General features: G+C 40.9%; 3 protein-coding genes across 15 annotated transcripts in view; 1 reads left to right on the top strand and 2 right to left on the bottom strand.

The window, feature by feature from the left end:
• The first annotated feature begins 10,623 nt into the window (after positions 1-10,623).
• LOC109868515 (interleukin-31 receptor subunit alpha) lies at positions 10,624-30,863 on the top strand. 5 transcript variants are annotated; one of them, XM_020458127.2, is made up of 16 exons: positions 10,624-10,752; positions 17,812-17,865; positions 18,353-18,409; positions 18,526-18,643; positions 18,800-18,951; positions 20,617-20,762; positions 21,128-21,194; positions 21,345-21,430; positions 23,251-23,455; positions 23,697-23,876; positions 24,037-24,168; positions 27,372-27,533; positions 29,310-29,453; positions 29,567-29,660; positions 29,789-29,870; positions 29,976-30,863. In XM_020458127.2, exons 1-16 carry the CDS (start codon positions 10,713-10,715, stop codon positions 30,561-30,563), a joined length of 2,307 nt encoding a protein of 768 aa, XP_020313716.1. In that variant the 5' UTR covers positions 10,624-10,712; the 3' UTR covers positions 30,564-30,863. The 5 variants fall into 5 exon arrangements, 4 of the variants coding, with proteins under 4 accessions (XP_020313716.1, XP_020313715.1, XP_020313718.1 ...); XM_020458126.2 differs by having other exon boundaries at positions 21,053-21,194; XM_020458130.2 differs by lacking the exon at positions 10,624-10,752 and adding an exon at positions 12,175-12,233 and having other exon boundaries at positions 21,053-21,194.
• A 157-nt stretch (positions 30,864-31,020) lies between these two features.
• On the bottom strand, positions 31,021-45,826 carry srek1 (splicing regulatory glutamine/lysine-rich protein 1). 6 transcript variants are annotated; one of them, XM_031803047.1, is made up of 13 exons: positions 45,571-45,820; positions 45,238-45,371; positions 43,328-44,366; positions 42,819-42,949; positions 42,183-42,368; positions 41,526-41,704; positions 41,041-41,174; positions 40,639-40,753; positions 40,449-40,538; positions 39,922-40,065; positions 38,248-38,319; positions 37,909-38,035; positions 31,021-34,303 (listed from the first exon to the last, which is right to left on the bottom strand). In XM_031803047.1, exons 3-13 carry the CDS (start codon positions 43,356-43,358, stop codon positions 34,142-34,144), a joined length of 1,371 nt encoding a protein of 456 aa, XP_031658907.1. In that variant the 5' UTR covers positions 43,359-44,366; positions 45,238-45,371; positions 45,571-45,820; the 3' UTR covers positions 31,021-34,141. The 6 variants fall into 6 exon arrangements, with proteins under 6 accessions (XP_031658907.1, XP_020312837.1, XP_020312836.1 ...); XM_020457248.2 differs by having other exon boundaries at positions 42,183-42,371; positions 45,571-45,814; XM_020457247.2 differs by lacking the exon at positions 43,328-44,366 and having other exon boundaries at positions 42,183-42,371; positions 45,571-45,826.
• A 10,716-nt stretch (positions 45,827-56,542) lies between these two features.
• LOC109868544 (erbin) overlaps positions 56,543-69,830 on the bottom strand; it is a 115,728-nt gene continuing 102,440 nt past the window's right edge. For 3 of the 4 annotated variants that reach the window (XM_031802304.1, XM_031802306.1, XM_031802305.1), the window contains 4 exons: positions 64,371-64,556; positions 60,783-60,875; positions 60,418-60,492; positions 56,550-60,025 (listed from right to left, as the gene is read on the bottom strand). In XM_031802304.1, the coding sequence (XP_031658164.1) occupies positions 59,918-60,025; positions 60,418-60,492; positions 60,783-60,875; positions 64,371-64,556 (462 nt within the window). In that variant the 3' untranslated portion in view covers positions 56,550-59,917. Of the gene's footprint in view, positions 60,026-60,417; positions 60,493-60,782; positions 60,876-64,370; positions 64,557-69,830 lie in introns of all 4 variants that reach the window. The other variant, XM_031802303.1, reaches the window with a different exon arrangement.

Genomic DNA, 69,830 nt, shown 5'->3' with positions numbered 1-69,830 from the left:
TCTAAAGTAAAGACTTCTCTTGTAATCTTAATCTTTTTGACCTATTGTGTTGACATACAATTATGTACAAACTGTCAAAAATTTCCCCACTGTATCTCTCACAGCCTGTTTGGGTTCAGTGTGTACTGGCGGCTATCTATTGTTCCACAGGAAAGTTCTCTCTAACTAAAAAAATAGATGACTCAAACACGAGAGCAGTGGATCAGGCCTTAAAGAGTGAGCAGCCTCTAATTTAATGTCAGTCCCAATGCTCAATCCCTCTGTTTTACTCCTTCAAATTACTAAAATATTGCATTATTGGATTGCTATCTGAAAGCCAATTACCATTCACTTTGTTACTTTCACTTATCTCCATAATCTGTTTCCTTCAACTAGGACTCCCTTCTTCCCAATAGGAAGACCTTCTCAATCTACGACTTAAACAAACAGATCACTCTCAAACAATATTCTGCTTTCCCCCGATTGCAAGGTTTAAAACAAAACAAACATGATAACTTTCTCCATATTGGAAGGCATTGTTTTCATTTTAGTATACTTTCAAAAAGTTACTCTATTTTTATTACCAATCTCTGTTGGATATATATTTCTGCTTCAATATTTATTATATGTCTATTATTTTAAGATTCATATGTAATGCATTGGAGGGATCAATATGTATTAACTGGGTTGGCACTGTCTCAGTCCTCAGTAGATGTCATGCTCTGTCCATAATAAGTCTCTACCTAACACTTTAAAATGGTCGAGTAGATGAATACAGAAAATAATTGGTCAACAGGGTTTGGGCTTATTTCAAAATGCATTACCAGGGTGGAGGAAATCTCATAAACATGTATACTTTTAATGGTTAGGGGTAAATCAAGTCCCGTACAATGCTTTAACCTCATCTTTATCAAATGATCATAAAGGGATCACTCTGAACATAATACCATTTACTCCACTTACGTACGTCTACGTGTGAGTGTACAGGTTGTATATTATTATTATTATTCTATTCTTACTTCATCAGATCATCTTAATAACCCCTTATACAAATATTATGTTACTTTATCTCTAGTAACCCATTATGCATTTGTACTACATCACAAATTCCTCCTCTACACCAGTGTTCTATTCATACAGGGGTTTAAATATTCACTAGTGTTCTATTTAACAGCATATTCGGAAACAGTACTTTCTCCTTTCATATCTCCATACATAATCCCTTTATAACATGATAAATCTTTAGGTTTTCAGCTCCACACCGCAACAACAATCACAGCAGCCTGAGAGGTACACATATCTTTCAATGTCTTCTCCTGTCAGTGCTCACTACCTGTAGATCGATGGGCGGTGGTGGACAGAACCCATAACATTATAGATCTAAAAACTCAGCTCACACAGAACTGGTTGGGGTATCCATTCTTTTACGCATTCAGTAATCCTCTTTCACACTGGAGCTAGTGTCCTGCCAGCTCTCATTCACTCTGTACAGTCAGCTTAATATCCACATTTCAATCTCTTAACATCCAAATTTCAATCAATTTTATTATCCAAACTCCAATGAGCTTAACACCCAAATTTCAATCAATCAGCTTATTATCCTAATTTCAATCAGCTTTACACGTCCTTTCCACACTCACACAACCATACACAACTTTCACATCCACATTCACTTAGTACTATTCCCAAAAAGACTCAGTTATCTCCCTTATTACCCCATGTGCATCTTTAACAATTCTCTGTCGTTACCTTCTATGCACCATATGTATCTTCACTATACATATAAAATAGCACAGAGTGCACCTTATGCTATTCTCTACCAGTGGCTGCAGACCACGTAGGTATTTATCTTATTAATGCCTACTGACAGCTGTCATTGGGACATGGTACCGTTACTTGCCCTCACTCTAGTTCTGTCTAAGACAAATTCTAGCCTTTTTCCACGTCATATGTATCTTCAATGGTTCCTCTATAGTCTTTACAGTTGCCATAATCTCTACATTATCCATGGTCCCTGAGCATTTGTAGTCCCTGAGCATCCATAGTCCCAAATTCATCCTTAGTCCCTATAGTTATAGCATCTATGGTCCCTACAGCATCTATAGTCCCTCACCATCTACAGTCCCTCAGCATCCATAGTATCAGTAGTTTATATAGTCATACATTGTCTGGTCTCTATAGTCTTGCCACTTCCCATACATGTAAATAACACCCCGTCTTCAAAAACACCTTGTGTTATTTTGTAGGCTTAGTGGTACCCTACTTCTACATCTTAGTGGTTTTATAAAAAATTAAATAAAATTCATTTAAATTGACTTACAGAAATCAGTTGCCGTCCCTTGATTGTTTCCGGATAATGTGTCTCCTCCTGGGCAGCTCACAGTAAGGTTCTGGGTGGGTCTCATCGTCTTTTGGTCAGACGGGAATTTCCCTCACGCTTCATAAGATGTGCCACCGGTTTTCCTCGCAGTCCCCCACTGGAAGGCTCCACAGGCACAATCAACCATGCTGTTTGTTGACTCCAAATTGTTGTGGAAATTCTTACACAGGGACACTCAAAGTCAATCTTAAATGAATTGTTGTTTATTGTCAGCGCACTGGAGAGGTTCCAAGCAACTCAATGCACCATAGCACACATGTCAATCAGGAGCTCTGCCTGGGCAGAGTTATATTTGCATGATTTAGCATAATTCATTAATCATTACCATTTTGTTTCATTCATGTGACAGACCAATACTGGTTCATAACAGATGTCTTTCGTTCTCAAAACAAGGTCTAGGCGTACTGCCAAATTGCAGCTACTGATAGTGAGGATTCGTTCAGTCAGCCAGTTGCATGAACACAGAAATTGGTTTATAGAACAGGACATGAATAGAACACAGAAATGAGTTATAAGAAAAGTACAAACATTAAAATTCCCATTACACAACTTTCAAAGTTCTTGACATTTTCCGGCTTGACTGACCTTCATGTCTTAAAGTAATGATGGTGTAACAGTTGTCATAGGTGGAAGAAGGTGAGGAGGACCAAGGTGTGGCGTGGTACGTGTTCATGGTAGATTTAATAAAGAAACTGAACACTAGAACAAAAAAACAACAAAGTGGAACAAATTAAACAGTTCTGTCTGGTGCAGACACACAAAGACAGAAAACAACTACCCACAAACACAGGTGGGAACAGGCTACCTAAGTATGGTTCTCAATCAGAGACAACGATTGCCAGCTGCCTCTGATTGGGAACCATACCAGGCCAAACACATAAAAATACAAAACATAGACTACAAAACATAGAATGCCCACCCCAACTCACACCCTGACCAAACTAAAACAGAGACATAAAAAAGGAACTAAGTTCAGGACGTGACATATGGGCTGTCGTTTCTCTTTGCTGATTTGAGCTGTTCTTGTCAAAATATGGACTTGGTCTTTTACCAAATAGGGCTATCTTCTGTATACCACCCCTATCTTGTCACAACACAACTGATTGTCTCAAACACATTAAGAAGGAAAGAAATTCCACAAATTAACTTTTAAAAAGTCACACCGGTTAATTGAAATGCCTTCCAGCTGGTTGAGAGAATACCAAGAGTGTGCAGAGATATCATCAAGGCAAAGGGTGGCTACTTTGAAGAATTTCAAATATAAAATATATTTTGATTTGTTTAACAATTTTTTGGTTACTACATGATTCTATATGTGTTATTTCATAGTTCTGATGTATTCACTATTTTTCTTCAATGTAGAAAATAGTCAAAATAAAGAACAACCCTTGAATGAGTAGGTTTGTCCAAACTTTTGGCTGGTACTATATATATACACTACCGTTCAAAAGTTTGAGGTCACTTAGAAATGTCCTTGTTTTTGAAAGAAAAGCAAGTTTTTGGTTCCTCTGTCCAGTGTCTGTGTTCTATTGCCAATCTTAATCTTTTATTTTTATTGGCCAGTCTGAGATATGGCTTTTTCTGTGCAACTTTACCTAGAAGGCCAGCATCCCTGAGTCGCCTCTTCACTGTTGGCTTTGAGACTGGTGTTTTGCGGGTACTATTTAATGAAACTGCCAGTTGAAGACTTCTGAGGCGTCTGTTTCTCAAACTAGACACTAATGTACTTGTCCTCTTGCTCAGTTGTGCACCAGGGCCTCCCACTCCTCTTTCTATTCTGGTTTGAGCCAGTTTGCGCTGTTCTGTGAAGGGAGTAGTACAGAGCGTTGTACGAGATCTTCAGTTTCTTGGCAATTTCTCGCATGGAATAGCCTTCATTTCTCAGAACAAGAATAGACTGAGTTTCAGAAGAAAGTTCTTTGTTTCTGGTTATTTTGAGCCTCGGGTAATCAAACCCACAAATGCTGATGCTCCAGATACTCAACTAGTCTAAAGAAGGCTCGTTTTATTGCTTCTTTAATAATGTATTGCTTCTTTTATCTTTATTGCTTCTAGCATAATTGCAAAAGCGTTTTCTAATGATCAATTAGCCTTTTAAAATTCTAAACTTGGATTAGCTAACACAACGTGCCATTGGAACACAGGAGTGATGGTTACTGATAATGGACAATCCATAAAAAGATCATCCATAAAAATATGCAATTTCCAGCTACAATAGTCATTTATAACATTAACAATGTCATTAACAAATACATTTTATGTTATTTTAATGGACAAAAAAAATTGCTTTTCTTTCAAAACAAGGACATTTCTAAGTGACCACAAACATTTGAACGGTAGTGTGTATATATATATATATATACAGTCGAAGTCGGAAGTTTACATACACTGAGGTTGGAATCATTAAAACTTGTTTTTAACCACTCCACAAATTTCTTGTTAACAAACTATAGTTTTGGCAAATCTGTTAGGGCATCTACCTTGTGCATGACACAAGTCATTTTTCCAACAATTGTTCACTTATAATCCACTGTATCACAATTCCAGTGGGTCAGAAGTTTACATGCACTATGTTGACTGTGCCTTTAAACAGCTTGGAAAATTCCAGAAAATGATGTCATGGCTTTAGAAGCTTCTGATAGGCTAATTGACATAATTTGAGTGAATTGAATGTGTACCTGTAAACTTCCAACTTCAACTGTATATATATTTAAGCAATAAGACCCGAGGGGGTGTGGTATATGGCCAATATACCCCGGCTAAGGGCTGTTCTTAAGCATGACGCAAAGCGGAGTGCCTGGATACAGCCCTTAGCCGTGGTATATTGGCCATATACCACAAACCCCCAAGGTGCCTTATTGCTATTATAAACTGTTTACCAATGTAATTAGAGCAATAAAAATACATGTTTTGTCATACCCGTGGTATACGGTCTGATATACCACATCTGTCAGCTAATCAGCATTCAGGGCTCGAACCACCCAGTTTATAAATATATACAGTTGAAGTCGGAAGTTTACATACACATTAGCCAAATAAATTTAAGCTCAGTTTTTCACAATTCCTGACATTTAATCCTAGTAAAAATTCCCTGTCTTAGGTCAGTTAGGATCATCACTTTATTTTAAGAATGTGAAATGTCAGATTAATAGTAGAGATAATTAATTATTTCAGCTTTCATCACATTCACAGTGGGTCAGAAGTTTACATACACTCAATTAGTATTAGGTAGCATTGCCTTTAAATTGTTTAACTTGAGTCAAATGTTTCGAGGAGCCTTCCACAAGCTTCCCACAATAAGTGAATTGGGTGAATTCTGGCCCAGAGCTGGTGCAAATGAGTCAGGTTTGTAGGCCTCCTTGCTCGCACACACTTTTTCAGTTCTGCCCACAAATGTTCTTTTGGATTGAGGTCAGGGCTTTGTGATGGCCACTCCAATACTTGACTTTGTTGTCCTTATGTCATTTTGCCACAACTTTGGAATCATTTTCCATCCTCATGATGCCATCTATTAGCACCAGTCCCTCCTGCAGCAAAGCACCCCCATAACATGATGCTGCCACCCCCGTGCCTCACGGTTGGGCTGGTGTTCTTCGGTTTGCAAGCCTCCCCCTTTTTCCTCCAAACATGGCGATGGTCAATAACGGCCAAACAGTTATTTTTTTGTTACTGTGGATATAGATAATTGTGTACCTGTTTCCTCCATCATCTTCACAATGTCCTTTGCTGTTGTTCTGGGAATGATTTGAACTTTTCGCACCAAAGTACGTCAATTTCTAGGAGACAGAACGCGTCTCCTTCCTGAGTTGTATGACGGCTGTGTAGTCCCATGGTGTTAATATTTGTGTACTATTGTTTGTACAGATGAACTTGGTATGTTCAGGCATTTTGAAATTACTCCCAAGGATGAACCAGACTTGTGAAGGTCTACAATTTATTTTCTGAGGTCTTGGCTGATTTCTTTTGATTTTACCATGATGTCAAGCAAAGAGGCACTTTGAAGGTAGGCCTTGAAATACATCCACAGGTACACCTTCAATTGACTCAAATGATGTCAATTAGCCTATCAGAAGCTTCTAAAGCCATGACATAATTTTCTGGATTGTTCCAAACTGTTTAAAGGCACAGTCAATTTAGTGTATGTAAACTTCTGACCCACTGGAATTGTGATACAGTGAATTATAAGTGAAATAATCTGTCTGTTAACAATTGTTGGAAAAATTACTTGTGTCTTGCACAAAATAGATGTCCTAACCGACTTGCCAAAACTATAGTTTGTTAACAAGAAATTTGTGGAGTGGTTGAAAAATTAGTTTTAACCTAAGTGTACCTAAGTGTATGCAAACTTCCAACTTCAACTGTATATATATATATATACAATTTATACATATATATATATATAATTTATATGTCCAAAATGGATGTAGCAACTACAGATTGCCCCTTTAAGTCTATCAAAAGTGTGCAAGTTTGAGCATGTGTCCAAAAACAATGATTGATAGGCATCTTAAACTTCTTGAATTCAGACATTAATGGGTTCAAATGCACATTTAGATTTGGGAACAGCTATCCACAACCACAATCTGTGAGGTGCAAATAGCTAAATGAGAGAGCAGCAGTGTGATTCACATCAATGTACTATGTAGATATCAATAAGTGATATCTGTATGGCCGTAGACTACACCACTACTGTCATCCTTACCTCCAAGCTTTTATTCAAGTTGGATAATCTTTGGATGCCGACTGCAGTCACACCATTGGAAGACATAGCTTGAACTGTACCCGACAAAAGCCTATTAATGCTCTTTTCCCACGATTGATCAAACACATTGCGTCATCATAGTGGTCTCTGACTTGTGGTCAGACTCGCTCAGATGCTTCTTTTTTAAATTATGATTTTAATGTTATTGAGAAGTGTCAAAGATTTTTTTTCACAAACATCCTTTCTGAATTTAAAAGTAATCCGAGAAGTAGTTTTTCAAAAGCGTCTGATTACAATATTTTTGCTGGTAACAGATTACAGTTTTGTAATCTGTTACTCCCCAACCCTGCCTCTGAGCTGGCACATATTTATATGACTTTATCTGTATTTAACTAGGCAGGTCAGTTATGAACAAATTCTTATGTTCAATAATGGCCTAGGAACAGTGGGTTAACTGCCTCGTTCAGGGGCAGAACGACAGATTTTTACCTTGTCAGCTCGGGGATTTGTTCTTGTAACCTTTCGGTTACTAGTCCAACGCTCTAACCACTAGGCTACCTGCCACCCTAGCAGGATCACTCACCTTGACCCATCCTCCTCTACTTTCATCACTGCCTCAGCATACGACACCTTCTGCACTACTCTGACTGGCCACTTCAACCTGCCTCTGTCGCACCGGACACTTCTGATTCACATGGGCACCCCTCCATTGAAACGACACAATCTCAGGTAATGTTAGATAGTCACACATATTTGACTTTGAAAACAGCTAGCACACTAATCCTGTTGCAGCCCCTCCTCTCTACGCCCACACTGCCTCTGTTCTTTCATTCTAGCTTGTGGATGACATAAGAAAAAATAAATGAATTCATGCAGTCGAAATGATTATCAGTCTTAGATAAGTTAGGATATTGATTAAACGAATCGTACACAGATCCAACAACCCACTTATCTTGCTACTGGATTTTCTAATCACCCACATGTGAGCTGAGGTCATGCAAAAACATGTCACTGATTTCCAGGTTAATAAGAACAATATTTGGTGGGGACTTTTACAATGGTGAGAAAAACGAAATGTTAAGAATTTGGCAGAAATTCGTTTCCTGCTTGACTGAGTACCTCAGCGACGGTCCTCTTCTCTAATCTTATACTTGCTGGTTAGGGTTCCCAATTTTTGGATACCCTAAAAACATATTTGATTTTCAGGGTTCAACATTAAAAAATCATGTTAACCCTAAATGACATTATTAAAATCTGTGCTTTCAGGGTTATTTCTTCCACCAATCGACAATCAACATGTGGACCAGCTACAATAACAACATTTGGAAAAAAATGTCATTACTGTAAAATGACTAATTTCTTTACTTCATTCTCCCCTGTAAGCTAATGCAGAAATATTTGAATTCACAATGAAGAGAGCAGAGCACACTATGCAGGGAAATGGCTGATTTCCTCAGAACCTTATCAGAGTATGTGATCTCCTCTTATATGAAACCCCAGTTTAGTTAGACTGACAAGTGTGATATGAAAGGGAAATGTATCTCTCATTTTTGACTAACTGGAAACAAGTGTGGGACAAATAGCTGATCCTACCAAGCATGCTCATGCTTAAGCTTCAAGATACCCGACCAGCCAGCAAAAGAATGGCCACACAGAAAAATATGTTTTAGCAATTTAACAGATCTACACTAAGTAGACCTTCAAGGGAAACAAAAAGGGACACCCATCAAGTACAGTGTGTACATAGAATTTAGAAGGCAGGTCAGTATCTATTAACCTCGTCCCGTGGCTCAATTGCTAAGAGAGAGCCGGCTGGGTGGACAACATTAGGTCTGTATTGGTATTAATTGTAAGGATGTGAACAATATAGAACAGTTTAATAACTAAACTTTCCTCTTTTGTGTGTATAGTGTTCATGCTCCAGTAGATTACTGTCTAATACATGATGACTGAGATCGTGAGCTCCTGTAGTGGTCTCTTCATGCTAACTGAAGCCAGTGAAGTGTGAATGTGCCTCTTCCTGTGTGTGCTCACTGTTAATGACAGTTCAGTCTATGGGTGTGTGTGTGTGTCAATTTGGCAACAATTAAATGCCCACTGTCTTTGGTAATAATGGCTGGGTGGACTGGGTGGACAACATTAGGTCTGTATTGGTATTAATTGTAAGTATGTGAACAATATAGAACAGTTTAATAACTCAACTTTCCACTTTGTGTGTATAGTGTTCATGCTCCAGTAGATTACTGTCTAATACATGATGACTGAGATCGTGAGCTCCTGTAGTGGTCTCTTCATGCTAAATGAAGCCAGTGAAGTGTGAATGTGCCTCTTCCTGTGTGTGCTCACTGTAATGACAGTTCAGTCTATGGGTGTGTGTGTCAATTTAGCAACAATTAAAACACTAAGACAATGATCTTAAAATCCTGAAAAAGGCTGGTTGAACAGTCAGTTGAGATGATGTGTTTCATAGGAAGGTGTTCTTTCCCGTGTGTCCCCTCCACTTACACAACTCACTAATTAATATCACCATTCGTTGGGGCACAGAAGGATATTTTTACCACACACAGTGTTGTGTTATTACCAAAGACAGTGGGCATTCGTTAAGTCTTTCAGAGAATTGTCAATACAATTCCTTGAAAGCAGAGAGAAAAATACTGAAATAGCTGAAACTTAGGCTAATACACATTTCTTTGTCTTGCTCTGAGTCACACCCAGTTCCTACCCATAATTTGTTCTGAATACAGCAGAGTAGTCAACTCATCCAGTTAGTTGCTGTGTATTGAAAACACTTAAGCATAACATAACAGCATAAAAGGTGCACCATACTGTATTAAGCTAAGACTAAGACTATTTTGAGAATGTGGGAATGGCAGAAAATGCAATGCACATATACAATACAATACAAGGATAGATTGAAAGAGGATAAATATGATTCAAGATATGAACCTATAATGAACCTGTCTTTTATTGGTCGGTTGATTTATTTCTAGATGTATTTATGAATGTACAGTAATTTAAAGGACTTATTGTGGATATTTCTTAATTCCTTCATATATCTGGAAAAATATATATTTTTATAGAAAAAAATAACCCAATCTTAATATATTTAATTTCAGTCATTGGAAAATGAAGAACGAAGAAGAAAAACAAAATCCATAAAGATATTGTGAAAATATAATTTATTGTGAATTTCAAGAAGTGAAACTGTTCTTCTGTAGAGCCATAGTCGTGTTAGTGATAATAGACATTTTCTCTCTCTCTCTCTCTCTCTCTCTCTCTCTCTCTCTCTCTCTCTCTCTCTCTCTCTCTCTCTCTCTCTCTCTCTCTCTCTCTCTCTCTCTCTCTCTCTCTCTCTCTCTCTCTCTCTCTCTCTCTCTCTCTCTCTCTCTCTCTCTCTCTCTCTCTCACTCTCTCTCTCTCTCTCTCTCTCTCTCTCTCTCTCTCTCTCTCTCTCTCTCTCTCTCTCTCTCTGTGTGTGTGTGGGTGTGTGTGTGGGTGTGGGTGGTGAAAGCACCAAAAAAAATGGTAAGCTACTGTTCCACATAGTTTTTTCATGAAGTCACTTTAAAACTCCCACAGATTTTCGTGGCTGTCAGACAGCAAACAAGGCGAGGGATAAAACATAACTATGAATTGGATGCTGTGGCAACAATGCATTGTCTCCATAAACCTCTGCCCTATTTAATCTTTGGTAAGTACTTTTCTCACTATTTTATGTTTGAAAATGTTACAGATTACAAATGTAAAAATCTCCAACACCAATCATTCTGAAGAATACATCTATCGTACGGCGTATCCCATCGTCCATTCTCCAATTTACTGTATGCTAATGAGGTTGTTGTAGTTTTAGCTAGGAAATTTGAACTGTTTTCTCATACTATACTATACTGAGTATACTGTATATCATTCATTCATCCAGGAATGATGATCTTCGATTGTGTGTTTTGGATAACTGTTGGCAGGGCTTGACATTAACTTTATCATTATTATTACCATTCAGAGCCTCAGACAAAAATGCAGGCCTCTATGCATATTGGCTTCTTTGTATATTCAAGCCTGTCTCAAAATACAACACCCCCTCTTTAAGACACAAAAAGGCTTTTTACCTGACACATTTTTACAAGATAGTTGGTTTTCTCAGTGTTCAAACACATTTTGACAGATGTAATTCATGACTTTTCCATGACTTTTAACCACATTTCCCTGATAAATAATTGGCGGTGTCTTTGAAAAATGAAGCATTATGTGGTATTGACACTGGAAGGCTGCTGATCCAATGAACTATCTCCTGCCATTGTGCCTCCACAAAGTTAAAGAACTGCACTGTTAGGCAACTGTTTAAACACATAAACACAAACCTCCATCTGGAGAGCTACTGGGTGTAACTTTAGCTCATTCAATGAATTCAGGGATCAAATGGCTCAAGTGGGCTACTTCAAAGCAAGGTAGCTACCTTACAAAGACATGTTTATCTATAACATTGTAAGACTAACATATTCATGTTTCAGTAGGGCTGTGACGATCATGGAATTTGGGGTAACCTTATTTTGTCATGTCAATGTGGTGCTGTAATAGTCTGAGTGCCAGCCTCTTTAGCTAACATTCCACTCTTTTTACTTTCTTTTTTTTAGCTTAAAATAAATAACTTTCTCGTTTATGAGATACAGACAAGTTGTTTTGCATCATATCACATTGCTTTTTTGGTTGTTTGTTTTAGGTTTAATATAATCTTTCAATAATTCATAAAGTTCTACACACTTGTTTCTAACATGTAGCTCAGCATTCCTGAACAGTCTCCGACACCAATCTATCGTATGGTGTATCCCATCGTCCATTCTCCAATTTACTGTATGCCAATGAGGTTGTTGTAGTTTTAGCTAGGTCATTTGAACTGTCAGAATGTTGAACAAACTTCATTTCACCTTACTTAACCTGTACGCACCGATTTTGACCCTATGTTGGAGGTCATCAGAGAAAAAAATATCTACAGGGAAGCGGTTTAACTCGACCTTCAGTATGCTGGTCTGTATATTCTTTTGTATTTCCGGTTTTTATTTTTACTCAATTCACATGTGACAAACACTTACCGGTACCCCGAAAAGTCGGGCTAATAATACTTTCCTGTGGATATTTTCTCTCCACTTCCAAAAGGACCAACAGCATGGACAACTGGTAAAGTACTTTTAAATATAATTTTATTCAACATTCTGGCTTTTGGAGACTATTGCGTCTTTTTTACAGTGACTTCTTTCAGACTGATATCATGGAGTAAACCTTGGCAACAGTCAGATGTTTAGACAAATACAATTCATGACTTGACAATATTTTTTGAAATACACATTGCATAAAAAAGGCACACATTTCAAACATAAATTCTTGTTGGTCGTTAGAGATAATCACTTGAACATTTCAGTGGTGGAAAAAGTACCCAATTGTCATACTTGAGTAAAAGTAAAGATACCTTAATAGGAAATGACTCAAGTGAAAATGAAAGACACCCATTAAAATACTACTTGAGTAAAAGTCTAAAAGTATTTGGTTTTGGATATACTTAAGTATCAAAAGTAAATATCATTGCGTAAATATACTTAAGTATCAAAATTAATTCCTTATATTAAGCAAACCAGAGGTCACCATTTTTTTTAACGGATAGCCAGGGGCATACTCTAACACTCAGACATAATTTACAATGAAACATGTGTGTTTAGTGAGTCCGCCAGATCAGAGGCAGTAGGGATGACCAGGGATGTTCTCTAGAGAAGTGTGTGAATTGTACCATTTAACTGTCCTGCTAAGAATTCAAAATGATATAGTAATTTTGGGTGTCTGGGAAAATGTATGGAGTCATTTTATTTTGGAATGTATTGAAGTAAAAGTCGTTAATAAAATTGTCAAGTAAAGTACAGATACCCCCAAAAACGACTTAATTAGTACTTTAAAGTAATTTTATGTATTATTTAGTTAAAGAATTTAATGGTGCGCGACCAACTTTTGACAGACTGGTTTTGTCTAGACAAACAAAAAAAGGTTGCTAATATTTGCATAATCGTTGTGATTGGGGGATAGCTATGAGTGTGATTGGATCAAATCCTCTGTTCTCCCTGAGCTCATTAATGATAGAATGTTCATATTAGTAGATGGCAGAAAGGCCAGTGTGTCTTTGGCACAAATACATGACATGGAGTACAGGGAGTGGGTTAGCTAAAGAAACTGGTACACAGGCTAGTGTGTAGCAATGGCCCAGTCACTGCCGTTGCGTTAACAATCTGTAGCAACTCAGTAAACAATCTATCAAGCAGTGGTCATGCCATTGCCTCTCCGGTCATGCACACAGACTTGGTGTTCACCATCCTAGTTGATTTCAACTTTGTTTTTTATAACATTAATGATTCACTTTCACTTATAAATGTCTACACTCACCAAGCATGACATTGGGTAGCATATTTTAGCAGACGATGTGGAGATTCAGGTTGGATTCTAGCATCTTTTTCAAACTTTACAAACCAGAGAATTATGCTAGCTGGTAACCACCTCACTATCTAGAGTGGCCCTACTTTGTGTTGCACCCTGCGTTTAGCCAGGAGTAAACAACAGACGGCTGCAACCTGATTGGCTTCATGCAATACACAACATCCAGGACTTATTCCTAGGCAGCCGGTGGAAAATATTTTTCCAGTTTATTTCCAGCTTCTCAGCATTAAATTTAGTTAAGGGCAAAATTGAAACCTTTGCAGCCTGAATGGAGAATGTTTTATGTCTGAACCAGTCGCCAGGGGGGCACGGGTGTATTACAGACTTGGCACATGATCAAGCTCAGATGATAGTAGAGATCCACAGCACCCATCCAAGCTAACACCAATAACGATAAACTGTAGGCTACATTTTATTTAACTAGGCAAGGCAGTTAAGAACAGATTCTATTTTCAATTACAGCCTAGGAACAATGGGTTAATTGCCTTGTTCAGAGGGAAAGGACAGATTGTTACCTTGTCAGCTCGGGGATTCAATCTTGCAACCTTTCGGTTATTAGTCCAACGCTCTAACCACTAGGCTACCTGCCACCACATGACTATAAAGTGTTGGTGAGCATCTACACTAGAGTACAGTTGATAATTTATCATCCTACAATCCAACACCTGTCAATCACCTGATCAACGGTCCCGTGTGGTTTCAGTTGGTAACGCATGGTGTTTGCAACGCCGAGGTTGTGGGTTAGATTCCCACGGGAGACCAGTATGCAAACGTACTACTGTAAGGCACTCTGGATAATAGCCTCTGCCATGTGACTGAAATGTACTGCATCCTGCCTATTAATAGGGAAAGGGGGATACCTAGTCAGTTGTCCAACTGAATGTACTCAACTGAAATGTGTCCTCCGCATTTAACCCAACCCCTCTGAATCAAAGAGGGGCTGCCTTAATCAACACTCATGTCTTCGGCACCCAGGAAACAGTGGGTTAACTGCCTTGCTCAGGGGCAGAAGGACAGATTTGTACCTTGTCAGCTCGGGGATTCGATCCAGCAACCTCTGTTACTGGCCCAACGCTCTAACCACTAGGCTACCTGGGTGGTAAGACAAGACCTTTCAGGGTGTATTCATTGTGACAGCTGCAAATAATACTTCAATGTACATGTAGGCCTAATGCAACATAATATAGGAACTATTTAAATGTCGTAATTCAACAACAAATGCAGTTTAGCCTGCACATCGTATACTCATTGCTCAAGAGGTTTGCAAATTATTTTCGTTTTTCTAATGGTTGTCGATTACTTTGTGTCTTCTTTGTCACTGTGCTCATTTCTGTCTGTGCTATGCAACTAGGCCCATTTGCAGTGCAACAATGTTATCATAACTGGACAAAAATGATCCCACCAACACATTTTCTTTCCTCAACTTTCCCTGACAGTTAAAGCTGCAATATGTAACTTTTTGGACGACCCAACCAAATTTACATAGATACAGTATGTGAGTTATAGCAAGTTGAATAAGTGGTAGATCTGTTATGATATGTGCTATTTCTATGCTTCCCATTCTTAAGTTTAGTCTTTTGTCTTACTTTCGGTTTTGTACACCAGATTCAAACGGCTGAAAATATAATATTTTAGGTTATTGAAAAGATATTTCACAGCGATTATGGTGCAATGATTGTCTAGTATACACAGTGTATAAAACATGAGGAACACTTTCCATGACATAGACCAGGGGTTCCCAACTCCGGTCCTAGAGTACCCCCAACAGTACAGATTTATATTGTAGCCCCGGACAAGCTGATTCAACTTGTCAACTAATCATCAGGCCCTCAATGAGTTAATGAGGAATGTTTGTCCAGGACTACAACAAAAATGTGTTCTGTTGGAGGTACTGGAGGACTGGGGTTTTGAGAACCACTGACATAGATTGACCAGGTAAATCCAGGTGAAAGTTATGATCCCTTATTGATGGCACTTGGCAAATACACTTCAATCAGTGTAGATGAAGGGGAGGAGACAGGTTAAAGAAGGATTTTTAAGCTTTGAGATTGAGACATGGATTGTGTATGTGTGTCATTCAGAAGATGAATGGACAAGTCAAAATATTGAAGTACCTTTGAACAGGGTATGGTAGTAGGTGCCAGGCGCACCAGCCAATTTGACACAACTGTGGGAAGGATTGGAGTGAACATTGGCCAGCATCCCTGTGGAAAGAACGCTTTCGACACCTTGTAGAGTCCATACCCCGACAAATTGAGGGCTAAAGGGGGTCCAACTCAATATTAGGAAAGTGTTCCTAATGTTTTGTACAATCATTGTATATTGCTTGTTTTGTCACAAACTGAAATGTTCTTTAGCTATTCCTGGTATTTTGCAAGAAGAGGAATGGCCTATTGAGGAGAGGCTTGCGTAGCCAATTGCCTATTTTGCACGTGAACAGCTGGGAGAGATGAAAAGCTAAAGCCAGAAATAAATATTAGCTAGATATTAGGCCATTCCTCAGCTAAATATTAGCTAGATATTAGGCCATTCCTCAGCTAAATATTAGCTAGATATTAGGCCATTCCTCAGCTAAATATTAGCTAGATATTAGGCCATTCCTCAGCTAAATATTAGCTAGATATTAGGCCATTCCTCAGCTAAATATTAGCTAGATATTAGGCCATTCCTCAGCTAAATATTAGCTAGATATTAGGCCATTCCTCAGCTAAATATTAGCTAGATATTAGGCCATTCCTCAGCTAAATATTAGCTAGATATTAGGCCATTCCTCAGCTAAATATTAGCTAGATATTAGGCCATTCCTCAGCTAAATATTAGCTAGATATTAGGCCATTCCTCAGCTAAATATTAGCTAGATATTAGGCCATTCCTCAGCTAAATATTAGCTAGATATTAGGCCATTCCTCAGCTAAATATTAGCTAGATATTAGGCCATTCCTCAGCTAAATATTAGCTAGATATTAGGCCATTCCTCAGCTAAATATTAGCTAGATATTAGGCCATTCCTCAGCTAAATATTAGCTAGATATTAGGCCATTCCTCAGCTAAATATTAGCTAGATATTAGGCCATTCCTCAGCTAAATATTAGCTAGATATTAGGCCATTCCTCAGCTAAATATTAGCTAGATATTAGGCCATTCCTCAGCTAAATATTAGCTAGATATTAGGCCATTCCTCAGCTAAATATTAGGGCTATAGGCTAAATATTTACCTGTCCAAATGAAAGAAAAAAATAGCAGATCTGTGTGTTGCTCTGTGGTACCCGGGTACACAAAGCTCCACTGTTGATTGGGGCTAGGCCTACATTTTTAGACAAGAAAATTTCAACAACAGTGCAATGAGGAATGTATTTTTGTTATCAAATGAGTTCACAATTATTTTCTGTAAACTGCAGTGATGTAGATTAATTTGAATTAACACTCAAACGTCCTGTTTTGTTTCATGTCGAAATAACAGCATACAGCCTAGACTTGATCATGCAACTATTTGGAACAGTTTGGGTCTATTCTCGACAATTTAGAATGTCCAGAAAGGTACATATGTTGTAATTTGTCAAGATATGCCTACTTTAGGAAAATATGGTCTCCTCCTTTCCACGTATGTAGCCTATTTTACATTCAGCAAGCAAAATCTCTCCTCCAATAGGCTATCAGTAAATAAAATACATTGAAATAAGCAGGGCTGGACTAGCACAGCTGGGGCCCAGGAGGACCTACCTCCAGGAGGCCTCCCCACCCCCAAAAAACAATCAAACTTATAGGCCTTATCATTGTAGCATACCACACACTATGTGCTCCCAGTCCCTGGGAGAAATTAGCTGTAAATCTATTTTTAAATTCTCAGCTGCATGGCAAAATGTGTAGAATAGCATGAGATTAGCTAGAAGATTGCAAATGTTTCTCTCTGCCCGTGGCAATATGTGTAGAATTGCAATAAATGATCCTTAAAAATGCAAAATACTGTCTGTTCCCCAACCCCAAAAATTATGGTTTGTACGCCACTGGGTTAGGGAAAGGAGTAGCGGTAGGGTTTGTGGTAGGGATGTCCCAAGGATCCCGGACAGCACTAACCCTTGGTGCATTGTAGGCTACACCTCACCAACATTCAACCCTCGAAGTGCAGAGACTGGGAGAAGAGTGCACTTTTTTGTGTGCTTTATTTAACTTGTCCATTCAGACAACTTACATTTATATTCTTCTTGTCCAACATTCTTTTTTTACCTGTCCCGGGGACAAGCATTAATGTTGAGCCCTGGTGCCGTCTCTCTTTGTTTAGGTGTTCTCTTTGGATATGTTATCCCACTCTCTTCCCTTCTCCAAGTTTCTCCAGGTACGTTTCAACTATCCTTTCCAGACAAAACAGTTTAAAACAACAGAATTGCAGTGCACGCTTCCTACAAAAGTTCTCAACCAATTAGGGTTTGGTAATAGGAAAACATCTGATATTACATGTAATATATACTGTATGTCCAGTGGTCTTTTTTGATGGCGGCAAAAGTAAGACGTGTTTTAATTGACCCATCACCCCCTTGCATGTGTTATGCAACAAAGCTGATCTTATTTTAGGCATCAGAGTTGGCACCCAGAGGATATGGCTACCCTAACAGCACTACACAATTTATATGGTATTGCTGTAACAATTAGACCATTTCCTTCTGTGCCACGTAGTTATAGCATAATAAACCATTTAAAAGTTTGTCATTTACATTTTCACATTCAGTATGTGAGATTTATTTTACAAAGTATTTCCGTTGTAACATCATGAAATGTTTATTATATTAGGATACATGATGTATTGACAATAGTGTACATTTCAGTGACTTGTGGGGGCAAGAACATCTCTTCATGTTGTGGACACTGTGTCACATCCCAAGGTAATGGCACAACTATTCCAAAAACCAAGTTGTGGTTCAGTTGCAGTTGATGAGGTTGATGAAATGTTATTATAATGAAATATAATCGATTTGCTCTTTTGAACCTTTCCTTTCAGAGGGAGTCAGTGAATTAGATTGCTTTGGTAAACATCTGAGCTTAAGTATGATCAGCTGGAAATGTGTGTGGACACCTATAAAACACCAAACACAAAGATACACACTCTGTATAGAACAGTAAGTAGTGTAGAACACAATGCTAATTTAATGTATCTCTGAGGTTATATAATTTGATTGTTTGCATTTAGGGGGCTCTGTAGACTGAAGACGAGATTTTTTTTTTAAACAAATTAATTAACTACTAAATATTATTCAATTTGATATTCTTCACAGGAAAACACATTGCAAAATACATGAAAACATATCGGAGACGTCTCAGACTATTGTTCTGTCCAAAAAGTTCAACATGACAGCTCATGTATTTGACAAGAGTGACTTGAAGAGCTGCACAAAGACTGTTTTCAGAGGTTCACCTCAACAATTGGGTACGTTTATATTAATTACCTCCAGCATGCATCACTTCCCTTCCATTATGTGATAGTAGTACAGCCTATGGGTTTACAGCAACCAGAAGATGTGATATGACCAGTCCTTCCTCTTTATTGTTACATACAACATCTAAACTCAGCAAAAAAACAAACGTCCACTCACTATCAAATGCGTTTACTTTCAGCAAACTTAACATGTGTAAATATTTGTATGAACAAAACAAGATTCAACAACTGAGACATAAACTGAACAAGATCCACAGACATGTGACTAACAGAAATTGAATAATGTGTCCCTGAACAAAGGGGGGGTCAAAATCAAAAGTCACAGTCGGTATCTGGTGTGGCCACCAGCTGCATTAAGTACGGCAGTGCATCTCCTCCTCATGTACTGCACCAGATTTGCCAGTTCTTGCTGTGAGATGTTATCCCACTCTTCCTCCAAGGCACCTGCAAGTTCCCAGACATTTCTGGGGGAAATGACCCTAGCCCTCACCCTCCGATCCAACACGTCCCAGATGTGCTCAATGGAATTGAGATCCGGGCTCCTCGCTGGCCATGGCAGAACACTGACATTCCTGTCTTGCAGGAAATCACGCACAGAACGAGGCTGGTGGCATTGTCATGCAGGAGGGTCATGTCAGGATGAGCGTAGGAAGGGTACCACATGAGGGAGAAGGATGTCTTCCCTGTAACGCATAGCGCTAAGATTGCCTGCAATGACAAGTTCAGTCCAATGATGCTGTGACACACCGCCCCAGACCATGACGGACTCTCCACCTCCAAATCGGTCTCGCTCCAGAGTACAGTCCTCGGTGTAATGCTCATTCCTTAGACGATAAACTCAAATCCGACCATCACCCCTGGTGAGACAAAACCGCGACTCGTCAGTGAAGAGCACTTTTTTCCCCAATCCTGTCTAGTCCAGCGATGGTGGGTTTGTGCCCATAGGCAACGTTGTTGCTGGTGATGTCTGGTGAGGACCTGCCTACAAGCCCTCAGTCCAGCCTATCTCAGTCTATTGCGGACAGTCTGAGCACTGATGGAGGAATTGTGCATTCCTGGTGTAACTCGGGCAGTTGTTGATGCCATCCTGTACCTGTCCCACAGGTGTGATGTTCGGATGTACCGATCCTGTGCAGGTGGTGTTACACGTGCTCTGCCACTGCGAGGACAATCAGCCGTCATTCCTGTCTCCCTGTAACGCTGTCTTAGGTGTCTCACAGTACGCACATTGCAATTTATTGCCCTGGCCACATCTGCAGTCCTCATGCCTCCTTGCAGCATGCCTAGGGCACGTTCACGCAGAAGAGCAGGGACCCTGGGCATCTTTCTTTTGGTGTTTTTGAGAGTCAGTATAAAGGCCTCTTTAGTGTCCTACGTTTTAGTAACTGTGACCTTAATTGCCTACCGTCTGTAAGCTGTTAGTGTTTTAACGACCATTACACAGGTGCATGTTCATTAATTGTTTATGGTTCATTGAACAAGCATGGGAAGCAGTGTTAAAACCTTTTACGACGAAGATCTGTGAAGTTATTTGGATTTTTACAAATTATCTTTGAAAGACAGGGTCCTGAAAAAGGGACGTTTCTTTTTTTGCTGAGTTTAGTATAACGGTATTACAATGATAATTAATCACATAGCCTATCTTAAAAATTGCAGTTCGATGCGGCCCCCCATCTAATGTACACTTGAATCGACATTCAAGACAGCTGGATATCCAGGCCTCCTGGAGGAAGGAGGAGACCAAATATATCCCTCTTTACTCTGTGAGATACAAGGAGCTGAACAGCCCGCAATGGAAAGAGGTGGGATTCAAAAGTCAGATATGAAATGTACTGCCTACAGCTCATATAGAGCTAGATTATAGAATTGAAACAAGCTGGCATAAATAGTGAAACTCTTGGGGCCGGTTTCACGGACACAGATTAAGGTTAGTCAATGGAGAAGCTCCATTGAAAGTACTTTTTAGTCTAAGGTTAGGCTTAATCTGTGTCAGGAAAACCAGCCCTAGTAGTCCAAGACTGGAAAAGACCAATGCAGAATCCTTAGAGAAATAAGTTATACAGACCTAACCTCTCATTTATGTTCTCTATAGCCACCAGTGCAATCCAAGGATAGAAATAGGTGCACTGTGGGTAATCTTAACTCCTCACTGTCCTATGAGGTGCAGATAGAGTGTGTGGCCAACAACAAATGTACCCAGTGCCCCTGGAGCGAAGTTTTCACAGTCCCACCCGGTGAGTTGACCTTTTACCTAAAACTAAAATCTGGGATCCAGAAATTTGTTCAATGGTCTTACCAAAATAGGCTTAATCAATTGTCCACTCTACTGATTTATAACATGAAATAAGCTAAATATGTGTCCATTTATTTTCTTGTTTTCTAAGAGCTTACTGATACGCCTGTCATTGAGATGGTAAAAGATAGTCGTCCACAAACCAAAGGGAGGAGATTAGTGATCATAAAATGGAAGGTAATTCATTTCCCCATGAGTAACTTAACCTTACAATATGAACATTTCAAATACAAATGTGAAAACAGTAAGTTTGAGTAAACTGATGTAGGTATACATTTATCAAAGTGAATAGTTTATCGCACTACACTATAAACTGAGCATACAAAACATTAAGAACACCTGCTCTGGGCCTCCCGAGTGGTGCAGTGGTCTAAGGCAGTGCTAGCTGTGCCACTACAGATCTTGGTTTGAGTCCAGGCTCTGCCGCAGCCGGCCGCGACCAGGAGGCCCATGAGGCGGGGCACAATTGGCCCAGCGTGAAAACAGGGGATAAATAATCACGAGTGATACGGTGTTGTATTCTCAATTCAACGTTTCGTGTAATCATTTCACAAAAGTAACACATTACAAAACAACAGAAAACCCATTATACAAATAACACAACAAAATATCTTATTAACAATGCACATGTTCATTCACAATCGACATAAAATGGCAGCTACTCTCAGTACGATGCTATGCTTCACTTCAACCGAGCAGGGCTAATATTACTCTCTTCAAACTTAACTCTAACTTCCTCAAGACGTTTCTAAAACACACCTTAAACACTCTTGACATGTTAGCGAGTTATAATATTTAAATTGCTATTTTTATCATCAATAAAGTACCTGAAAACAGGGGAGAAATAATCACGAGAGTGATACGGTGTTGTATTCTCAATTCAACGTTTAGTGTAATGAGAAAAGACCCGAGTTTCCCAAGGAATATGGGTGGGGACCAGAGCAATCGATCTCCGGCTCATAGATTAAGAGCATTTCGTAGATCACAGATTAACACTTTTAGGCACCACAAAATAAAGTAATCAATCTAACCTTTTACACATTACTCTCACAATTCGTACCCTTTGACAGATTTGAACTTTAACACAATTATATGAATGTTATCAATCTCTATCAACTAATACTGAATGCATCTTTTTAACCTTAGATGTTTTAAGATCCTCACATACTATGAACTTACTAATACTTTTTAATGTATAACAGGCTATGAATATTTCCTTTAACCTGTCACAGGATGTCCTTGTCCCATCGCGCTTTAGTGAACCCTGTGGTGGGCTGGGAGCATGCACGTTGACACGGTTGCCAGGTGTACAGCATTTCCTCCGACACATTGATGTGGCTGCCTTCCAGGTTAAGCGGGCATTGTGTCAAGAAGCAGTGTGACTTGGCTGGGTCGTGTTTCGGAGGATGCACGGCTCTCGACCTTCGTCTCTCCCGAGTCCGTATGGGTTTTGCAGCGATGAGACAAGACTGTAACTACCAATTGGATACCACAAAATGAGGGAGAAAAAGGGGTATAAAAATGAAAAAGAACACCCACTCTTTCCATGACAGCCTGACCAGGTGAATCCAGATGAAAGCTATGATCCCTTATTGATGTCACTTGTTAAGTCCACTTCAAATCAGTGTAGATGAAGGGGACAGGTTAAAGAAGGATTTTTAAGCCTTGAGATAATTGAGACATGGATTGTGTACAGTATGTGTGCCATTCGGAAGATGAATGGGCAAGACAAAAAATAGAAGTGCCTTTCAAACAGGGTATGGTAGTGGTGTCAGGCGCACCTACATACATTTCCTGTGTGTATCAAAAATGGTCCACCGCCCAAAGGACTTCCAGCAAACTTGACAACTGTGGGAAGCATTGGAGTCAACATGGGCCAGCATCTCTGTGGCACACTTTCGACACCTTGTAGAGTTCATGCCCCGACGAATTGAGGCCCATCCTGGTGTTGCTGTAATATGTATTGTATAAAGCTTGATCCTACCATTGTCCTGTAGTTTGCAGCCAGTGAGTTAGCGGAGGGCTACAGTGTTTCCGTGGGGAAAGCCTCAGGAGAGGACCCTATTGAGACCTTCAACACCAGCAGGCAGCTACTCATAGTGACCCTGTCTCACTCAGCCTACCACCTCAAAATCACAGCTCTCAACGGGGCTGGGACCTCACCTGCAGCACAGTGCACTATATGGCCACTGGACGACAAAGGTAGAAACACCGATCAACTGTTATGTAATCCTCCAATATAGGAATCAGACTCTGGCCGTCAGAATGTATTCACTATTTTGCTTGAGCAGTATTATGAGTAAGTTATGTTGTTGCATTAGAAATGCATTACTAGTTGCTCTCCTGTGTAACAGCATGGTATCAGTCTGTTGAAGTGGATGTCTGAGATCTCTCAGATGCAGGAGAAAGGACTATGAAGTGTTAACATGGTTTCTCTCTACAGACTTATATGGGAAGCTGAATCTGACATTCAATGGCAACACATCCTTTACTGTCTCCTGGGTAGATGACCTGATCAAAACCTACTCCTGCTTCTCAGTGGAGTGGTGGACGAGAGGAATCAAAGCTGCTCACAAGTCCTTCTATGAGGATGAGAACAATTATGAAGTCATACCATTGCGCGGTAAGGTACATACATCACTCTCCTGTGTTAACATGAGAACAACAGAGGATTCACATATTTGGATTGATACATCATATTATCATGACCAGTACTTTCAGTTTGCCTTGATGAAAGAAGTTTCCCCATTTAAAACCACTCTTGTTTGTTGTATGAACTAAAGAGCCATTAGAGCTGTATAAGAGGTATACCTTCACTCTGCACACGAGGCCAGACAAAGAGACCTGCAACCTGAAGTTCATCAACAACAGCGAGAGCACCTACGGGAGCATCCAGTCCTACTTCACTGAAGGATGTGAGTCTGAAATACATATTTTAAATGTACAGTGCCTTCAGGAAGTATTCAGACCCCTTGATTTTTTTCACATTTTGTTAAGTTACAGCCTTATTTTAAAATGGATTAAATACCATTTTTTTCTCAGCAAATTGACACACAATACTCCACAATGACAAAGCAAAAAACTGGTTTTTAGATTTTCTTGCAAATGTATAAAACATTTCAAAAACAGAAATACCTTATTTACATACAATACCAGTCAAACGTTTGGACACACCTACTCATTCAAGGGTTATTTATTTATTTTTACTATTTTCTACATTGTAGAATAATAGTGAAGACATCAAAACTATGAAATAACACATGGAATTATGTAGTAACTAAAAGTGTTAAATCAAAATGTTATTTGAGATTCTTCAAAGTAGTCACCCTTTGCCTTGATGACAGCTTTGCACACTCTTGGCATTCTCTCAACCAGCTTCACCTGGAATGCTTTTCCAACAGTCTTGAAGGAGTTCCCACATATGCTGAGCACTTGTGGGCTGCTTTTCCTTCAATCTGCGGGCTAACTCATCCCAAACCATCTCAATTGGGTTGAGATCGGGTGATTATGGAAGTCAGGTCATCTGATGCAGCACTCCATCACTCTCCTCCTTGGTAAAATAGCCCTTACACAACCTGGGATGTGAGTTTTGAGTCATTAAGCCCTTAACTGCTGATTAAGGGCTTGTAAGTAAGGTCTACATATGTATTTGGTGCATGTGATATGACAAATAACATTTGATTAGTCCTGTTGAAAAATGCTAGTCACACTAAGCGCAAACCAGATGGGATGGCGTATCGCTGAAGAATTCTGTGGTAGCCATGCTGGTTAAGTTTTCCTTGAATTGTAAATAAATCACTGACAGTGTCACAAGCAAAGCACCCCCACACCTCCTCCATGCATCAGGGTGGGAACTACACATGCGGAGGTCATCCGTTCACCTATTCTGCGTCTCACAAAGACATGGGGGTTGGAACCAAAACTCTCAAATTTTAACTCATCGGACCAAAAGATAGATTTCCACTGGTCTAATGTCCATTGCTCGTGTTTCTTGGTCGAAGCAAGTCTTTTCTTATTTTTGGTGTCCATTAGTAGTGGTTTCTTTGCAGCAAATCGCCCATGAAGGCCTGATTCACGCAGTCTACTCTGAATAGTTGATGTTGAGATGTATGTTACTTGACTTTTGTGAATCATTTATTTGGGCTGCAATCTGAGGAGCATTTAACTCTAATGAATTTATCCTCTGCAGCAGAGGTAACTCTGGGTCTTCCTTTCATGTGGCGGTCCTTAAAGTAATCATGGACTGTTGTTTCTCTTTGCTTATTTGAGCTGTTCTTGTCATAATAGGGACTTGGTCTTTTACCAAATTGCCCTATTTTCGGTATACCACCCCTACCTTGTCACAACACAACTAATTGGCTCAAACTCATTAAGGAAAGAAATTCCACAAACTAACTTTTAACAAAGCACACCTGTTAATTGAAATGCATTCCAGGTGACTACCTAATGAAGCAGGTTGAGAGAATGCCAAGAGTGTGCAAAGCTGTCATCAAGGCTAAGGGTGGCTACTTTGAAGAATCTCATCTATTTTCATATTTTTTTGGTAACTAAATGATTCCATATGTGCTAATTCATAGTTTTGACATCTTCACTATTATTCAACAACGTAGAAAATAGTACAAATAAATAAAAACCCTTGAATGAGTAGGTGTGTCCAAAATGTTGACTGGTACTGTAAGTATTTAGGCCCTTTGCTATGAAATTCGAAATTGAGCTCAGGTGGATCATGTTTCCATTGATCATCCTTGAGATGTTTCTGCAACTTGAGTAGAGTTCACCAGTGGTAAATTAAATTGATTGGACATGATTTGGAAAGGCACATGCCTGTCTATATAAGGTCCCACAGTTGACAGTGCATGTCAGAGCATAAACCAAGCCATGAGGTCAAAGGAATTGCCCATAGAGCTCTGAGACAGGATTGTGTCGAGGCACAGCTCTGTGGAAGGGTGCCAACACATTTTTTAAAGTATTGAATGTCCCCAAGAAGACAGTGGCCTCCATCAGTCTTAAATGGAAGAAGTTTGGAATCACCAAGACTCTTCCTAGAGCTGGCTGCCTGGCCAAACTGAGCAATCAGGGGAGAAGGGGCCTTGGTCAAGGAGGTGACCAAGAACCTGATGGTCACTCTGAAAGAGCTCTAGAGTTCTTCTGTGGAGATGGGATACCCTCCAGAAGGACAACCATCTTTGCAGCACTCCACCAATCAGGCCTTTATGGTAGAGTGGCCAGACAGAAGCTACTCCTCAGTAGAAAGCACATCACAGCCCACTTGGAGTTCGCCAAAAGGGACCCAAAGATCATGAGAAACAAGATTCTCTGGTCTGATGAAACCAAGATTGAACTCTTTGGCCTGAATGCAAAGCATTATATCTGGAGGAAACCTGGCACCATCCCTGCGGTGAAGCATGGTGGTTGCAGCATCGTGCTGTGTGGATGTTATCCAGTGGCAGGCACTGGGAGACTAGTCAGGATCGAGGCAAAGATGAACGGAGCAAAGTACAGAGAGATACTTGATGAAAACCTGCTCCAGAGCACTCAGGACCTCAGACTGGGGTGATGGTTCCTATTACAACGTCCTTTACGGTTTCTATGCCTTTAGTTTTCCACCTTATCTGTGAATTCTGAAAAGCTATCCAAGGGTTGTTCCATATTTTTTTTTTTTAGGAAGTAATATTGTTTTTTGTAGAATCCGTTACATTTTTTCCCATGTAGTTATAGTGTTCTTAACTACGAAGATAATGTTCTTAGCTCCATCTTTTGAAAACAGACACATGAAAAGATTCTGGTGGTGAGCATGCACATCTTCAATATGTACCCATTGTTCCTCTTTAGTGCATTTAACTATATGTCCCAAGTAAATCCTAGGGTGGCGAGTTGTACAAATTCGGAAGGTTTAAATCACCCTCAGATTTAGGGACATCAAATCAACATCTGATCATCACACAAACACATATCATAAGCAAAGACACAGGGAACTACTTAATGTACTTACTAGCTTGTTACTGTGAGCATAGAGTACATGGAACCGTGAGTACCTGCATGTCCCAATCAACCAACCACCCACACACCAATTATTCAGAAATGCATTGTGATTATATTCAGTGTATTTTCCTCTCAGCCCCAATTAGTGCCCCAGGGAACATCAGCAGCAGTAATGTTACCCAGAGCTCCATGGTGCTGGAGTGGACATCAGTCCCTGAGAAGGACACCAGAGGTTTCCTGCTGGGCTACATCCTCCACTACACAAAGAGCCCGGATGACAGGATAGACGTTGAAAAAAGTAAGATTGATTAATTTGATGTTCACAAAAAGGTGGCAATTGAGACTTGCAGTGAGTGAGTATTCACAGAATTAAAGCAAAGTAAAGTACAGTGTGTAGACTGTTTTATAGTTTGGCTAATATCCGCATTCGGAAAGTATTCAGACACCTTCACTTTTTCCACATTTTGTTACGTTACAGTCTTATTTTCTAAAATGGATTAAATCAAATAATTTATTAAATCCACACACAATACCCCAAAATGACGAAGCAAAAACAGGCTTAGAAACTTTAGCGAATGTAAAAATAAAAACGAAATGACCCTTTACTAAGTACTTTGTTGAAGCACCTTTGACAGCGATTACAGCCTCGAGTCTTCTTGGGTATGACGCTACAAGCTTGGCACACCTATATTTGGGGAGTTTCTCCCATTCTTCTCTGCAGATCCTCTCAAACTCTGTCAGGTTGGATGGGGAGTGTCACTGCACAGCTATTTAAGTCTCTCGAGATGTTCGATCGGGTTCAAGTACAGGCTCTGGCTGGGCCACTCAAGGACATTGAGACTTGACCCAAAGCCACTCCTGCGTTGTCCTGTCTGTGTGCTTAGAGTCGTTGTCCTGTTGGAAGGTGAACTGGAACCTAGACCCACAGTCTGAGGTCTAGAGCGCTCTGGAGCAGGTTTTCATCAAGGATCTTTCTGTACTTTGCTCCGTTCATCTTTCCCTCGATCCTGACTAGTCTCCCAGCCCCTGCCGTTGAAAAACATCCCCACAGCATGCTGCTGCCTCCACAATGCTTCACCGTAGGGATGGTATCGGCCAGGTGATCAGCGATGCCTGGTTTGCTCCAGACGTGAAACTTGGCATTCAGGTAAAGAGTTAAATCTTGGTTTCATCAGACCAGAGAATCTTGTTTCTCATGGTCTTGAGAGTCCTTTAGGTGCCTTTTGGCAAACTCCAAGTGGGCTGTCATGTATTTACTGAAAAATGGCTTCCGTCTGGTCACTCTACTATAAAGGCCTGATTGGTGGAGTGCTGCAGAGATGGTTGTCCTTCTGGAAGGTTCTCCCATCTCCACAGAGAAACTCTGGAGCTCTGTCAGGGTGACCATCAGGTTCTTGGTCACCTCCCTAACCAAGGCCCTTCTCCCCTGATTGCTCAGTTTGGCTGCATGGCCAGCTCTAGGAAGAGTCTTGGTGGTTCCAAACTTCTTCCATTTAAGAATGATGGAGGCCACTGTGTTCTTGTGGACCTTCAATGCTGCAGACATTTTTTGGTGCCCTTCCCCAGAGCTGTACCGACACAATGCTGTCTTGGAGCTCTAGACAATTCCTTCAACCTCATGACTTGGTTGTGAGGTGTGTGCGCCTTTTCAAATCATGTCCGATCAATTGAATTTACCACAGGTGGACTCCAAGTTGTAGAAACATTTCAAGGATGATCAATGGAAACAGGATGCACCGGAGCTCAATTTCAAATCTCTTAGCAAAGGGTCTGAATACTTATGTTTTAAAAATTAAAAGCACCTAATTTACATTTGCAAAAATGTCTAAAAACCTGTTTTCACATGGTCATTATGGGGTAGTGTCCGTAGACTGAGGATTTATTAACATATGTTCAAATGCACTGTATGTAGTTATTCTTAGAAGTTAAGACTTCCTGCACACTATCAGATATTTTACCTACCATGTCTAGTTCCCAAAAGGTTCAAGCCTCAACTTCCTTAACATGATTATTGTGGTCTTACTACTATTTATTGATGCTTCAGTGACTTTGACTATTGTTTTCGCTGTAACAGACGTCACTGTGGATGCTGGTTCAACCAGCTACGAGTTGGTGGACCTACAAAGCAATACTGTGTACCAAGTCCAGCTGTCTGCCTTCACTGCTGCAGGAATGGGAGTGAGAAGCTCAGCTGTATACTTCGAAACCAAGTCAACAGGTTTGCGTGTTGATCTTTCATCAATGGTTGTATTGTAATCTCTGATATCCCACATTTGGAATGCCATTTTGTATTAATTTAAAGGACCTGTGCTGCCTGCTTTCCCTCCCCAGTATCCCAGTCTATTGGTGGTATGATAGCAGGGGTCGTTATTGGAGCAACTTTACTCTTACTTGTGGTTAATCTCGGCTCTTTGTTGTTAAAAAGGTACGGTCGTCATGTATTTAAGTCAAAGGTGTATTCTTATGTTAGTGTTGTTCTATTAAAATGTTGCCCAGTAGAATTCAAGTAATGGAAACTTTCAAATATTACATGGTCATTTGTTGTACTTTCAGAGCAAAGAGACTACTTTGGCCAAGTATCCCTAATCCTGGTAACAGCAATGCCATCCAGAAAATAGATGGGGTCTGCGAGCTGGTAAGAAAATTGTGACGCAAGACAGATTTATTGCATTTATGTCTAAGATCATGCCATGTTGCCGTTTTTCCCTCCGGAACAATAAAGATTGATTGATTCTCATAGGAACTCCTGGAGCCCATCAACAAACAGAAGTTAGAGGAAGAGGGGGACGCCAACAGTCTGCACATTGTTGACAGTAGAGAAGAAAAGTCTCCCTTTAGCAACCTCCATAGCAACACCGACTCATGTCTACACCTCAACACAGAACACGAGGAGAATCAAGGGCCTTCAAAGACAACCGCAGACTCTACCGAGCCCACTAAAGTAGACCCTCAAATCAACGTGGGCTTGTGCCGAAGAAACACAGCCACAGACAGTAGCGCTCAAGATCCCACTTCTGACACCATTAAACCTACCATAGACACAAGACAGACAGACCCTGTCCCCATTAGTGCGGTGGCCCACCAGTGCCCGCAGTTGTCCTTTATGAGTGATTACACGACCATGGAACTCTTCCAACAGGCTATGACACAATGTGTTCCAGCCACTATAACATTGGAACCTCATGGCCAGTCAAGCCAGTCAGAGTACACAGACTCACCCCTGACCAGACCAGAGTCAGATTACATACACCAGTCCCTCTATGATACTGTCCTTCACCTGTCCCAAGGCAGCACAAGTCCAACTGAGGTGTATTACACGGTTCTTTGAGAACGTTTACTGTAGATTCTAGAATCTGCCTTTCTCACAGATGTGGTGGAACAATTCTCAGGCCTTTCATCTATGTAAAAAAGCCAGCTGCTGCCATCAGTGTCACCCTGTTGACTAGCCTACTTATATTTCTGGACATATTGGATCGTCATAACTCTGGAATGAGAAACCTTTCAATGACATACAGGAACTTTAAAAGGCTGTTATCCTATCAATACGTGTATTGAGGGATTGTTTGAGGAGCAGAAATTTCCCAATTGTTTTTTTGTGGTTTTTAATAAAATCATGAATCAGAGACCATTTTATTCTCAGTTTATGTAAACTGACATAGACGGCCCATATTTCTAATGTTGGACAGGTTCACTAACAAAGAGATCAATATAATATATAGCAGGCTTTTACCCCATGTTTCATATGGATTTGGTAATGGATTAAACAAATACCATCACTTGGCATGACAAGTATAGTTGAGACTTATTTGACGCAAAGTCTCTTTATTGGATTTCTTTTGGTTAGGATAGTCTGAAATATAGTAGGTACTTTGTCAAAGGTACAGTTTCAGGACGAACATACAAAATAGAGAGAAAACATTGAAGCATTGTTTGCGATATCCTCTTTCATAATTTTCACACATTAGTTGCCAACATCTTTAACATGTACATAAGTGAGCCAAAACCTTTTTGTACACATGTTCTCTACAGTGTGTGTGTGTGTGTGTGAGTGATATATAAAACACACAATGCCTCCAGAAAGTATTCAGTCCTCTTGACTTTCTTCACATTTTGTTACGTTACAGCCTTATTCTAAAATTGATTAAATAAAACAATTCCTCAGCAATCTACACCCAATACCCCAAAATGACAAAAGCGAAAACAGGTTTTTAGAAATGTTTGCAAATTTACATAAGTATTCAGACCCTTTGTTACGAGACTCAAAATTGAGCTCAGATGCATCCTGTTTGCCTTGATCATACTTCAGATGTTTCTACAACTTGGAGTCCACCCATGATAAATTCAACAAGTTGGACATGATTTGGAAAGTCAAACCTGTCTATATAGAAAAGTCCCACAGTTGACAGTGCATGTCATAGGAAAGACCAAGCCATAAGGTCGAAGGAATTGTCCGTAGAGCTCCGAGACAGGACTATGACGAGGCACAGATCTGGGGAAAGGCACCAACATTTTTTTGCCGCATTGAAGGTCCCCAAGAACAGTGGCCTCCATCATTATTAAAATGGTAGAAGTTTGGACCTGGCCGCCCAGCTAAACTGAGCAATCAGGGGAGAAAGGCCTTGGTCAAGGAGGTGACCAAGAACCCGATGGTCACTCTGACAGAGCTCCACAGTTCCTCTGTCGAGATAGGAGAACCTTCCACAAAGACGAACATCTCTGCAGCACTCCACCAATCAGGCCTTTATGGTAGAGTGGCCAGACGGAACCTACTCCTCAGTAAAAGGTCCGACGGCCCACTTGGAGTTTGCCAAAAGGCACCTAAAGGACTCAAGACCATGAGAATCAAGATTCTCTAGTCTGATTAAACCAGGATTGAACTCTTTGGCCTGAATGCCAAGCTTCACGTCTGGAGGAAAACTGACACCATCCCTACGATGAAGCATGGTGGTGGCAGCATCATACTGTGTGGATGTTTTTCAGAGGCAGCGAGACTAGTCAGGATCAAGGCAAAGCTGAACAGAGCGATCCTTGATGAAAAGTGCTGTGGAGCAAGTTAGGACCTCAGACTGGTGCAAAGGTTCACCTTCCAACAGGACAATGACCGTAAGTACACAGCCAAGACAACACAGGAGGGACAAGTCTCTGAATGTCCCTGAGAGGTCTAGCCAGAGCCCGAACCTGATCGAACATCTCTGGAGAGACCTGAAAATAGCTGTGCAGCAACGCTCCCCATCCAACCTGACATAGCTTGAGAGGATCTGCAGAGAAGAATGGGAGAAACGCCCCAATACAGGTGTGCCACACTTGGGACGTCATACCCAAGAAGACTCGAGGCTGTAATTACTGCCAAAGGTGCTTCAACAAAGTACTGCGTAAAGGGTCTAAATACTTACGTAAAAGTGATTTCACATTAAATTATAAATTAGCAACATTTTCTAAAAACTTATTTTTGCAGTCATTATGGAGGTATTGTGGATAGATTGCTGAGGAAAAAAATAGTATTTATTACATTTTAGAATAAGGCTGTAACATAACAAAATATGGAAAAAATTGAGGGGGCTGAAAACTTTCCGAATGCATTATATGAATATAAAAAAATACATTCTTTACACAATCCTTTCAAATGTCTCATGAATGTTGTGGATTGTTATATTTCTTTACCCTTCATTAAGACAATGTAAATGATAAAACAACTCAGACCAATGCCTTATGTATCTCTTAACTCTGCAAAAATTAGGTCCTTCAATCCGAAGCATAGATACTGTATACGTAAACACAATTTGGTGAGGAGAAAACCATGTTCACTCACTCCTGAATCAACTTGTACTACATACATACTCACTGCAACACATACATAGCTTTGATAAAAACTCTGGTTGAAAATAAAATACTGCTGATAAATTGGAGCCAAATTGAACACTTTGTACTGCAGGGTTCCCCATGGCCACTGGGTTCATACAAAACACTGGAATCCATCACCACCAAACGAACGCAAAACTACAAATATAACTTAATTATGATTGGTAAAACTGAGATTTTATGAATATTACGCTTGCTGTTTGTATCCAAGACAACACCACTCATATCTAACAACTTTTCCCGATTGCTTAAGCAGAATACCAACACATCGTCATCTTGCATCTCAATAACTTCATAAAGTTTATTATTAGTGTATTTTTGTACAATGTCAGTCTAGGCACTTTGACTTGTCTGCCAGGGAATTGTTAACTCATTCCTATGTGTCAAGCAAGTTGAACCTCTGTATAATGTAGGGTTGGCATGCTGAACCATGAAGCTGGTTGAAGCCTTGAGAAAGGCCTTTCTAACAGCAACAGACACTAGACATCTTGCATTATAAGATCTTCCACATAATATTACTTTATAGAAATATTGATTTTGTAAGAATTTGTAAATAACAGCATTTCTTACATTGGGTGCAAACTAAGATATTGTGCACAAACAGACACCTTGCATCTAGTAGTAACCAAAATAGATGAAGTGTTGCACGATAGCACAAACACCAAATTAACCAAGAAACAGGAAACCAACCACAAGCATGTTATGTTCAACACAGTTCTTACTGTAGGAAAAGCACACATTCTCCACATCTATAAAAACAAGCTGTGCACGTTAAGGTCTATTTTCAATATGAATATCATGTGACAACAGATTCACAGCAATGGGCATAGGGGGTCAGCATTCTCTTATACGGTCTTACACTAAATACACACCAAGAAACTGGAACTAGGAAAATAATCAGATAAGATCTAATGGTTTTTGGCACACTTGTGCCAGCCTGGGGAACAGGAAGGGATGTATGTGTATGTTATACCAAGGTAAAGATCACAGGAGCTGGATACATAGTGGACTGTCTCGTTCCCATGGTTCTGCCTGGTTTCACACCCATCACTCAGTGCTGTCGGCGAGCGAGGCAGCGTCATCCTCTGTGTTTGTGTTGTAGCTGCCGTTGTGCTGGATGCAGGGTGATGTCAAACCCTCGCTTGGTGTGGCCGACCCCTCCCTGTCACTCTGGTAGTCCTTCTCCTTCCTGTCGTAGTCCCTTTCCACCTAATCAAAGGATCACGTTCAAAATTAAATTTCAAATAGAGCAGGCCTTACTATACTAGGTGGATCAACAGAAAACACTAGGGCCACAGTGAAAACATTTAAGAGCTAAGGTTACTGACTACAGGACATCATGTCACTGTACTTTAGTTTTATATATCCTTTGTTTAACCAGGAAAGTCACATGGAGATTGATATCTATATTTCAAGGACACCCTGGCCAAGAAAACAGCACATTTAGTCACACTCACCATAACACAAAACAGTGCATTTGGAAAGTATTCAGACCACTTGACTTTTTCCATATTGTTACGTTACAGCCTTACTCTAAAAATATAAATGTCACATATATACACAAGTATTCAGACCCTTTACTCTGTACTTTTTTTGTAGCACCTTTGACAGCAATTACAGCCGTGAGTCCTATTTTGGGTATGATGTTACAAGCTTGGTACACCTCAGATCCTTTCATGCTCTGTCAGGTTGGATGGTGAGTGTTACTGCACAGCTATTTTCAGATCTTTCCAGAGATGATCAAATCGGGTTCAAGTCCAGTCTCTGGCTGGGCCACTCAAGGACATTCAGAGACGTGTCCCGAAGCCACTCCTGCGTTGTCTTGGCTGTGTGTTTAGGGTCGTTGTCCTGTTGGTAGGTGAACCTTCAACCCAGTCTGAGGTCCTGAGTGCTCTGGAGCAGGGTTTCATCAAGGACCTCTGTACTTTGCTCCGTTCATCTTTAACTTGATCCTGACTAGTCACTCAGTCCCTGCTGCTGAAAAATATCCCCACACCATGATGCTGCTGCCACCACCATGCTTCACCGTAGGGATGGTGCCAGGTTTCCTCCAGATATGATGCTTGGCATTCAGGCCAAAGAGTTCAATCTTGGTTTCATCAGATAAGTGAATCTTGTTTCTCATGGTCTTGAGAGTCCTTTAGGAAAACTCCAAGCGGGCTGTCATGTGCTTTCTACTGATGAGTGGCTTCAGTATGGCCACTTTACCATAAAGGCCTGATTGGTGGAGTGCTGCAGAGATGGTTGTCCTTCTGGAAGGTTCTCCCATCTCCACAGAAGAACTCTAGAGCTCTGTCAGAGTGACCATCGGTTTCTTGGTCATCTCCTTGCTCAGTTTGGCCGGGCGGCCAGCTCTTGGAAGAGTCTTGGTGATTCCAACTTCTATTTAAGAATGACGGAGGCCACTGTGTTCTTGGGGACCTTCAATGCTGCAGAAATGTCTTGGTACCCTTCCCCAGAGCTGAGCCTTGATACAATCCTGTCTCGGGGTCAAAGGAATTGACCTCCATTGGTTGGTTTTTGTTCTGACATGCACTGTCAACTGTGGGACCTTATATAGACAGGTATGTGCCTTTCCAAACCATGTCCAATTAATTGGATTTACCACAAGTGGACTCCAATCAAGTTGTAGAAACATGTCAAGAATGATCAATGGAAAGAGGATGCACCTGAGCTCAATTTCGAGTCTCATAGCAAACGGTCTGAATAGTCAAAACGTTGACGCCTACTCATTCAAGGGTTTTTTCTTTATTTCTACACTGTATAATAATAGTGAAGACATCAAAACTATGAAATAACACCAATGGAATCATGTAGTATGCAAAAAGTAGCCACCTTTTGCCTTGACAGCATTGCACAGTCTTGGTATTCTCTCAACAAGCTTCATGAGGTAGTTGTCTGGAATGCATTTCAATTAACAGGTGTGCCTTGTTAAAAGTTACATTTGTGGAATTCCTTAATGCGTTTGAGACAATCAGTTGTGTCAAGGTAGGGGTGGTATACAGAAGATAGCCCTATTTGGTAAAAGACCAAGTCCATATTATGGCAACAACAGCTGAAATAAGCAAAAAGAAACGACAGTCCATCATTCATTCAAGACATGAAGGTCAGTCAATCCAGAAAAAAACTGGATTGACAATCCAGAAAATGTATTCATGTGCAGTCACAAAAACCATCAAGTGCTCTGATGAAACTGGCTCTCATGAGGACCGCCACAGGTAAGGAAGACCCAGAGTTACCTCTGCTGCAGTTCATTAGAATTACCAGCCTAGGAAATTGCAGCCCAAATAAATGCTTTAGAGTTCAAGTAACAGACACATCAACTGTTCAGAAGAGACTGCATGAAATCAGGCTGCAAAGAAACCACTACTAAAGGACACTAATAAGAAGAGATTTGCTTGGGCCAAGATACACAAGCAATGGACATTAGGTGGAAATCTGTCCTTTGGTCTGATGAGTCCAAATTTGAAAATGTTGGTTCCAACCGCTGTGTCTTTGTGAGACGCAGAGTAGGTCAATGGAAGCACGGAGGAGGTGGTGTGATGGTGCTTTGCTAGTGACACGGTCTGTGATTGTTTTCAACAGGTCAATGACCCAACACACCTCCAGGCTGTGTAAGAACTATTTGACCAAGGAGGAGAGTGATGGAGTGCTGCATCAGATGACCTGGCTTCCACAATCACCTGACCTCAACCCAATTGAGATGGTTTGGGATGAGTTGGACTGCAGAGTGAAAGAAAAGCAGCCAACAAGTGCTCAGCATATGTGGGAACTCCTTCAAGACTGTTGGAAAGCATTCCAGGTGAAGCTGGTTGAGAGAATGCCAAGAGTGTGCAAAGCTGTCGTCAAGGCAAATGATGGCTACTTTGAAGAATCTCAAATGTAATTTTTTTTGATTTGTTTAACACTATTTTGAAAAAGAGATGAACACATGACTGGTACTGTATGCAAAAAAATGTAGGTTATTATTTGTAATAAATCTGCAAACAGATAATGTGTGTAGATTGATGAGGGGAAAAAAATAATTTAATCCATTTTACAGTAAGGCTGTAATGTAACAAAATGTGGAAAAAGTGAAGGGGTCTGAATACTTTCCGAATGAACTGTACAACCCAAATTGTAATGTAAAAACAGTGCAATCATTTGTCATAAAGAGTATAGAAAGAGCAGGAGTCATGGTAAAAACAACATTCTAGTGTGATTAAATGCTCAATTTTAATACAATTTTTGCAAAGAGTTACAGGATGGGGCAGCATGTGTAAATGCTCTTGCCAAACTCAGTCCTTACCTTTCAGTTTGCCTCACCTCAGACTATTGATCTGACCTACTCTATTGCACACCACATACTTTTTATTGGTACTTCATACTTCAAATTAACACTAAAAACTACAAAGGGATATTGCAGGAAAGAATGGGCGAGGCCCAAAATCTCAAAACTAGAATATAGCTATGCGCAACATTGTTCATACTACACACACACTGTACAAAACACTTGCAGTGGCAAGTCCCCCATGGTTGAAAGTCACCAAACAAAGTTTACTGTGAGGAACCTCTAGTAAGCTGTCTGCAGATTGTTATCAATTCTGAAGAGTGGAGTTTCACAGAGATTTGATCTTTAGTGCAGTCAGTGAGAAGTAGGCCAGTGTTTTTCCGAGACAGGCTTGACGACGTGCAGATATTATGCTAATTACAGTGATAAGGACATTACCCTAAAGGACAATGATTATAGACACAAATATAGTCAACTTCTGACAAGTGCACTTACGGTCAGGAGTGGATTCAGAAGTCAGCAACTATAGCATTAGTCTTCTCACCTTCATAGGTTTGGCCTTGAGCTCAATCTTCTCTTTATCTCTGCTGCTCTTCTTCCTGGAGTTGGAACTCTCCCTCTTTTCCCTGCTGCCATCCCTTGCTTTCTCCCTCTTCTCGTCTTTCCTCCCTCTGCAAATGTAAATGTCAACACAACCCTTAATGATCGGCAGAGTAATGTCATCCAAAGTCTTATTTGTGCAAATCTTCCAGAGACCATCATAATGTAAGATTTAAGTTACACACGTGTATCTCAAGTTAGGATTCCCACCCTATGGGCTTGGTTGTGGTGGTGCTGATTGTTGTGTTGAATGGTCCTGTTGTACTACATTGTTTTACTGTACCTCTTTGGTGAGGGAGACCTGGCTTTCCTTCTGGGACTCCTAGAACGATCCCTGCTCTTCCTTCTGTGGCCCCTGAAAATAATTTACAACAACATTTCTTAATATTAACTGGGAGTTTTAGTCAATATCGAGAGCTCTCAGACAGGCCTATGGATATTATTGTGTGTACATCAGTTCAGTCCTCATTTTATATAGTGTGTTAGCTGAACAAATAACTATATTTTTGTTTCATCAACAGGCCCTACCCTAATTTAAGATGTGTGCTTAACTATAAATCAATTAGAAAGGATTCAGCTTGATATACTATATACACTCAGTGGTCAATGTATTATGTACGCCTCCATAACAGCCTGAATTCTTCAGTGCGTGGATTCCACAAGGTGTGGCGTTAAAAACTTTGCTCTATTGGTATCAAGGGAACTAACATGTGCCAGAAAAACATTCCCCACACTATTACACCACCAGCCTGTACCATTGACACCATGCAGGATAGGGCCATGTACTTATGCTGCTTACACCAAATCCTGACTCTGCCATCAGCATGACGCAACAGGAACCGGGATTCTTCAGACCAGTCAAAGTTTTTCCACTCCTCAAATCTAAGGGTTGGTGAGGGCGTGCCCATAGCTGATAGGAGTAGAACCCTGTGTGGTCTGCTGCAATAGCCCATCAGTGACAAGGACTGACGAGTTCTGTTATCCGAGATGACGTTCTGCACACCACTGTTGTACTGCACCATTATTAGCCTATTGGAGGCCCGTTTGTTAGCTTGCACAATTCTTGCCATTCTCCTTCGACCTCTCATCAACGAGCTGGACTGACGCTTACTGGACGTTTTTTGTTGTTGCATCATTTACAGTAAACACTTGACACTGAGTGCAGTTACATGCACACAATAATAGCCAGATGAATTTAATAGTTAGATTAAAACGTTTACATGTTTTGCAAGAATAACAATTTCCTAATAATTCTGTTTACATGGACACATCTGAGGAAGGCACAGTGATGCCGAAACGTTGGTAAATACCCATTAAATTGCTGGGAGATTACACATGGAGTGTGCGACTTTCATTATTTTTATAGTTTATTCGCCATTAGTCAGCACCTCCACACAAACTATTATTCTGGGTGTGTGCAAGCTCATGTTTTTGTTATCTACATGGACACATCTGAAATCAGGCTACCTGATGGCACTCTGAAAATGCAGAAAATCACCAAGCAAAACAAACATTCTACCAAGGTGAACATTTTATTTTTGGGAAGGATATTTGATTCTTAATTCAAACATATAAAGTTTGTATGTGGAAAAACAACTTCTAGTTGTTCTGAACACACTTTACTCGCGCTAAAGAGGGAGGCTCGTTCGGCTGCTGCTAGCACATGCACAGATCAAATACACAGCTGGAACACCGATTAACGTGTTTACATGTCCTTTTCACGCACTGGGGTGAAAAGCTCAGGAGGCTGGTATTTTGAGATACTGGAACCAGTGCGCCCATTCTAATGTTCAATCGAACAGTTACAATGCCCGCCTGCCGGCTTTATATAACAAGCCAGGGCCACATGACTCACTGTCTGTAGAAGCTAACCATTTTTTGTGAAAGGGGTGGTGTACCTAATAAACTGACAACTGAGTACATTCAAGAAGCATGTATAGTATGGTGTTCTGCTGACCTGCTCGTGCTCCTGGACCTTTGGGATGCACTGTAGCTTTTTGGAGGTGTTTTAGCCTTTTTCTCCTTCTGCCTCCTGTCCTCTATAACCCGAGATATATCCTCCTTTCCTCTCGTCCTCTGCTCCCTCTCTTTCCGCCTGTCCCTGCAGTACACAAGAAAGTGTGTCACTCCTTTCCTAGATGCCTTTGATCTGCAAGCTGGTACAAACCATGACAGAGAGACTGGAGCCTAGTGATTCAATGAGTAAACTCAACATCATACTGGCACTGCTGCTAAAACACAGTCCTCTAAGTATTTACCAAATGTTGGGTCCTGGCTTAAAGCTAAAGAAACAAAGAATGCACACCATTTAAGGTGATGTGCAGACTAACAAAATAAACTATACACATTTAAACTATACACATTTTTTTGAATGAACGCCATCCTCATGACTAAAGATTTCCTAACAGCTTTATTTGATTTACAAGAGCCTTCAGGCTTATCTCAAGGTAAAATAGTTGGAACAACAGACTGCAGTAGTTCTACCGTGATCTGGAGCGCGAAAGTCTCTTGTGGATCCCCCGAGAGACGTGGGACTCGCTGACCTTGGGCCGCGACCTCTGAGAGAGCCTGCTTCTGGAGACGAGAAAGCAAAAAAGGGGAGAATTTATATTATTAGACCAAATCAAGTTCACTTTATTTGCCTGTGAGAGGAATTCTCCATCCTGGGCCGTACCTGTGCCTAGAATGGGACCGCTTCCTCCTCGTTCTCGAGCGGGAATGCGATCGTGACCGTGTTCTGGATCTCCTGGAACGTCGGGAGTGACTGGATGAGCGTTTCTTCACCTCCTCTGTAACAGGAAGTGATTGGTCAGACTAATCATACCAATCCATGTCTGTGAAAGACATCATGTGATGTTGAAACGTGTATCTATTCCTATACCTGTACTTCCATCTGCAGTAAAGCCTGAGCATTTTTATTGCTGACTAAATCTGTGCCTGCCTTTGAGTTGTGCTTTTAAATAAATCCAATTTAGGATGCATTTGGCTCGGGCATAATCCTTTTCATACCATCCAACCATTTTCACACGAAAAAAGCTACAAGGGTACCCGTGAGGATGAGTGGTTGACCTCTGACCTGGCTCTACTATGATGGCGGCAATGGTGGACTGGGCCTCTCTGACCCTCTTCATTACGTCCTCCAGCTCCTTGGCTGCAGCCTGAGGGGTCAGCTCTGGGGGCTTCACAATGGCGTTGTTGGAATGATTAATCCTGACCAAAACACAACGTTATATCACATTAACGCAACTTAGTGAACATCAAGTCACAGAAAGGCAAATCACCAGACATGGAAAACAATTCACTTAAGAGGCATAAGACTTTCAATTGCTACGTTTGTCGATTCCAAAGACAGCACAGTATTGAGCAACGTGCGGTAGTACTACCACAAAAAATGTCAACTGGTCATTTAATTTGAATTTGGAGAGAAGCACAATCATCACAATCAATATTCCACAATAACAGTGAACAGGGTAACACATAGGTGTATCTCCACTAATAATATTTTGAGACGAGATACACAACATAACGTTTTCTATAGAATAAAAACGTTATGAGACTTACTTCAAGGGTCTGTCTCCGAACATGACTCCGTTAAAGGTCAGCGCTCTGGACACCGAATCCTGGTCGGCAAACTCCACAAAGGCGAAGCGCGTGGGCTGCGTCTCGTCCCCGGCCATGCGCACAAACTTTACGTCGCCCACCTGCTTAAAGAATTCCAGCAGCTGCTCTGCAGTAGTGGTCTACGGAGGGAGAAGAGAGCACATTTGAACTTTAATGCAATAAGATACAGGTATAGGATCTTAATGCGATCACTATTTTATTGATGAGAATTTGTAGTGTATTCAATGTTAAAAAAGGCTTCTAAAGCCTTAAAAACATCAGACTTGATTTGCCCTAATGTAAAATTGATCAACCCCTAAAACAATATCCATGAATTATAATCCATATAATAATTCAAATTTCCTGTTGCAGCAGAATAATTTTCCTACTGTAGCAAACTGGCTCAAATTAAGATCTTACATCTGTAACCGTCATAAGATTATGGCATCATCCTATGACAGATGATAACCCTTAATATAACAGAGAAAGAGCTTCATCCAAGTGCTTTATCCTAACGTGACTTTTGAGCTTAAATCATGCATTCATGTCAATGGGAAATATATATGAAAATGTGAATAGCTGTCACAGAACTTCAGTTACTCTTAGGGTCCCTGTTACCTGCGAGTTGAGGTTGCCAACGTAGACAGTCCTTCTGATCTCGTTCACCTTGGAGGGATCCACGTTCCCCATGAGGGGGGGCTGGGCGGAGGACGACACCCCACCTGCTCCAGTCACAGCCAGGGCCGACACTGCAGGGTCCAGGGCAGCTGGCAATGCCGCCAGGCTCACAATAGGGACGCTCAGCTGCTGCAGTAACACAAACAGAGCAAGGTTTACTAGGCAGATGGAGAGTTGGAATAAAGATTGAGAGATTTTCAGGTAAGATGTACCGCACATAGAAACAGTTTGATGATATCTTTAGGTTTGATTGCCATTTGTTCCCTTCTGAAAATAAAAGGCCCAAATGTTGCACAGGTGCTATAGAGCTTAATAAATATGTCTGTGGTAAAGCAATACACCTCCTACTGATCAAAAATTGTATAGCACAGTGTTTCTCAATATTTTTTGTACCAGAGGCTTGGCAAGCTATGGCACGTCTTGGAAGACTACTTATATTAAAACTAACACTTGAGAACTTACTAAATATTAGTCACAACTATTCTGTGGGACCAGTCAGCAACATCCCAGAGACCAAAGTTGGTCTGTGGACTGGAATTTGAGCACCCTGGTACGGTCTATTAATCCCAAACTCACAGTCTGTATGGGGGCCGAGGTGGGAAGGGGCAGCAGGCCGGCGCCTGGCATCAGGCTGGGTACAGCAGGAACAGCAGGGGGGGCAGCAGGTGCCAAGAGAGACAAGGCCTTGGCTTCTTCTGGAATCTTCCCTGTGGGACAAGGGGAGGAGTTAGAGCAGATCATGGCAGGAAACAACCCTTCTGCGTCCTCTATGACTGCAGTATTATAGCCCCAGTATTCTAGAGAGAGAGAGAACATTCCTTCTTCATACAAAGACCTAGCTCTATTGGCTAGTTACTGAGGAGTCTAAGAGCCGATGCTAAAAAAAGGTTGAGCATCCACAGTGAGGTTTCCCTCTACTTCTCAAATTTACTGTAACAAGTCAGTCATTTAGCATTCAGGCTATGAACAGACAAAAACGTTAACATGACTTCTTCCTCACAAACGAAAGGGAAATCCTGATTTTTGTCCTCTTTTTTTCATAGATTCAAAAAATAATGCAGAGAACACTTTGAGGTATGGGTCACCTGTACTGGAAACATATTGGTCATGAACCATACGATAGCAAGCATGGGCGCTTTTCCCGTAGGGCGATCGTTTCGCAGTGTTGGAAAGGAGTGCAACACAAGACAACCGTTCATGATGGCTGCATCACTAATAGCACACAGAACATCAGATACAGAAAAGAAGAACATTTTTTAAGAATCTTGAGAAATTCCCAAACGTTATCCAAAACTTAAAACCTAAAAACAACGGATTTGAAATCTTTCACTTTCTTATTACTGGTTCAATCTGCCGTTCCTGAATGGAAGAGGGGAAGGGCGCAGTGGGTCTTTCAATTAATCTAGTGGCTTTGTTTTGAGAAGAAAAAAAACAATTACAATAATTTAAGGCTTAAGGGCAAAATAAATAAAAACTCCATGTAATCAAATTCTTATACTATCAGTATAAGCATTATGTTACCAATGTAAAATGTAAAGGTTCTATTCTATTCTACTACTTATAAGTTAATGATACTTTTTCCTATTGAGTTTAAGGTTTAGATGAGCCCTATATTTGAAATCCTAACCATAGACCAAGAGCAGGAGACAAAGAAAGTAAAATGTGTTAGTCATCTTCATGGCAGCCCATGTGTGATACACATTCCACCTGGGTGCCATGGCAACCTGGACAGAACTCAATCACAGACTGTGGAAGGAGAGAATGAGCAAAAGAAAGAAAGAGAAGAGGTGAGAGAAAGAGAGAGGAAAAAAGAAAAACCCAAAATAATAAACGGAAAAACAATATGCTAGGAATAATGCAATAGTGTAGCTAGAGTCTAGAGGGAGCAGACAAGGCAAGGGACAACATGTGAAAGTAAAAACTAAAAGAAACCAACCAAAAAAAGAAAGAAAAGAAAGATAAATAAAAAGAGACAAGGTGTCCATCTTGGAAGGTTCAGCGGGCTTATTCTCCTTGGTCACATTCCCCCCTTGAAGGCAGCGGTGGCCCCAGCGGGGATAGTGGCTTGGAAAACAATGCCTGACTCAGGCTAGTGTAGTGTAACAGCTGGGCCAGTCTAGTCATCTGATATGCACACATAATCACACAGAAAAAACATACAAAACCAAATTAATAAACTCAGTAGCCATCCAGCACTAAGTTAACGTGGACAAAAAAGCATTTCAAGTGAGAGAATCGGTTAGATAAGGTGAGACCACTTTTTTTTTTTTTGAGAAGCTATACGCTAAATAATGGAACAAGAGAAGGTTCTAGAAGACAGGGAGATTAAGCAAAACAAAAAAAACAAAAAAATGAAACAAAATAAAGAGAGAAAAGAAGTAGTTAATTATTTATTATGTTATTCTACCATATCCTTGAAATCACCTCCATATCACTATGCATTATACCCATAACAATCACGTCAACCTTTGTCATGAACATCAGAATCCGAGTCAAGTGTTATTTCGCAAGAATATGGATGATGTATTGCCAGACCAGCATAAACTGTCATTGAATACAGTGAGGTGGTACTAGTCTATGATGTTACTCTAAGTGTCTACTCCTGCTACTACAATGTGCCTTCCATGGTCCGTGCAAATGATCATGTTATTTTCATATTGTGTATAGCCCCATGACAAAACACACTGCTTATATCTAGCTAGTTGTGACAGGTGCTTAGGATAAATTGTGTGCTCATTGTGGATTAGGCCATCTTGGATACAGTGCAAGTGTGAAAGTGCATTTGTGTTCATGTGTATTCCTAATGGAAACCAACACAGCAAAACACTGGAAAAAAACACTTGCATGTACCTGCTATTTGAATGTAGGATACTAACGTTAGAATTTCAGCGGTTTCACGAACCAATAGACAACACAATTTCACAGGAAGTGTGTTGACTACACAAAACACTCATTATGTCAACATCATCACTTGAATGAGTTTGGGCATACTCACCTTCTGCACATGGGACTACGATCAAAGCTCTGTCAATAAATACAGTGTTGGTTAAATGTTGCGCCACGCCAACACTGGAAGGCTCTCGATACTTTATGTAACATACTTTGGACGAGAAGGGGAGTGGTGCATTGCTGTAAGAGAACACAGACATGTATTAGAAATTACATGGATGTTGAATGAACACAGTTTACAAGTCAACGTTAGTTATACATGCCTATCTATCTACATTAAGTAAACTCCGGTAGCTAGCTGCACCAATGGTAAACGTGCGGAGTAGGCCCTTGATCCTGGGTGTTTCTTTATTAGGCATGCCGAATTGATAGCGCTTACTCCGGGGGGTAAAGACGTAACTCCTCGACGTCCCCAAGAAAGCCGAAGAGAGTGCGCATCTGCTCACTACTCACGGCAGACGACAGATTGGTGATTTGAATGACAGCGGTGCCTGGAATTCCACTCATTTTTCGAAATGCTTCCTCTTGAAAATGTACAGGAAATCGTATTTTATGACTATCCGAACGTTAATTCTAGAAAACGGTTACAGGGGCAGCAAAGACAGTACCACAGACAGAACAGTGAACCAGACGTTTCACCGGATGTATAAATCTGAAGCATCCGGTTGGCGTGTCCCACTCACAACCAAATATGGTGGTGAGGGGAAGCGGCTGTGGGAGAAGATGGAGCGAGAAGGATTTTGGACGATAGTCTGCTAATTTTCTCATCAATGAAACATTTGAGTTTAATACTGTTAAGAAAACTACAATCTGTTACGAAGTGGATTACGTTTTGTAGACTTTACCCTTTGCGGGTAAAGTTTCGCCCCAAAATGGCGTTGTTTAAAAGCAGTGCAAGGGCGAAATTAGCAATTGCACACACGCACTTCACAGAGTAGGCGTTCCTTAACGGAAATATGCAAACACTTGTTAGAACGGGCCAATATAATCTCCCTAGCTCGTGCTTGGCTCTGCCCACTTCCTTGTTTGTTCGGCCCACTGTGATTAATTTGCTCCCATTGGAATCGACATGCTATGGTCAATCTTGGGTTAGTTTAGCAAATCTTTGACAGTAATGCTGAAAGATCTTGATGTCTCCACCGATTGCTGTGCGAACAGCGCCTTCATGTGTCAAGGATGTCTCACATCAAGGGTCTTTCTTCAATTAGATTTCATCACCAGACTGCGTCCTCTCTCCTCTTGAAAAAAGCCACAGTTAATCGAGGAGAGTCGAAGTGGATGGAAATGCTTTTGCTTGAAATGAGCCGGTCCTTCTCTGCTCGGAGCATCATTAGGCAAATTAAGTTAACAGGGATGCATCCCAAAATAAATGTGTAAAGTGCAAAAAAAATGTTGTGCAAGACATTTTATATATAAAACAATAAGTAGAATATTGTTTTTAAACGTGTTTTTCTCTGATGAAACAAAAGCTGATTCAAAGGGGGTGTGGAAATTTTTTAAATGATTCTGCAGTACAATACACATGACTATCCTCGATAAAAGGTGGCTATCGAGGAGGGGAGAACACTTTCGTGTGCCTACTAACAAACTAACACACTCCTCGACCACTTATTGGTTTCGGGTCATGGAGAAGAGAGGACGGAGGAGAGAGGATAGACTTCTGCCTAATGAGAAACCCCAGAGGGAAAACTTTATAATTACTAAATAAAATCTACATTGGAGACGTTTCCATGGCAAAACTAAAAAATGGGTCGCCAAGGTGGAACCAAAATATTATACATCTGGAAGAAGCAGGAGCTGTGCACCATTTCTTACTTAATGGCACAGTGCACTTGCTGAAACTAAGGGGTTTTCTTGTTTGGGCAAACGACCATCCTCCGTCCTATATCTTCTGTGACCCGGAAATCAATAAGTGGTCGAGGAGTGTGTCATTTCGTTAGTAAGCAAACAGGAAGGGGATAGCTTCATGTCAATACAGCAAATGGAGTATGAGGAGTGTGTGTATCAAAAGGAAAGTATTGGGCGTTTGAAAAAGAGTGGGTGTGTCGAAAAGGAAAGTAGTGGGAGTGTGGAAAGGAGTGGATGTGTCAAATGCTCTGCTATAGGTTAGACCAGGGCTTTCCAACCCTTTTCCTGGAGAGCTACCCCCCTGTAGGTTTTCACACTAACCCTAGTTGTGACTAACTTGATTCAGTTTATCAGATGTGCTAGATTAGGGTTGGAGCGAAAACCTACAGGACGGTAGCTCTCCAGGAACAGGTTTGGAGAGCCCTGGGTTAGACGGTTTTGATTAAGCGGTGTTATGTAGCACTATATTTGAGCACTCCAATATGGTATCCTTCTACGCGGCAGAATACATTCCGAGTAAGGATTTCACATTAGTCCCGTGTCCCAGGTAGTGCTGAGGCTTCTGCTGAGCCACTTAAATAGCTGCTACCGCACCACTTCCACCTCTTGCTTTTCTCTCGGCTCATTCCAGAGAGGATTGCTTGGTAAGAGTGCTATGTTAAGAGTGTATAAGCACAGAAGTATACCTGCAGCTATTCAATAGCTTGGAGCAAGCTAACTAGCTAGCCTCTCCATCTGGGTGGTCTGCTGTCACTCCCACTGGGTTTGACTTGTGCCTTCTTGTTTGGGTTTTGTCCTTGTTTTAATTACTTGTGACAGTATTCGAATTTGGGCAATACTCGGTTTGGTCGACCAGTATTGCGGCGGTTAGGGTTTTTCTTAAGCCGGATGTACACTACACAATTTTGGCTCCGATGAATGACACTCGTTTAATGTGAGCGGCTCAGAAACGCAATCTGGGGCTACCGATCCGGTCTTTGAGCAGTCCCAGACCTCCCGATATTTTCAAACATGTTTGTTGTTATCAGCACAAAATCTGCAATGCTCTTATAATGTGAGATGTGCAAAGACACGTTTTGAGAACGTGATCAGCAATAGCCAATGAGAGCTCACCAGAGAAGAAGCCAGTGAGATGATGACAATGTTTCGCATCCCTTGGAATGTGTAGACACTCGAGTGGGAGCGATGACTATTAGTATGCGTTTGTACTTGCCTTTATCCAAGAGCCACAGAGTAAAATGGTTTCAGCTCTGAAGTTCACAAGCAATGCTATTTAATAAAAAATGTTGGCTCGAAATATCAACTCCTTTGAGGCTGCTTTGAGCCACAGCTCGTTCTATTTTAACAATCTAATCACATCATTGTTTTGGCGAGACAGCGTGGTGGTATGGAGAATCCTCACGACCAAGTAAAGAATCTTACAGTGTGACACCCTGTCTGTGCCAGATTGTTTAGTGTGTGCACCACTACGTTGGCAAGACAAACAACTACAGGAAAGATGGTTGTTTAATGTGAGTGACTCAGCGAGTGTGGAGAACGCATAAAACATTATATTTGAGAAGCATTCCAGTAAATGCTGTACGGTCACTGCAGATGCCGGATTGACCATGCAGAGCATTTTAATGGCACCACACCCATATTTTTTAACAATGTGGAGGGCTCCTCATTGATATAATTGGTTGATGGTTGGTGGCAATGGTAGGTCCTGTATAAACACAAACTCACTTCCTTGAGAACTTCCTTCACAATAGCTCTGCTCAACTGCTCTGCGAAGTGCAAGAAGTATGAATACCATGACTCATGCAGAGGCCGTATTGTCAGAAATGCTGTATGGCCAATGCAGAACCTGGATTGACCATGCAGAGCCTTTGGTTGTTGCAAGGCACACCAAGATTTCATCTCTCACAGGGCACAGAAATGTTGCCTAAACTCTTGTGTGCAACCGTGAACCAACTATGCAAAATAGATAGCTTAATGAGAGGTGACCATTGCAGGACTGAGCACAATTATAAACACACTTTCTCTTAAGTCCTGCCAACCTCAAACCCCATGTATAAAGAAAGAGATATGTTATAAACGTGGTGTCAGTTACAGCCGACCCACACGTTTGAAGCAAGAAATAAACTATAGGCATGTGTGAGTTACAATGCCCTGCCCCTTCACGGTCAAGCAGTTCACACTCCAGTCATGTCTCCTCTCCTTTAGATAGTGTATGAGACAATGGCTGATACTGTAGGTCCGTAGTAATCTTTACTATTATACAGTATTGCACAGTGTTTACTATAGACATAGTACACTGCTCAAAAAAATAAAGGGAACACTAAAATAACACATCCTAGATCTGAATGAATGAAATATTCTTAAGAAATACTTTTTTCTTTACATAGTTGAATGTGCTGACAACAAAATCACACACAAATTATCAATGTAAATCAAATTTATCAACCCATGGAGGTCTGGATTTGGAGTCACACTCAAAATTAAAGTGGAAAACCACACTACAGGCTGATCCAACTTTGATGTAATGTCCTTAAAACAAGTCAAAATGAGGCTCAGTAGTGTGTGTGGCCTCCACGTGCCTGTATGACCTCCCTACAATGCCTGGGCATGCTCCTGATGAGGTGGCGGATGGTCTCCTGAGGGATCTCCTCCCAGACCTGGACTAAAGCATCCGCCAACTCCTGGACAGTCTGTGGTGCAACGTGGCGTTGGTGGATGGAGCGAGACATGATGTCCCAGATGTGCTCAATTGGATTCAGGTCTGGGGAACGGGCGGGCCAATCCATAGCATCAATGCCTTCCTCTTGCAGGAACTGCTGACACACTCCAGCCACATGACGTCTAGCATTGTCTTGCATTAGGAGGAACCCAGGGCCAACCACACCAGCATATGGTCTCACAAGGCGTCTGAGGATCTCATCTCGGTACCTAATGGCAGTCAGGCTACCTCTGGCGAGCACATGGGGGGCTGTGCAGCCCCCCAAAGAAATGCCACCCCACACCATGACTGACCCACCGCCAAACCGGTCATGCTGGAGGATGTTGCAGGCAGCAGAACGTTCTCCACGGCATCTCCAGACTCTGTCACATGTGCTCAGTGTGAACCTGCTTTCATCTGTGAAGAGCACAGGGCACCAGTGGCGAATTTGCCAATCTTGGTGTTCTCTGGCAAATGCCAAACGTCCTGCACGGTGTTGGGCTGTAAGCACAACCCCACCTGTGGATGTCGGGCCCTCATACCACCCTCATGGAGTCTGTTTCTGACCGTTTGAGCAGACACATGCACATTTGTGGCCTGCTGGAGGTAATTTTGCAGGGCTCTGGCAGTGCTCCTCCTGCTCCTCCTTGCACAAAGGCGGAGGTAGCGGTCCTGCTGCTGGGTTGTTGCCCTCCTACGGCCTCCTCCACGTCTCCTGATGTACTGGCCTGTCTCCTGGTAGCGCCTCCATGCTCTGGACACTACGCTGACAGACACAGCAAACCTTCTTGCCACAGCTCGCATTGATGTGCCATCCTGGATGAGCTGCACTACCTGAGCCACTTGTGTGGGTTGTACACTCCGTCTCATGCTACCACTAGAGTGAAAGCAGCGCCAGCATTCAAAAGTGACCAAAACATCAGCCAGGAAGCATAGGAACTGAGAAGTGGTCTGTGGTCACCACCTGCAGAACCACTCCTTTATTGGGGGTGTCTTGCTAATTGCCTATAATTTCCAACTGTTGTCTATTCCATTTGCACAACAGCATGTGACATTTATTGTCAATCAGTGTTGCTTCCTAAGTGGACAGTTTGATTTCACAGAAGTGTGATTGACTTGGAGTTACATTGTGTTGTTTAAGTGTTCCCTTTATTTTTTTGAGCAGTGTATATTACGCTGTTGGCGGATTTTTTTCCACTAGGAAAAGCTACAGCTATTATGTCTCCTCCTTCAGATAGTGTTTGAGACAAAGGCTGATACTGTCGATCTCAATGCAAATAGTACAGGTAGCCATTTGATTAGCTGTTCAGAAGTCTTATGACTTGGGGCTTTAAGAAGCCTTTTGGACCTAGACTTGGTGATTTGGTACCACTTGCTGTGCGGTAGCAGAGAGAACAGTCTATGACTAGGGTGGCTGGAGTCTTTGGCAAATTTTAGGGCCTTCCCCTGACACTGCCTGGTTTACAGGTCCTGTATGGCAGGAAGTTTGGCCCCAGTGATGTACTGGGCCGTACGCACTACCCTCAGTAGCGCCTAGTGGTCGGAGGCTGAGCAGTTGCCATACCAGGCAGTGATGCAATCAGTCAGGATGCTCTCGATGGTGCACCTGTAGAACTTTTGAGCTATTACACTGCGTTCTTGCAGTGTTTAGCTGGGGTTACTCATTTCCTGTTGTACTTACAGTTAAGACGGTAACTATCCTAGTTTCTCTTGGAAACCCACATCTCAGCTCTATTACACAGAGGGTTAGTATTTGTTAGCATTGCCTTTAAATGGTTTAACTTGGGTCAAACGTTTTGTGTAGCCTTCCACAAGCTTGCCACAATAAGTTGGGTGAATTTTGTCCCATTCCTCCTGACAGAGCTGGTGTAATTGAGTCAGGTTTGTAGGCCTCCTTGCTCACACACACTTTTTCAGTTCTGCCCACCCATTTTCTATAAGATTGAGGTCAGGGCTTTGTGATGGCGACTCCAATACCTTGACTTTGTTGTCCTTAAGCCATTTTGCCACAACTTTGGGAGTATGCTTGGGGTCATTGTCCATTTGGAAGACCCATTTGCAACCAAGCTTTAAGTTCCTGACTGATGTCTTGAGATGTTGCTTCAATATATCCACATCATTTTCCTACCTCATGATGCCGTCTATTTTGTGAAGTGCACCAGTCCCTCCTGCAGCAAAGCACCCCCACAACATGATGTTGCCACCCCCATGCTTCACGGTTGGGATGGTGTTCTTCGGCTTGCAAGCCTCCCCCTTTTTCCTCCAAACATAACAATGGTCATTATGGCCAAACAGTTCTATTTTTGTTTCATCAAATCAGAGGACATTTCTCCAAAAAGTACGATCTTTGTCCCCATGTGCAGTTGCAAACCATAGTCTGGCTTTTTTATGGCGGTTTTGGAGCAGTGGCTTCTACCTTGCTGAGCGGCCTTTCAGGTTATGTCGATATAGGACTTGTTTTACTGTGGGTAGATACTTTTGTACCTGATTTCTCCAGCATCTTTACAAGGTCCTTTGCTGTTGTTCTGGGATTGATTTGCACTTTTCGCACAAAAGTACATTCCTTTCTTGTAGACAGAACGCGTCTCCTTCCTGAGCGGTATGACGGCTGCGTGGTCCCATGGTGTTTATACTTGAGTACTAATTGTTTGTACAGATGAACATGGTATCTTCAGGCGTTTGGAATTTGCTCCCAAGGAAGAACCAGACTTGTGGAGGTCTACAATGTTTTATCTGAGGTCTTGGCTGATTTCTTTTGATTTTCCCATGCTGTCAAGCAAAGAGGCACTGAGTTTGAAGGTAGGCCTTGAAATACATCCACAGGTACACCTCCAATTGACTCAAATGATGTCAATTAGCCTATCAGCAGCGTCTAAAGCCATTACATAATTTTCTGGAATTTTCCAAGCTGTTTAAAGGCACAGTCAACTTAGTGTATGTAAACTTCTGACCCACTGGAATTGTGATACAGTGAATTATAAGTGAAATAATCTGTAAACAATTGTTGGAAAAATTACCTGTGTCATGCACAAAGTAGATGTCCTAACCGACTTGCAAAAACTATAGTTTGTTAACAAGAAATTTGTGTAGTGGTTGAAAAACAAGTTTTAATGACTACAACCTAAGTGTATGTAAACAGCCGACTTCAACTTGATTTATTATTTATTTATCCGTTATTTTACCAGGTAAGTTGACTGAGAACATGTTCCATTTGCAGCAACGACCTGGGGAATAGTTACAGGGGAGAGGAGGCTGATGAATGAGCCAATTGTAAACTGGGGATTATTAGGTGACCGTGATGGTTTGAGGGTCAGATTGGGAATTTAGCCAGGATACCGGGGTTAACACCCCTACTCTTACGATAAGTGCCATGGTATCTTTAGTGACATCAAAGAGTCAGGACACCCGTTTAACGTCCCATCCAAAAGACAGGCACCCTACACAGGGCAATGTCCCCAATCACTGCCCTGGGGCATTGGGATATTTTTTTTAGACCAGAGGAAAGAGTGCGTCCTACTGGCCCTCCAACACCACTTCCAGCAGCATCTGGTCTCCCATCCAGGGACTGACCAGGACCAACCCTGCTTAGCTTCAGAAGCAAGCTAGCAGTGGTATGCAGGGTGGTATGCTGCTGGCAAACTGTATATGAATATAAGAAATAATGAGCATGACCCCAAGAAATCTCATTAGATTTTGTAAAATGTGTAAGTAAGTAGTACCTGTAACTGGGCTGTACTCATGGTTGATGTTTGTGTAGACTTTGGTGAAGTTCAGCGTGGTTGCACCACTTAGGGGTCCTACATACGTTGATTAAGTTCTCAAACTGGCAGAGAATGCCACCTTTGGTCTTTATTTTATTTTTATTTCACCTTTATTTAACCAGGTAGGGCAGTTGAGAACAAGTTCTCATTTACAACTGCGACGACCTGGTCGGTCTGTGAACACAACAGATTAACATGTTTATTTTCAATAACTAAACTGTACCTCTGTACAGTAGAATCAAGCACATAATATACTGTGTTACTGTTATGTGGTCCATGTCTGTCACGTTGGACCTGAGATTCCAACCAGTGTTACCATCACACCATTCAATACCTTCAATACTGCTGAGGTATAGAGCCCAAGGGATTGTTTAAAGAGTTACTTATGCTACATTTTGAGAGGTAAATTAATGAAATGATCCTACACACTACTACAGTATAATAAGAAATAGAAACAATCAGACATTAACATACATGGTAACAGATAATGATAATATAACTATTGGATGACAATAATAGGTTAGTTAAATAATATATGACAAGGCTCTGAATGTCTGTCTACAGAGGTGTTGCTAACAACTTCTAATGACATATCCACAACTAGTCAGAATATTTTTCTGTTTACAAGGGTCAATTGTTGTGGGTAGAATTAGTTGGGGAACAAAAGGCATCTTGTCACAGTATAAAAAGTATCTTACCCGTATTCTCTCTCTGTAGCTCTTCCATCTCTTCTCACTGGCTGTCACACTGGCCCCCATGGCTGACAATTCTCCTGCTAGGGCGAATTTATGGAAACAAAACATTCATGTGGATAGGGAAGTCCACAATCATCTCCTTTGTTTTGTTGACGTTGAGTGTGAGGTTATTTTCCTGACACCACACTCCGAGGGCCCTCACCTCCTCCCTGTAGGCCATCTCGTCGTTGTTGGTAATCAAGCTTACCACTGTAGTGTCGTCTGCAAACTTGATGATTGAGTTGGAGGCGTGCATGGCCACGAGGTTCACAAGGTTGACATTGCCATACACAAGGTTGACATCGCCATACACATGGTCTTTGTTTGGGAGTGAAATTAATATTAAATTATCTGGCAACAGCTCTGGTGGACATTCCTGCAGTCAGCATACCAATTGCACGCTCCCTCAAAACTTGAGACATCTGTGGCATTATGTTGTGTGACAAAACCACACATTTTAAAGTGGCCTTTTATTGTCCCAAGCACAAGGTGCACCTGTGTAATGATCATGCTGTTGAATTAGCTTCTTGATATGCCACACCAGTCAGGTGAATAGATTATCTTGGCAAAAGAGAAATGCTCACTAACAGGGATGTAACCAAATTTGTGCACAAAACTTGAGATAAATGAACTTTTGTGTGTGTGTGTGTAACATTTCTGGGATCATTTATTTCAGCTCATGAAACCACACTTTACATCTTGCGTTTATATTTTTGTTCTGTGTAGGATACACAGTATGGCTGCCCTTCAATGCCTGCATCAACAGTCACCGGCTGTCATTCTGGCCTGCACTGCATACTGTTCTGCTGCTTGTTCTAGAATCACGAGGAACAAATCAAACATTAGATCTGTTGATCATTTTATTGGTCAAAGTTGACAAAACTCTGTAGATAGGAAGAAACCTTGAGAGGAACCAGGCCACAGAGGGAGTATTGTAGTTAGTTAAAAATAATGACGTGAAAAGAATATGTTAAACTATGTGGTATTCACACATTACCTTAATTCTCTCTCCTTAGCCCTTCAACCTGCTCCATGTTCCTCAGCTCAACTCTCTATTCTACCACCATGTTTCTCGGCGCTCTCACCCCATCCCAGATCTCAAAGACGGTGGTGGTGTGGTCGGTTGCCTGTGCGTGGGTCGTCTCTGTAGTTTTAGTCCTTGGGCTCCTGGGCTCAATTTCAATCCCTTCTCTCTCCACACCTTCATTACTACTTGTATTTGGGAGAGGCATTGACATGCTGAAAGAACTGAGCTGTCTGTTTAAACACACAGCTCAGACACCCATACATACCTCACAAGACAGGTCTCTTCACAGTCCCAAAGTCCAGAACAGACTATGGGAGGCGCACAGTACTACATAAAGCCATGACTACATAGAACTCTATTCCACATCAGGTAACTGAGGCAAACAAGAGAATCAGATTTGAAAAACAGATAAAAATACACCTTATGGAACAGTGGGGACTGTGAAGCAGCACAGACACATGCATACACACATATAACATGGATTTGTGTTGTAGATATGTGGTAGTGGAGTAGGGCCCTGAGGCCACACACTTAGTGTGTTGTGAAAGCTGTTATGAATGTATTGTATAACTGCCTTCATTTTGCCGGACCTCAGGAAGAGTAGCTGCTGTAATGGGGATCCATAATAAATACAATAGGAATAAATACTCTCCCTGAGCCCATGCCCCAAACAGACAGAACAGTAACACCAAGAGCTAGAGCTCTACATTTTGAAATGACACCTCTTCAGAACTAATGTAGTCTAATCTGGGTTTCTCAATCCCCCCTTATACAGACCGGACTTGGTGAACCAATACATGGAAACTGAACACTTGTCTACAGTGGACATTTTTAGAATATAGCCAAGGTGTAACATAACACAGGTAAAGATTACTGTAAGCCAAATCCATTAAATTTGGTGGTGTGGGAGCATTACAGCTGTTATGTAGTTCAAGGGCTCTCCTTATGTTCATTTTATTTTCCAAATCCTAATACATAGCTGCATTAATATGCATTTCTTGCAACTGTATCTTCAACATCACAGACGGCCGGTGACATCTTATTTAGGGAGGATAGGCTCATAGTAATGGCTGGAATGGAATGAATGGACTGGTTTTTAACACATCAAACACCCTTTCCATGTGTTTAATATTCCATTCCCACCATTATTATGAGCCGTCCCCGACAGCAGTTTCCTGTGTTCAACATATTACTGTTAATATCCACACATGCTCTGGCATGGGGTGTTAACATGATTTTCCAAAGGTTTTGAATAAATTGAGTGTCATTCAATGAAGAAAACATTTTAAAGAGCATTAGTTTATTTATTGTTTTCCACAGGTTACCTCAGAAACAGTATAATTTTATACAAAATCAGGAATGTTGAATAAATGCATCTCAATCATCTTACTGTAGCTGTTTCCAGAGAAACCTTTGAAATAGCTATACATTAAAAGGGTTGTGTATGCATTGCAACTTATTGCTAGTTTTACAAACTCAGAGTGACTAATGCCATGATTAATTCATTTCTTAACTTTTTTAAAGTATTTACATTTTGATTAGTAATGTCTAAAAAGTCACAGGAAAATGTGCTAAATAAATAAAAACAAGGTGTGAAGAGACCAGTTGTTGTTCGATATGGAAAACAGGTGAGCCCCGAGGTCTTAGTCCCAGATTGTCTACCGTCTATTGGACAGTTATTTTCCTTCTTTTGCCACGAATATAAAACAAATATGACCTTGACAATCATTAGATTGTTCTTATTCCCAGATCAAAAAGTAAAAGAACAGTGTCCACAACAAAACAGCATAAAAAACTATTACAATGTTTCTTAAACTAATCTTGAGAGGGGAAAATGCAGGAGAAGTCTTAAATGTTACCGCTTGAGGCGAACATTGACCAATGACAAAAATATCTGCAGTTATTATGAGCGTGCCACTGGGGCTGCAGTTGATTAAAAAACTAGGACAGTTTCAGTTGGGCGCAATGTTCAGTTGGAATTCAAAATGGAAAAGAGGGGAGCAAACGTCATTGATACAGTGTTTTCCATTCAAGTCACAAGTTGACAGTACCATAATCTTAAACTGTATGCATGAAGTAATTGAATACATACAGGTCAGGTACAGTAGATTACATACCATTTAAAATTTGTAATATTCAATATATGCAATTTAGCAGACACTTTTATCCAAAGCGACTTACATTCATGCATGCATTGATTTTACATATGGGTAGTCCCGGGAATCAAACCCACAACCCTTGCGATACAAGCACCATGCTCTACCAACTGAGTCATACAGGACTATACATTTACAAATTTGTTAGGTATTGGGATGACATAAATTACAATGTCATAACTTTATATATGCTCAGTCACAATTCAGTGTTTGCATTACAATCAATTTGTAAACAAATTTCACTGGGGCCATAACTTGTAGATATCTTTGAATTGGATCATTTTAGTTTCTGTAGGAAATACGTAACTTTTTTCATGGATTAACTCACAAAATAGACAATTCATAGGTTGATTTCATGCAAACAACACATACATCTATAAACTTTTGATCACACTGAGTGGACATAGCAGAGTAGCTTTAAAAAGCATTTTTATAATTTGACAATTCAATTAAACAATACAAATGACCGTTTTTTTTTTGATGCCTTTGCAGCTCTGATTGACTTCATTTTACACTGGTGTAAAAGTGAGTCATGTTTGCACAACATAACAAGCTGGTTTGAACAGTTTTTGGTGCAGTCAAGCTTGGGAAAACTAGCAACTCATTTGTAAGGGCAGAGTGCCACAAGACCATTCACTATTATACAATGCAGACTAAAATGTTGGTTTCTTTGCTAAAGATATGTTTTTATTTAAAAAATATTCACAATATAAATCCTGTGTAACAATATTTTATTACAGGTTATTAAAAATGCAATTGGATGTCTTTCTAAATGAAAACCAATCCTATTGCTATTAAACCATTATGACAAATCACACGGCGTGTACTCAAGAGGAGAGCGTTTAGTTTGTTGAGAAACAAAGTATGTGAATATTGCTTGAGGGTCAGGGTAGTCACTCCTTCCCTCCCCTTGTTCTAACAGTTCAAGGTCTATGGCACTTGACAACTTCACCTCTAGTTCATTTGATCCAGCATAGAGCAAAGAGTCCATATATGAAACACTATCTCAACACAAAAAGAGATGACGCATGATGTCTAAAAATGTTATTTTACACACAAAGGCAAAATGTAATTTTCCGCCACTTAAAAAAAATGTTAGACAGAAACCCCTTTTCAATCTGAAAGCATATGAGAGTGTTTTCTAGTCACCAATGGCTGCCTTCAGGGAGAAGCCCTTTATAGTCTTACCAACATGAGTGAAAGGGGCACAGAGACCAGGCCTGCTCAGAGTCTGACACAGGCTGCATCTGAAATGACAACCTATATCCGTTGTATACAGTTTACCACTAGTATGTAGCGTGCTCTATGGGGAATAGGGTGTCACTCCCAGCAGCACCTCCAACACATGGGGTGTAATCATTCGTCCAAACAGTTGCAAAACTGAACCTTTTGGAACTAAAACAACAGTTTATATTGGACACTCTTAGCTAGGTCCCTCCCTGTTTCGTTGAGTTTGCTTCCGTTTAAGAAATGTTTCGCAACAAAATCAGCATAATGAATACTGGCCATGGTCTCCACACATGCTTAGCTTACCTACCTTTACCACGCCGCCTTCTGACCCATTCTCACATCACATTCTGGCTAGGCTAACTAAGGCCAAGCAAAGGCATCCTCTCTCATGATCTGTTCCATATTCCAGTCCCAATTCCATTTCACATACAAAGAGCGTTTTACAGCATCCAAGTAGTGGGCACTCGGGGTGGTTGATTCAGTGACGGAGGATTTGCTCAGGAGTAGGAGTTGAGAGGTGAGTGAGGGATATTTCAAGCCAGTGGTGCCATGGAGGCTACTGAAACTGCTCCTACACTAAAATGAGGACAGTACAGATACTGGATGTATGCAGTGTGGCTCACAGGTTCTATGGAGGCAGAGGCAAATAAATTGTCCTTCTGAAATATCCACTATGTATGGAACTCGTTCCAAAAACTGTCACAATTGTAAGTAGGCAGAGGGGAAATTTGATAAAAGAAACTCCCCGAAAGCTCAATCCAGTACTACATTTGTCTCCACAAGAAAGCACATAACATTGTCCCCCATATCACATCTCGGCTAAGTCAAACAAGTGGTTTCAGCATCTTAAAAATAATAATATGACTTAAAAATAAAGGCAAATCGGATGTAAGCAGAGAGCGATAAAGAGAGGTAGCCCTGTCCTCTAGTGGTCAACTACAGTTAATGCTCAACTACAGCAACTAGAAACTGCAATGATGAGGGTGAATTATTTTCTTTGAAAAACAAGTCTTTACAGAAAGCAGTCTTTACAAAATCTCTGTGTCATTGGAGCACACGCCTCCTCTGGTGCGTCCTCTGAGTAAAAAATAACCGGGCTATCCCCCCAAGTCCACTTGATGCAGTGGTTCGGCCCCCGTTATCCCAAAAGCTCTTAAAGGTTCTCTTCACCATAAAGCAGGCTCCTCTGTATATAAAAATAAGAAGGAAGTGGACATTCAGTTCTCGTGTGGTTTCGTCTGGATCGGAGGTCACAGTCCTGTCTGTCTCGCTCTACGCTGTCACCTCTCGGATGATGATCATATCCACAGTGGTGGGAAACGTCTTCAGCAGGGCTACGGCGTTCCCGTGGTCAATGTTCACAAAGCTGTATCCGTTCGCCTGGGTAGAAATGCATTTCATTGATTTAATTAGAGATTTGTGGATATTTAGCTAAATACCAAGATAGCAACTTTGGCTTTGATGTTTTATTCAATGTTTATTATTATTATTGCTATTTTAACACTTTCTTGAGACTGTACTGAAATCAGAGGGGAAGACAAGTGGGAGAAACAAAGTAGAAAGGTGCAGATGGAGATTGAACCCAAGACACCGTTGGAGTTGCACACCCGTGCATAGAGTTGGAGTCACAGAGGGCGTTACAGCTAGATCACAGACTCTGCACTACAGATGTTTGTAGTGGGTTCATAGTAGGTAAACATCTGTTCAGCAAAGAGCCTATACTGTACAGATTTATGCTAGATAGAATATAGAGGTAATAGTATTGGATTTACCTGGAGGATCTTGTCTCCAGGCTGGAGGATCTTTGAGACAGGTCCCTCAGGCTGGACCCTCGTCACAAAGATGCCCTGAGAGAGAAGAGAGAGAGCACCACACCCACATTTGGTCAACAACACCCATTACACCATTTCATTGATTGATACTGTTCCAAAATCAGTAAAAATGCATCAACAAGCTAAATTGCTAGCACAGCTAACAATTATATTCTGACTGATAACACTCATGGATCATATTTGAATAAAAATACTATGTTAAACCTGTGAAACTGTTTACAATCAATTTCACATGCACTAGGCTGCAAAAATAGACAACACTACATTGTTATGGGGAAAAAAAGAGGGCTGATGAGCGTAAATACATTATCGTCCGGACGAAAGGGGTTTCCCCGTCCTCCCACTCCTCCTGATATACTGAACCCTAGCTCAGGGTTCTTCTCCACTTTCACACGCATCTGAAATAGACACACAGGCATATTACTCACCTGACAGGGGACTTTAGTGTAAACTGTACATTTGAATATGAGTCACACAAGGGTTGCACATATTCAGAGGTGGAAACTTTCCGTGGGAATTAATGGAAATATATGCAAATTCATATTAATACCATTTAAATGTAGATGTTTTTTGCATTTGATATATTTACCATATCATATGGAGACAAACATAAACCTTTAACCTTATCATTAAGTAGACATAATTGTAAATGATTAAATCCTTCCAATAGAAAAAAAAACAATTTTGTTACAAATTTAACTTGAATTAAATGAGTTGACTCTTCACATTGGATGATTTCACTGAACAAAAGAAAAGGAATATTGAATGATCCCTGATAATCCATCACATCTCCAAAAAACCTTTTCAACATACATCTGTAAAATGATAGTCTAGAAACTAAAGCACTGGTTGTCTTCCTCTAAGGCTTCCATGTCTTTTCCCTGGACCTCCTCAATGTTCACCTCTTGAACATCAGATTCTGAGGCCTCATCTTCACTCTCGCTTTCCAACCTTGTTGAGGATGGCTCGTTGTCAGGCTCAAATTTGCCCGGATGGACACCAATTTTTCAACCCGTGTATTGGTCAGCCTGTTGCGTGCTTTGGTGTGTGTGTGTTCCTAAACAAGGACCAGTTGAGCTCTGAGGCGGCTGATGTTGGTGGGATTTGGAGGATGTTGGTGGGATTTGGAGGATGATGGAGGCAACAGGGGAAAGAGCCTCAGATCCACAAAGTCCCTTCCACCAGGTGGCTGATGAGATATGTTGGCACGACTGCCATATTGCATCTCCATCCTAAAGCCCTTGCTTGGAACTGTACTTCGCCAGACTACCAAGAAACTTGCCCTCATCCAGGCCAAGGTGGCGAGACACGGTAGTGATGACACCATAGGCCTTGCTGATCTCTACACCAGACAGGATGCGCTTTCCAGCATACTTGGGGTACAAGCCCATACACGCTGCGGCGTGTATTGGCTTCAGGACGAAGTCGTCACGCTTTTGATGCATTTCAGAGCTAAAGTTTCCTCTGCTTGGAGCAACAGTGAGGTGGGCATGGCAGTATGGATTTCTTCTCTTACATCTGCAAGCAGTCAGAACATCGACAGGATGGCATTGTCTCCCTCAATCCGTGCAATGGCTACTGCTATAGGTTTCAGGAGCTTCATACCACTCTCTCCCAAAATACATCATCCAGGAGGATCCTCTTGATGGGACTGTCCATATCGGCAGACTGTGATATGGCCATTTCTTGGAGAGACTCCTTCCCCTCAAGGAGACTGTCAAACATGATGACAACACCACACCAACAGGTGTTGCTGGGGGGCTTCAATGTGGTGCTCTTATTCTTTTCACTTTGCTTGGTGAGGTAGATTGCTGCTATAACTTGATGACCCTTCACATACCTAACAAATTTCCTTGGCTCTCTTGTAGAGTGTATCCATTGTTTTCAGTGCCATGATGTCCTTGAGGAGCAGATTCAATGCATGAGCAGCACAGCAAATGGGTGTGATGTGAGGGTAGGACTCCTCCACTTTAGACCAAGCAGCCTTCATGTTCGCTGCATTGTCTGTCACCAGTGCAAATGCCTTCTGTGGTCCAAGGTCATTGGTGACTGCCATCAGCTCATCTGCAATGTAGAGACCGGTAGGTCTGTTGTCCCTTGTCTGTGCTCTTGTAGAATACTGGTTGATGGATGGAGATTATGTAGTTAATTATTCCTTGCCCATGAACATTCGACCACCAGCATCAGAGATGATTGCAATACAGTCTGCTTTCTCTATGATTTGCTTGACCTTCACTTGAACTCTGTTGCACTCTGCATCCAGCAAATGAGTAGATAAAGCATGTCTGGTTGGAGGGTTGTATGCTGGGCGAAGAATTCTCTTCCAATACACATTGCCTGTGAGCATCAGAGGTGAAGCAGTTGCATACATAGCTCGAGCATGACATTCACCAGCATTTCTCTGACTATGTTCCTCCATTGAGTCAAACATTTTTTTGCTGTTGCTATCGAATAACGTGTCTGATTCATAATTTTCACTACAAATAGAAGTACAGGGACTTTTGTCAGAGGTTTCTTGTTGTGAGCGTTGAGGGAACTTTATGCACTTGGCCAGATGATTCTGCATCTTTGTTGCTTTCTTCACCTATGATTTGGCATGGTATTTGCAAATGTACACAACTTTTCCTTCTACATTAGCTGCAGTGAAATGTCTCCACACATCAGATAGCGCCCATGGCATTTTCCTGTGGAGATTATTGCAATCAAAATGTACCAGAAATCATGTAGTCCTTGGCTCAGACAGTATAGTAGTGTGGGCTCAATAGCATCTAATTAGTGTGCAAGATCTTGAGAATCAGCTGTATATGTGATGGAAGAGTGCACTGCATATGTGATGGAAGAATGCACTGTGCATGCAGGTTTCAATTCCATTGAATTGTTTAACTAAAATATGAAACAATACCTAGAATTTCCGTATATGTATCCCACAAAAACTGTTCACTGTTATAAGCTAAGTTTTTTGATGAATTTAAGCAAAATCCCCTAAATTCCAGGGATTAACTTCCCATGGAAAATTTCCAGGAAATTGACTGACCCTTTGCAACCCTAAATCACACACATCACAGTCACAGAGAAAAATTGGATAAGACTGTGGAGGATTCATTCTATCCAGGTAGTTCAGGTTACAACAAAACCATGTTACGCATGCTTCAACCTAGTGGTCAGTGTCACCAACCCTATTCCTCGAGCGCTACATGGTATAGTTCAAGCACAGCACTACAACACCTATATGAGTTTGACCAAATCAATTTGGTGGGGGGGGGGGGGGGGGGGTTATAAGATGGTCATTTAGCTATTTGATTCTGAATTTTAGGACCCCTTTTAGGTATAATATATGTATATATTTCTTTTTAAAAACCAAATCCCATGGAAAAGCATTGGATTACACATTCATAAATGGCAAAAAAAAAAGGACAGTTATATTTAACCCCTTTTTGGGGTAGGCACAAACTTACTGTACCTCCATACTTCCATTGAATTTTAACTGGTACCGGTTACCTTCAGACAAGACCGTGACACTTGTGGGGGTGGTAGAGCAAAATGGACCACCATCGTGTTCGTGAGTCTTATCTTTCCATAGAGTGGTCATAATAGTCCGGCAAACACAGCTGCAGAAGGCCGCCTTAGACGGATGTGGTGGATTGAGATGCAGCCAATGTAAAAAAACAGATCTCTCTAGCTTATACTGACAGCATTTGATGGGGATTTTTTTACTATGTTACTTAGATTTACGAACTGGTGCGTCAATAGACTCTAGGGGGTGTTAATGGAAGTTTTGATGATGAATGATGTTTTTAGTTGTGGGCTGACAACCTATAACTCTCCATGGCTAGGGATGGGGGAGCATTGTTTTACTGCAACTCTTCCGTCTCTCATCCATCCCACCATCCTACCTCCTGGTGCAGTGTGTCTTGAGTGGCCCGTGGCGGAGGGGGTCCCTGGGGCTGCTGGCCATGGGAGACCTTAAGCATCAGGTAGTCGATGAGCTGCTCTCTGGAGGGGTGGCGGGCCATGGGCGCCTGGCACGACGTCATCTGGCCTCGCACTGGACCGCCCAACTGACCATTCATTAAAGGCACCTGGGCAACACACAGACAGACATACACACAAACAAAGAGACAGACATGGTTATAGAGTTAACATTCCAACAACAAAATTGATTGTCAGTGCATATCTAAAAGGCTCATCCATAAATAAGCTTTCAACTTCAGCATGGTTTGGGAATACACTGCATGAGGTTTCATAGTACTAAAATCCCTATTTTCCCACCACCTTGGTTACCATAACCCTCTAAAACTAAAGAAAACAAATACTAGGCTATAATCCAGCAAGAGAAAAGCCCTCACTGGTCCAATTTGGCCAAAGGACAAGATAAACTGCTGGACTGCGTCACGATCGTTGGAAGCATACTCGGACCAACATGCAGCGTGATCTGGGTTCCACATCTTCTTTTTTTTTTTTTTAGTAAGTGAACCACACAACAAAACAAAGAATCAAGAATCATACAAATCACCAACATAGAAATAGTAACCTAGAACCCCACATAGAAATAATAACCTAGAACCCCACATAGAAATAATAAACTAGAATATCCCCCAGTCACGCCCTGATCTACTTCACCATAGAGAAACAATGGCTCTCTATGGTCAGGGCGTGAAAGTACCCGCGTGATCTGGGTTCCACATCTTTTTTTTTTTTAAGTAAGTGAACCACACAACAAAATATGATGACAATTGAGTGCTAACATGCAACAATATCCCACAAACACAGGAGGGGAAAACAGCTACTTAAATATGATCCCCAATTAGAGACAACGATTACCAGCTCAATCATACAAATCACCAACATAGAAATAATAACCTAGAACACCACATAGAAAAAATTCACTAGAATACCCCCCAGTCACACCCTGATCTACTTCACCATAGAGAAACAATGGCTCTCTATGGTCAGGGCGTGACAGACTGGCATACAGAATAACATGATGTAACAGAATAAAGTGTGATTTCAGCAGAAGTTGCTGATTTAGCACCAGCAAGGTGCTCTGTCTTAGAGACACTGGCTGTGTGTCCAGCAGCAGGCTCGCCACCACCCTCAAAGCCATGGAAATCATTTGGCTCTGATTAGTGTGGAGGATGAAGCGTAGAGATAATTTCATTAAGTTTTAATAGATGGTGGTGGTGCTGCGGTTATTGGCAGGTTCCATTAATGGAGGGAGGACAGAGGGATGGAGATGCTGGGCCGGCAGTGGTTTGGGTTTTCTCCACGATGAGAGTAAAATCTGAAATTACACCCTATTCCCTACATTCTATGTAATAGGGTAGGATAGGCTAGGGTCAAAATAAGTGCACTATATAAGCAAAGGCTTTCTTTATGGTGTGATTCAAGAGTAATTCTTAATGCCAGGTCTGAAGGACCATTTCATCCTGGTAAACCTTAAGGTAGAATCACAAAATGTCGACAAATTCCCCACATTTGGCCAGAACATGTCTAAATAACAACAATATTTAATTAATTCCCTATCCATAACCCTAGTTCAAATATATTTGTCCTATCCACGTGAGTCTATCTACAAAAGATCCCATATCCCTCCAAATGTACATCCAGGCAGATCGACAGTAAGTCTAAGAAGAACAGAGTAGATTGAACTAAAACAAAGAGACCATTGAGTCAGTGCATTCAGAACTTAACGTCTGATAAGGACTTCACGTCTGTGTAATAAGAGGGCTCTCTATGAGCCGGGTCTGTAGTTCTCTGTAAGACATCTCTTGAAACAGACCATTTAAAATTCTCCCAGACAGCAGACTGACCTCATTCTGCAGCTCTGTCTAAGCTGGTTACTGAAAAGTGACAGTAGCAGTATCACCAAACAACCTGCAGGGGTATCTGGAGTGGCTACGGATACATACGGAGTTCTGTATCCCAATTTGCCCAGACTAAAAATAAGTATATTAGTGCAGGATTTTTTTGCTCGGCTGCAGCTACCCCCTCAAGTTGTACACAACACTGTTCTATTGTATTCCATGCCTCAGACAGTAAGCATAAGTGCGATTTCATGTTCCATTTTACAGGAGGGGAGTAAAGCTATAGCTATTTACATGTTTTACACAAAATACATGATTGACATGTTCGTAAACATTGTTTTCAGTATTGCAAACATAAGAATGACACAAACAGGCAGTATAGTGATTTAATGTTCTTCTTAGCTGCTGATTTACCATTCAGCTATTTACTCTTGCCACAACATAGCAGCATATTTGACATAACTATGGCACCGGGCGATGCAAAACGAACTCGCCCATTATCAGACTCTTTTTACGGGTCAGCATACCCGCTCGGATGCCTAGAATGTTCTGCTGCCCAGATGTGGAATGCAGCAAGACAGAGATGAGCAGTCTTTATTTTTATATATAAAGAATATACAAAGGACATTTGGGCTAGGGGGTATAATATCACATTACACAAGGACATTAAGGTATGTACACACATTTATGGTCTTTAATGGTCTTAATATACAGTTCAATTTATTATTTGGAAGGTAAGAAAATGTGGTGTTTTGTTTGTAAATGCACATTTGTGAAAATGAAATTTGGCCCCCAAAAAAATGAAATGAATTACATAAAATTGTTTCAACTTCTTTATATCGTAAGTAAATAATCCAAGCAGTACATCTCTCCACAATAATGTAAAATCTTCATAAATGTGTTATTAATCTACTGATGTCTCGCCACAGATTCCTTACATGAATACAAAGATGCAACACTGTTTCTGGGTGGTCATTATAAAAAGGTACCATTTAATTTTTTTTTTTTTTTTTTAACAGATATTATCAATAAAACAATTCCAATAAGGCATGACATAAGGTCCTGATGTAACAAGGCTCGTATAGCTCTATTGTTGTTGAATGGACTAAAAGAAGAACAAATCCTTTCCTACTGGTGCGTCAACATGGTTAATTGTAGGTATGTTCTGAGGGTCAGGTCTTGACATGTTCCTGAATAATAAAGCAACACCCGAGGCAATGGCATCTAAAACAATTGCAAAATCTTTAGGTGTTACAGGGATCTTGTAAAGTGATAAGAATTCCTTCAAATTAAGTAAAAGACCCTCTGCATTTACAAGTTGGCTTACCAACAGGATATTATTTCAGAACCAATATTCTAAAAACGAAGAAGTATTTTTATATAATATGTTCCGATTATTCCATATATAATATCTGTGTGGAGAAAAATTACGCTAATAAATTAAGGACCATAACAAGAAAACCGATGAAAAGCAAAGAGTTTTCACAATATTATAATTACAAACCAACATGAAGTTAAGGCCAGCAAAAGTAGAGAAGACATGATGAGGAATAAAGTTCCAGATAGAAGTGGATCCTCTTATGAATTGTTTTATCCAATTGATCTTCAAATGATTATTTAAGGTAGTAAAGTTCAGCCCACCATACTCATAAATGCTCATCACAACAGTTTTCCTAATGTAATGGGAATGTACGGTTTCTCCACAGAAAGTTGAAAAGCATCTGGTCTCTCTCTTTGCTTATTTTACCATCAAGATAAAAAGATAGAGCGCCATATGTTAGTCTAGTGATACCCTCAGCCTTGGTTATTAGGGCTCTTCCTTGTAAAGATAAGTCCCTCTGTAGCCATTGATTTAGCTTATTCTGTTTTTTGTGTTTTTTTTTATTTTTAATACGAGGGTTAAAATTTTGTAAGCCTCTAGACTTCTGATCCTTTGTAATGGTTATGCCTAAATATATAAGTTCTTCTTTTACTGGAATACCATAATATGAAGGTGTCACACAATATTTGACAACTAAGAGGTCACATTGATTCATGTTAAGATATAGACCAGAAGCTTTGGAAAATGATTCTATCACATTGATTGACATGGGAATCTGACTAGCGTCTTTCAGAAAAAGTGTAGTATCGTAAGCAAGCTGGCTTATCATAATTTCTTTACCAGCTATGGAAATAACTTGTACAGGACTATTATTTAAAGAATTTGTAAGAAGTTCGGTGATTAATAAAAACAGATACTGTGAGATAGGACAACCTTGCCCAATTCCTCACTTTAACTCAAATCTAGGTGAGGTGCCATGTTTCAGTTTGATAGAGGTTACCATTTATATAGAGAAAAGCGTCATAATACCGTTACAGAAAAATTCCCCAAAGCCAAATTTCTCAAGAAGGTGGAAGAGGAACTGATGCTCCACTGTTTCAAATGCTTTATAAAAATCCAAAAATAATATGAAGCTATCCTCGGTTATTAGGTCTGAGTAGTCAAGTATGTCTAATACTAGTCTTATATTGTTAGAAATATGTCTGTTCCTCATGAAGCCAGACTGTGTTTCATCAATGATTGCATCCAGCACTTCCTTTTCAGGCTGTGGTATCAGTGTCACACCACTGAGTCATTGTAGGAGGGAGCACAATGTTTTTAATACTCTCTAAAAAGACTTCAAGTAGGAAGAGGGCTACTTGTTCAGAAAATAACTTCTAAATTCTGCCGTAATTCAATCAATACCTGGTGATTTATCGTTCTTTAGATGTTTGGTAGAGTGAACATTATTCAGTGAGTTAAAAAACATATCTGTGGATTCCTGAGTAGGTAACGCTATACAATTTCTTGTAAAAACTGCTACAGTAGTTTGCGATACATTTTTAGTCATCTGTAATAACACCATCAATGTTTAAATTATGGATAGTGTTATTTGTAGAAATAGGTTGAATTCTGTTCTCCCTCCTCAATCCATTTATTCCTAGAAGGTACCATGGCTGAAACATCAATCTGTTCCTTCTGGTGAGATTCTAGGGAGGAACATGGATTTCCAAACAGTTGATGAAATGTGTCTATGTTGAAATAATTATTTCACAGGTAATATCAAATATTTCCAATGAGCATCTTTACATGCAGTCCTCGACTGAGACGTTTTCATATAGAAACACTGTACATATGGTAGAATACTCATATTTTTAATAGTTTCTTCTGCCTATATCTTGCATATTACTTGCTTTATAAATCTCAATTCCTCTAAACGTCCATGGACACCGTACCATACTGTTTATATAGCCCAGTGATGAAGGTCAAGACGCCCACTCTAAGCTTCCAACAAAGTATTCCACCCAGCTTAGTTCTTAATACCAGTATAACTGAAGCAACGCTCCTCCAACCCTCTCTGTGAGACACCGGGGGACCTGGTGGATGCAGAGATCTCCCATGAGAATAGATAGGCCTGAACAGTAATCTCTTTCAAGGCAGATCTCGTTAATTAGAACTCATTAATCACTGGTGGGGAGGAGGATGGTGCTGCTACGCTACTCCTGCTGCTGCTGGGTCAATACCCTCAA

The sequence above is a fragment of the Oncorhynchus kisutch genome, linkage group LG23, assembly GCF_002021735.2.
Source record: "Oncorhynchus kisutch isolate 150728-3 linkage group LG23, Okis_V2, whole genome shotgun sequence".
NCBI lineage: Eukaryota > Metazoa > Chordata > Actinopteri > Salmoniformes > Salmonidae > Oncorhynchus > Oncorhynchus kisutch.
This window is presented reverse-complemented; position numbering and strand designations above follow the sequence as displayed.

Bases quoted from the DNA above. Each gene is read 5' to 3' on its own strand.
- LOC109868515 (XM_020458126.2), top strand. From the start codon at position 10,713: ATGCATTGTCTCCATAAACCTCTGCCCTATTTAATCTTTG. The intron at 18,952-20,616 runs GTACGTTTATAT...TAAAAATTGCAG, and splicing joins AGGTTCACCTCAACAATTGG to TTCGATGCGGCCCCCCATCT. The intron at 23,877-24,036 runs GTAAGGTACATA...TATGAACTAAAG, and splicing joins TGAAGTCATACCATTGCGCG to AGCCATTAGAGCTGTATAAG.
- srek1 (XM_020457247.2), bottom strand. From the start codon at position 45,698: ATGAGTGGAATTCCAGGCACCGCTGTCATTCAAATCACCAATCTGTCG. The intron at 45,372-45,570 runs GTAAGCGCTATC...GTTCTCTTACAG, and splicing joins TTACGTCTTTACCCCCCGGA to CAATGCACCACTCCCCTTCT. The intron at 34,304-37,908 runs GTGAGAAGACTA...TCCTTTGATTAG, and splicing joins TCAAGGCCAAACCTATGAAG to GTGGAAAGGGACTACGACAG.